Source organism: Lactuca virosa, chromosome 8 (genome assembly GCF_052849685.1).
Source record: "Lactuca virosa cultivar CGN04683 chromosome 8, Lactuca_virosa_CGN04683_v6, whole genome shotgun sequence".
NCBI lineage: Eukaryota > Viridiplantae > Streptophyta > Magnoliopsida > Asterales > Asteraceae > Lactuca > Lactuca virosa.
The window spans coordinates 77044835-77116923 of record NC_136433.1 but is presented as its reverse complement, the minus strand read 5'-3'; the positions used below and the strand labels follow the sequence as shown (position 1 = coordinate 77116923).

General features: G+C 39.6%; 1 protein-coding gene and 1 non-coding gene across 3 annotated transcripts; one reads left to right on the top strand and one right to left on the bottom strand.

Annotated features, from left to right (window-relative positions):
* Window positions 1-13495: 13495 nt before the first annotated feature.
* LOC145132827 (protein PLANT CADMIUM RESISTANCE 2-like) lies at window positions 13496-68403 on the bottom strand. 2 transcript variants are annotated; one of them, XM_079067755.1, is made up of 4 exons: window positions 68190-68403; window positions 67965-68036; window positions 67676-67888; window positions 13496-13669 (listed from the first exon to the last, which is right to left on the bottom strand). In XM_079067755.1, exons 1-4 carry the CDS (start codon window positions 68347-68349, stop codon window positions 13662-13664), a joined length of 453 nt encoding a protein of 150 aa, XP_078923881.1. In that variant the 5' UTR covers window positions 68350-68403; the 3' UTR covers window positions 13496-13661. The 2 variants fall into 2 exon arrangements, with proteins under 2 accessions (XP_078923881.1, XP_078923880.1); XM_079067754.1 differs by lacking the exon at window positions 13496-13669 and adding an exon at window positions 67089-67502.
* Window positions 48632-48705, top strand: TRNAW-CCA (transfer RNA tryptophan (anticodon CCA)). The gene has a single exon. It is a non-coding gene; the product is annotated as a tRNA-Trp (tRNA).
* Window positions 68404-72089: the final 3686 nt, after the last annotated feature.

Sequence of the window (72089 nt, the reverse complement as noted above, 5' to 3'; positions counted from 1 at the left end):
ATAGAAAAATGAAGAGTCATTTTCATAAATGGTTTTATGAACTCCATAAGTTGTCCTCAAGTTATGGATTTTCAAGAGTCTTTTCATTTAAACCTATATTAAACTCATAAGTTATTGATTCTAAAAGTTTTTGAATAGTTCAAAACTTGCTCTCAAGTTTTGGAATTTGTAAAGTCACTTTAGAATACTTTAATTCCAAACCCTAGAATTTTAAAAGATTAAAATTCAACCCTTATACTATTATAATATTATAGGTTTAATATTTATATATATTTATAAGAGTAAAAGTCAGTCTTACCGTTAGTAGGCCTCATTCACGAAGCCGGTCTATAAGAGGGTATAAGGTTGTTGCCTATAAAATGGCAGCTTAATGGGTGTCCACTCTCACTCACCGCTTCCTTGACTGGTGGAGGGTCGTTAGCCGAACGGGTAGGATAGGACTCTAATTCTCCCTTCATTAAAAGTATAATGATAAACGTAAAGTAACTAAACACTTAGAAATTTCCAAATCTTAGTTACTTAGGAAAATGTGAATATGATGCTAACCCATGAAATTGCACTTTGCACCTTGTTAAGCCGTTAGTGGAGCATGTGTGGTTAACCGCCACACTAATCGGGACTGACAGTGCGTGGCAAAGGGTGTCTTGATGTTAATCATAGATCAATGGAGCGTGTGTGGTTAACTGACACATTGATTAGGTGGTTGTAACATTGGGTGTACCAAGTTAATTTGCATGGTTATTCACACCTTGTTTGTGATCGTCGGCATCTCAGTCACAAACTTGAAGGCCACAATCGAGATTTAAACATGCCATTGAATTGTTCAATGAATCTCAAAGGATCTAGGAGTTCCAACTCACTTAAAACCTAAAATTCTTTTTCGTTTTTCGTGGTGGAAATTGGTAAATCGTCATTTACCTACCTTCAAATATTTTGCAGTTTGGATTACGGCATCCCTCTTCCAAATTGTAAAATATTGTGTTGGGTTCTAGCCTTAATATTTCATTTGGGTGTTATATTAAGGACTTAAATCAACTAACTTGAATTTCTCCCTTATAGATGTCTAGTTCAGACTACTATGGTCTTCCCAAATCTTTAAGAACAAGCTTTTCTAATGAAGATGATATCCCACATGGCGACCAAATGTGAAAGATTAATCCCTTTGTCGTGCATTAATGGGACTGGAAATCATACTTCACCTCCTCCACCTCCTTTAATTATTCTCCCTAACCCACAAGCTCAAAGACTTGAAAAGTTCAAGGTCACTCAATCCCTATTGGCAAACAAAGTCTTGGAGATCAATTTACATATTGACAGGCTGTGAGAGTTGGGTGTCGAAGTCTCGAGGAAGCTGGTTGTTGACTTGGTTCTTCAGTCACTCCCTGATGACAGATCACAACATGACCATTATCGATCTTACCAATTTTCTTGTTGGTGCTGAATCAGCAATGATTTGGAGCACTCGTAAAGCAAATTTGATTGGAAGATCTACTTCCCAAGTTTCCATGGAACAATCCAGATATGATTTCTTCTCCTAGGAGAGAGAAATTGGCTAAAGTCAAAAAGTTTTGAACTTAAGAGAAAGGCCGGTTCTGGGATTGTTGTTGCCAATAAAATGGACATTGGTTGCGAAGCTGCCATATTTACCTGAAAGATCATAAGGATGGTAAAGTCAAAAAGTTTGACTCTACTTCAGGTAAACTCCATTATCTAACTCTATTAAGTTCCTATTTGGAGATTCTTAATACATGATGTAATGAAATTACATTTTGATGTTTTGGAGAATCAAAGGAAGCTTAAGAGTAAGAGCATGCTGAGTCTGATCGCGAAGAAATGGACTTCGATCGCATGATTTGATGATCAGATTCTTCAGCTGCTGCTTAAGAGTTATGATAGATTGCTTAGGAGTAGATAACAACATTTTTCCACTTGTATTTGCATTGTAAGGATAAGTTTTCGGCAATTTTTATAAATAAAGAAAATTTTGAAATTTATCTTATTTTAAAATTTTCCTTACAGTGGCATTTGTGAAAATTTGTTGCTTATATGTTTCCATTGATAGCAATATTGGAAAATGGATTTGATTCTTTCATTTGTGGTAGTGTCAAATTTTACCAAATAAGGGAAGATTCTCATCACCCAAGTTTTAATTGGACAGAAACTTGGAATCATGCAAGTTGTATTGTATGATGAATGAGAATTTTCATCTTTGGTAAATTAAGACTGATTCCTTGATCACATGTATATGTGAGTCAAGTGAAGGACTAGGGGATCGGGTACACTTGGATGTGCGCTGGTCAGTTCCACCACAAAGAACGATAAGACTATTCGTCATGATTTACTAAAGTTTAGTAAACATGGTTATGCTTACAAGTTTAAGTATAATTCTGAAACATTGGAAAAGTTTCAATGTATGGCAGGACGAATAAGAAGAACCAAACTAGGCAGAAAGATAAAAGTTTCTCCAATCTGAAAAGATGGGAGAGTACTTTAGTATCATGTTTTTTTATCATCTTAATGGTTATGGAAAACCATATCATAATTGATCCTCTAAAGACATCTTAGTGCATTTTATGGCTAAAAAGAGGAATCGTGAATTGTTGGAATGATTAAATCAAGAAGATGAGTCATACTTCATTCCCAAAACAAGTCTTAGTGTCATACTCCAAGATTGTAACCTTGAGTAACATAATCTTAAGAAAGGTTTAACACTTATCAAATGTAGAGTAAAAGTTTTCTACTCTTGTACATTTGAAATTGGCAAGTTGTGGTGTTTTGGATAAAACAAAGACCAACTAAGGCCAATTGTGTGAAGTGTTAGTCTTGGTAAGAGTCCGCACTAACTCTTGAATATTTGTTTGTCAAGTTATGTTCCTTGACAAAGTGAATCATATATGTCAAGAGGTCAGTGGGAGTCTTAAAGATCTTGACAAGTTTCAAGAACTAATCAAGAAAAAAACCTATTGTTAAACACTAGCACACGACTTGAGGTTTGTGACCTATCGTGTTGACATATTCTTGTTTATGTGCCCATTCCAGTTAAATTTTACTATGCATATGAGTTCTGAGAGTTCTCAATTGGTTGCATAACAACATGGAAGCAATGGTAGGCCCTTGTGCTGCCAGGTGGCAAGAAATTAAGAATGAACAAGTTCAGTCCATATGAATTGGGATTTGTCACTAACCTTGTCTTGTGATTATGGTTTTGACAAATTCACATGGAAAGGAACACATACACCATAAAATCTAAGTGTCATAAGGTTTCTCTTCGATTCATGAAAATGATGGTGAGGAAACGCTTTCACTAAGTAGATTTTAAATAGTTAGCAATTGTGATACCTACGTTTCTCAAATTCGATTATGATTACGGCATCCCTCTTCATAGTTCAAATTGAGAGAAATAGCAAAGGTCTAAACAATTGAGACTGTGATTACGGCATACCTCTTCATAGTTCTAAAATTGTTTAGACACACATGTGAGATTTCTAAGGGAAGGTGTATGAGTTTAAGAAGCTTAGATAAAGTCTTATCGAAGCATCTAGTATCAGAAATCTGAACTTTGGAAAGAAAGTCAATAAGTATTGATTTGTAGAAGTCCAGCTGATTTCTGGATACATGTCAAAGCTAGTGGGAGCATAAGTGTTATGCTAATAATCATCATGTTAGTGGGAGCATGATTATTATGTTAAGTGTTGCAAGTTAGCAATGTTAATTATAGAAAACCAAAGTTTCAAATTTGCAAAGTTGCCGGGTTTGAAAATTTGTTTTGCTATAATTAAGGGAGAGGAGTTCATACTTCATTTCAATTCTAAAAACTTAGATTGAGTTTTTTAATCAATTGTAGTCAAATATATATGAATGTTATGTTGGAATGGTTCAACATAAGGAAATTCTATATATAAAAATGTTAATTGCATTCTCAAAATTTGATTATGATTACGGCATCCCTTTTCATAATTCAAATTGTGAGAACAAGGAAAATATAAAAATTTATAACAAAAGACTGATTAAGTATCGTGTCTTTATGTTAGACATTATGAATCGTGTCCCATATGCTTCGGGTATAGGGTCGATTGCATATGCTATGATATTCTCGTGTTCTAATTTTCCAAATGCCTAGGGCATTAAAAGGGAAAAAGGAATAGAACCGGATTTGACTAAAGCGGTTAAACAACTGTTAAGGACAATCTAAGGTTCACCAAATATTGGACGCTTAAGGACAGTTGGAAGTATAATAATGGAAGGACCATATTGACATTATTATGAATAGACAGAAGTCTATTAATAATGAATTTTCATATGTCAAATATGCAATGTTTCCATATTGGGAGTTGAAGAATAGATGAGAAAGTTAGAAACTTTTATGCAAGAAGGATGTTGAAAGGAATGTATTTTGAATTTGAGACTTCATTTCCATGGAATTGTCATGTAACAATATCCAAAGGAATATTTTGTAATATCATTGGTCAAGTCTCTATGACTTTTGGTACCTAGACATTACAAAAGAATCATTGCATGATACTTTAGAATGTAACACTTTCTAGTAGTGACAAGAATTTGAAATTCTTACACTTGCAATAAGGATTTGAAATTGTGAAATGAGCATCATTGAAATGTTTTTCAATTGATCTATTTCACAAAGTAAGGACCATAGAAAAAGATAGCGTGCATGCTTGGAGCATGGCATAACTATTGTTTAGACAAACATAGTGTGCATGCTTGGAGCACTTTGCATGTTTTGACTTCCCGAATAACTAGGTTACTCAAACCATCCATAGTCGATCATACTTTGGAAGTAGATATTGAGGCAAGACTGTCATGAATGGGTCTATAGAGGTGTGTTTTGGTCATAACACAAGTTTGCTACAGTATTCATGAGTGCTCCTGGAATAAGATTTGAGTATTGGATTCAACCCATGCTCATTTGAATCACTTCATGGATTTTATCACGACTGATCATGAGACGATAATATCTTATATTCTTCAAACGGAGACATGTGAGTTGTAGTTGCAAGTCGGTTGCACATTGACATATGTAAACGCACCAGTAACTTGGTTGTTATAAAACATATCGTTATGTGTAATTTGATGAGTAAGTGTGACAACCATCAAATTTCGGTCAAGTCAAAGTCAAACAAAGTCAACAAGTCAAACCGGTCAACTCCAATAACCCTTGTATGTTAGGGTTTATGTTATGTAATTACTATACAATTCGCTATTTTAATGAGAAATCATCATTTGGAAAGTTCATGTGTTTGATTTTCCTTAGCCTTAACAATGCTAAACAACGAACCAAAGCGATAAAACACTATTGCACAATCATCGGGATTGTGTACGACACTAAAACACGGTTTAACGGGGTTTACAAATATGACAATTGTAAAAATCTCATCATATTTACTATTTACTATTTACTATTTACTACCTACTATTTACTATTTACGTTTTAAAAATTACTATTATTAGTCAATTAGTATTAACCATCTTCTAGAAACATTTGTCATGATTACATCATTAATATGTCATATACACTAACTAGTTATATGGAGAATGTCAACATTTAACACTTATTATTAAAGAATTATATATGAATAGTAATTCTTACTAGTATAAATACAAGGCTTAAGTCACTCATTTTCTACACCATTCTCTCTCAATTTCAAGACTTCCAAGGTTAATCATCAAGCTTTCTTCCACTCTTGGTTCTCGATTCGTCAAGGCATCTACTAAGTGTTTTTGAGTTGAACACTTCTCTTCTCCAACATCCATCCTCTAAGAACACATAAGGTGAGTTCATACCCCTACATTTACATGTTTTTCTTAAGTTTTAAGGGGGGAATACAAGTAAAATCATCAAGAACACAATTAAACTTTTTCTATCAGATTACATCAGAAAAGATGAACTTCGATCACGGACTGTTTTGGTCAACTTAAATATTTTAGTTTTCAAAACTGTTCCAGGTGCAAGTAGTTCAAACTCTTAGCTTTAAAATGGCTACTTGCACATCTCCATATGATTTTTCTACAATTTATGGTGATGTTTACAAAACTGCCTATCATTTCAGAGGCAAACCCAGACCAGTCTGTGATTATGAACATTTTCACCTCTGTTACAGATCACTAAAAATCATGATAAAATTTATGAACAAACTAGACTCATATTCCAAACTCTCAGAATTTGCGGATTTGGATTTAGAGCTTTGATGATTTTTCTATAAATTTTCTAAGAACAGTAACAGAAACTGTATTCAACGAAAAGTTGCTGTCAATTTCATTTCACCTTGTAACATGTTGAGCAAGGTGTATATCTTTATGTGATTATATGTTATTGCAATATATGACATTTTATCTTAATATTTAGACACACATCAGTTTACAAATGGATTTGGACATATAAAATATAAAGAATAACAAGTGATTATAATCAAAGTACAACCGATACATTCAAACATTTAATAAACTATTTTGAATATAGTTTGCATACATTACTACGTACTACCCTTGGTTGATAAACTATAATAGGTATAGTTTATGATACATTACATAACACATACATTTAAAAAGGGTACATTTATACAAAGGATATTTTCATTAAGCAAGGTACGGCCATACGGTACCAAGTTTTCATAACACGTAATTCCGTTAATGACTTTGTGAGACATTTACTTCAAATTACCATTAAGTCCTGTATTGTAACCAGAGTCTCCTTGAGGGAGAGCGTGATAGTTGTGTATAGATCTATATTGGGTTTGACAAACCCACACCTAAACTGCATGCAATAGTTAGACCGATAGGTCTGGGGTGACAAATGTCATAACATTTCCGACGCCTGAAGAACGTCGTTTTAGGCAACCTTGGTCATAGTATGGTTATAATAAACTCACATAAAGTATTAATAAACGTTGGAATTTACGGGAGCTTCATTAAAATTTAACGAGTTTATGTCGATTTAAACTTGCATTGTTTTACTATAAATATGACAAATTACTTGTACATTTCGGTCTTTGGGTTTTGAGACTACATTTACACATTAAGGAAAATATTGGATTTTCTAACACAAATACTACTTTTACAAACGAAAGGCTTTTAATAATACCAAACAAAAGCTTATGAACTCACCAACCTTTGTGTTGACACTTTTTCAAACAACTTGTATTCTCAGGAAATCATTAAACAGGTAACCAAGTGCTTTTGAGGATGGGGCGCTAAGGCGTCTACTATTTCATATTTTGTCAACATATTGTAATTGATTCGTAAACATGTAATTCATACAATGATGTCAGTTTTTCAATTATATATATGTTGGTTGTGTTTGCTTCAATTACTATTACAATTGTTGTTATGATACTATACATGAAGTCATCCACCCCCGGACGTTTCCGCCATCCTTGGTTTGGGGGTGTGACAGATTGGTATCAGAGCACAGTTTATAGTAAATTAAGTATATCAAACCACATAAGATATACAAACTATAAACACAATTGGGACTAATAGTCTCTGATTTGTGCATTTTTCAAATAAATATACTCTTAGAAAATAAATGATTTTCTTGATTAAAGTATACATACATACATTACATGCTCGCATGGTATCATAACTAGCGAAAACATAAAGCAAAAGAAGAAGAGTTGAACATTTTGAGTATGCCTTAGTATATATGGATTAAATCTGGGAAGGATATAGCCTGATCAACTATATCTGTCCGGGAATTTACTTGCATATACCGGGGGATGGTCAGGATGGACAACAAATCTAACAAACCTAATAACACACTACAAAAGGATACTTTAAGAACTCAAAACTAAACATTTACAAATACTATAGGAGTATTTTGTGTTACTATAATAAATTATCTGAGAATTATATAGGTCTTTATTTATAGATCAATAGCTGCTAAGTGGATGCGCTAAGGTCATATGTAACTAAGATGCTATAGACTTAGAATTTATGTATCTTTGTTTCACTTCCTGTCCTTGTTTGGTTGTGGTCTTGGATTAGGGTGATCTATTCGAAGGACTATTATATCTTAATCACATATGACTGGTATGCACTTTGCAACTAATTTAGTAACCGATAAAGATCATTTTAAAATATAATATATTAATTATGTCCCGACTAAATTAGTATATGTAAAACTTTTACAAACAGTCATATACTTGGAAACAAGGAGACTCAAATAAAATATTTTATACTTTCATTTTACCTCATAACCCAATGTATTGGGTCAATTAAAAGTATAAAATCGTATGTATCGTAAACATACCGGAAAACAACGTAATAATATACTTTATGTATAAAAGATTTCTCTTCCTATAAATATACTTTTACTAAAAGTACATTGGTTTACGACTTACGACAGAACCATGCCGCCAAGGAGAAGACCAAGACCTTCCGGCAATATAGCAACACCTCCTCCGCCGCTGCCTCCACAGTTTGATCCTGCGATGTTCCAGGCTGCAGTAACAGCAGCCGTAGCGGCCGCAATATCGCAGATAGGGACAAACGGAGCTGGTGGTTCTGGATCGGGTGCTACAAACTCTAACCATGGAGACAGTACGTGGCATACAGGAGAGTGTTCCTACAAAGACTTCACCAATGGCAAACCCGACAACTTCAATGGGAGCGGGGGAGTCATCACTTTAATGCAATGGTTTGAAAAGACTGAAGTAGTCTTTCAAGTGTGCTCTTGCCCCGAAGCGAGCAAAGTTAAGTTCGCAGCCTTCACTTTCACCGACCGGGCCCTTACTTGGTGGAACTGTCGGATTAATTCACTTACTCTCGAAGTAGCTAGCTCCATATCCTGGGCAGAACTAAAAACCTTGATGATGAAGGAGTACTGCCCGAGAGGTGAAATTCAAAAGCTGGAACAAGAACTTTGGAACCTCAGGATGACGGGCTCCGACCTTGAAACCTACACCACCCGATTCAATGAATTGGCTCTCCTCTGCCCAACAATGGTTACTCCGGAGGAGAAAAAGGTGGAGCGATACCTTTGGGGACTGTCTCCCCAAGTGCAAAGTAGTGTCCTGGCTTCAAGGCCAACTACTTTTGACAGTGCCAGGGAGCTGGCACAACAACTTGTTGACCACCGAGCCGGTCATAATACTACAACCACCACCACTGATCAATCAAAAGGGGGAAACAACAAAAGGAAGTTCTGGAACCAAAAGAAGAGCCAACCAGCACAGGACCCCGCTAAGAAGCAACAAACTGTTGCTGTCCATGCTGCCACTAATGCTGCCACTACTGCTACCACTCCAGCACCACCGAAGCCATATGCTGGAACCCTACCTAAGTGCAACAAGTGCAACTTTCACCACAATGGTGCTTGTAGGGAGATGCACTGTAACAACTGCGACAGGAAGGGGCACACTGCTCGTTTCTGTAAAGCGCCGGCTCGACCAATCAACCTAGTCGCCAGTACGGGGGCAACCCGAACCTGCTACAACTGTGGAGACGCCGGTCACTTCAAAAGAAGCTGCCCCAAAGCACAAGCTCCTAATGCTGGTGGAGTAGGAAGAGTCCTGGCAATAGGACATGGGGAAGCAGTCGAGGATCCCACGGTGGTTACCGGTACGTTTCTCCTCAATAACTCTTATGCATGCGTACTATTCGATAGTGGAGCGGAGAGGAGTTTCGTGAGCCACCAATATAAACAATTACTTGAACAAAATCCCCAATCACTAAAGGATACTTATGTAGTAGAAATGGCAAATGGGAAAGTAGAACGCACTAGCGATATATACTCAGAGTGTACTCTCACTCTAGACAACCATACATTTAAAATTGACCTGATGCCGGTCACCATAAAAAGCTTCGACGTAATCATCGGGATGGATTGGTTAGTTCCTTACCGTGCCGACATTCTATGTTACGAAAGGGCCGTTCGCCTCAATCTACCAAATGACGAAACCCTTCTCATCTATGGTGACAAACCTAGTGCGAATTTACAAATCATCTCATGCATCAAAGCCCAAAAGTATCTCCGGAAGGAATACCACGCCTTCTTGGCCCACATAGTAGACAAGAAACAAGACGTGAAAGACATCAAAGACATCCCCGAAGTGTGTAACTTCCCGGATGTGTTCCCAGAAGATCTTCCTGGTGTACCACTCGCACGACAAGTCGATTTCAGAATTGACTTAATACCCGGAGCTACCCCCGTAGCCAGAGCTCCATACCGCCTCGCACCAACAGAAATGCAAGAGTTGTCTAGTCAGTTGAACGAGCTTTTGAGCAAAGGGTTCATCAGACCAAGCTTCTCACCTTGGGGAGCACCAGTCCTTTTTGTAAAGAAGAAGGACGGATCCTTTCGCATGTGCATCGACTATCGGGAACTAAACAAACTCACCATCAAGAACCGATATCCTCTACCCCGAATCGACGACCTTTTCGACCAACTCCAAGGAGCAAATTTCTTCTCAAAGATCGACCTAAGGTCAGGTTACCATCAGCTACGAGTTCAAGAAGAAGATATTCCCAAAACTGCATTCAGAACTCGCTATGGGCACTACGAGTTTGTGGTGATGTCCTTCGGTTTAACAAATGCACCTGCGGTATTTATGGACCTAATGAATAGAGTGTGTCGACCCTACCTAGACAAGTTTGTAATCGTATTCATCGACGATATCTTGATCTACTCGCGAAGCGAAGAAGAGCATCGCCTACATCTACGCCAAGTGCTAGAGACACTAAGAGCGGAGAAGCTTTATGCTAAGTTCTCTAAGTGTGAATTCTTGATTAGAGAAGTGGATTTCCTTGGCCATGTGGTAAGTGAGAAAGGCATACATGTGGATCCCTCCAAGATCAAGGCAATCGAGAATTGGTCAGCACCCAAGACGCCAACCGAAATTCGACAATTCCTTGGGCTTGCTGGCTACTACCGAAGATTTATACAAAACTTCTCCAAGATTGCGAAACCACTCACCACCTTGACGCAGAAAGGTGTGATATTCAAGTGGGAAAATAAACAAGAAACTGCTTTCCAAACGTTAAAACAAGCCCTATGCAGCGCACCGATCTTGTCTCTCCCAGAGGGAACCGAAGACTTCGTAGTGTACTGTGATGCTTCGAATCAAGGCCTCGGATGTGTGCTCATGCAGAGAGGGAAGGTTATCGCGTATGCATCAAGACAGCTTAAGACGCACGAGGTTAATTATACTACCCACGACCTGGAATTAGGACCAGTAGTATTCGCTTTGAAGATCTGGAGACACTACCTCTACGGCACGAAATGCACTATCTTCACTGATCACAAAAGTCTTCAGCATATCCTCAATCAGAAAGAGCTCAACATGCGACAGAGGAGATGGGTAGAGTTGCTGAATGACTACGAGTGCGAAATTCGTTATCATCCGGGCAAGGCCAATGTAGTGGCCGATGCTCTAAGCAGGAAGGAGTACTCGGGCCGCCGAGTAAAATCCTTAACAATGACAATCCATTCCCACCTGACCATACAAATCAAGGAAGCTCAACTGGAAGCTTTGAAACCAGAAAAGGTGGCAGGAGAGACATTAAGGGGAATGGATAAAAACTTAGAAGTCAAGGATGATGGAGCACGTTATATCATGAACCGGATTTGGACACCGAAGTTCGGTGGACTCCGAGACGTCGTCATGAATGAAGCACACAAGACTCGATACTCCATCCATCCCGGGTCGGATAAGATGTATCTGGACCTCAAGAAATTATACTGGTGGCCGAACATGAAAGCTGAGATTGCTACCTATGTGAGCAAGTGTCTGACTTGCGCCAAGGTCAAAATCAAATACCAGAAACCATCCGGGCTATTACAACAGCCGGATATACCTCAGTGGAAGTGGGAACGAATAACCATGGACTTCATAACCAAGCTGCCTAAGACATCGGGCGGGCTTGACACCATATGGGTAATCGTAGACAGATTGACCAAATCAGCACACTTCCTACCGATAAAAGAAACCGACAAGATGGAGAAGCTGACTAGAACGTACATCAAAGAGATTGTACGACTCCATGGTGTGCCGATATCCATTATCTCCGATAGAGATAGTAGATTTACCTCACAGTTTTGGCAGTCTCTACAAAAATCATTGGGAACTAGGCTTGACATGAGTACGGCCTACCACCCACAAACCGATGGACAGAGCGAACGAACCATTCAAACGTTGGAAGACATGTTAAGAGCTTGTGTGATAGACTTCGGTAAAGCATGGGATACCCATCAACCGCTTATCGAATTCTCCTACAATAACAGCTATCATACTAGCATCAAAGTGGCTCCATTCGAAGCTCTTTACGGTCGCAAATGCAGATCACCCCTGTGTTGGGCTGAGGTGGGGGATACACAGCTATCTAGAGGGCAAGTCTCTAATAGCACCCTCACTGGCCCTGAAATCATAAGGGAAACCACAGAAAAGATCGTTCAAATTCGAGAAAGACTGAAAGCGTCTCGCGATCGGCAAAAGAGTTACGCAGACAAACGACGCAAACCCTTGGAATTCCAGGTGGGTGATCGTGTACTACTAAAAGTTTCCCCTTGGAAAGGAATGAAACGATTCGGCAAACGCGGGAAACTAAATCCAAGGTACATCGGGCCATTCGAAATCCTTGCTAGGATTGGGCCAGTAGCATACAAACTTCGATTACCTCAGGAACTCGACAAAGTACATCCCACATTTCACGTGTCGAACCTAAAGAAGTGTTTGTCTGATGAGACACTCGTAATACCACTCGACGAAATCGAAGTTAACGAAAATCTCCACTTCGTGGAGGAACCAGTCGAAATCATGGATCGGGAAATCAAACGAACGAAACAAAGTCGTATTCCCATCGTGAAGGTCCGTTGGAACGCTAAACGAGGACCTGAATTCACCTGGGAACGCGAGGATCAGATGAAACAAAAGTATCCACATCTCTTCCCAAACTCTTGAAATCCCAGTCAAAATGAAAATTTCGGGACGAAATTCCTTCTAACGGGAGGATGATGTGACAACCATCAAATTTCGGTCAAGTCAAAGTCAAACAAAGTCAACAAGTCAAACCGGTCAACTCCAATAACCCTTGTATGTTAGGGTTTACGTTATGTAATCACTATACAATTCGCTATTTTAATGAGAAATCATCATTTGGAAAGTTCATGTGTTTGATTTTCCTTAGCCTTAACAGTGCTAAACAACGAACCAAAGCGATAAAACACTATTGCACAATCATCGGGATTGTGTACGACACTAAAACACGGTTTAACGGGGTTTACAAATATGACAATTGTAAAAATCTCATCATATTTACTATTTACTATTTACTATTTACTACCTACTATTTACTATTTACGTTTTAAAAATTACTATTATTAGTCAATTAGTATTAACCATCTTCTAGAAACATTTGTCATGATTACATCATTAATATGTCATATACACTAACTAGTTATATGGAGAATGTCAACATTTAACACTTATTATTAAAGAATTATATATGAATAGTAATTCTTACTAGTATAAATACAAGGCTTAAGTCACTCATTTTCTACACCATTCTCTCTCAATTTCAAGACTTCCAAGGTTAATCATCAAGCTTTCTTCCACTCTTGGTTCTCGATTCGTCAAGGCATCTACTAAGTGTTTTTGAGTTGAACACTTCTCTTCTCCAACATCCATCCTCTAAGAACACATAAGGTGAGTTCATACCCCTACATTTACATGTTTTTCTTAAGTTTTAAGGGGGGAATACAAGTAAAATCATCAAGAACACAATTAAACTTTTTCTATCAGATTACATCAGAAAAGATGAACTTCGATCACGGACTGTTTTGGTCAACTTAAATATTTTAGTTTTCAAAACTGTTCCAGGTGCAAGTAGTTCAAACTCTTAGCTTTAAAATGGCTACTTGCACATCTCCATATGATTTTTCTACAATTTATGGTGATGTTTACAAAACTGCCTATCATTTCAGAGGCAAACCCAGACCAGTCTGTGATTATGAACATTTTCACCTCTGTTACAGATCACTAAAAATCATGATAAAATTTATGAACAAACTAGACTCATATTCCAAACTCTCAGAATTTGCGGATTTGGATTTAGAGCTTTGATGATTTTTCTATAAATTTTCTAAGAACAGTAACAGAAACTGTATTCAACGAAAAGTTGCTGTCAATTTCATTTCACCTTGTAACATGTTGAGCAAGGTGTATATCTTTATGTGATTATATGTTATTGCAATATATGACATTTTATCTTAATATTTAGACACACATCAGTTTACAAATGGATTTGGACATATAAAATATAAAGAATAACAAGTGATTATAATCAAAGTACAACCGATACATTCAAACATTTAATAAACTATTTTGAATATAGTTTGCATACATTACTACGTACTACCCTTGGTTGATAAACTATAATAGGTATAGTTTATGATACATTACATAACACATACATTTAAAAAGGGTACATTTAAACAAAGGATATTTTCATTAAGCAAGGTACGGCCATACGGTACCAAGTTTTCATAACACGTAATTCCGTTAATGACTTTGTGAGACATTTACTTCAAATTACCATTAAGTCCTGTATTGTAACCAGAGTCTCCTTGAGGGAGAGCGTGATAGTTGTGTATAGATCTATATTGGGTTTGACAAACCCACACCTAAACTGCATGCAACAGTTAGACCGATAGGTCTGGGGTGACAAATGTCATAACATTTCCGACGCCTGAAGAACGTCGTTTTAGGCAACCTTGGTCATAGTATGGTTATAATAAACTCACATAAAGTATTAATAAACATTGGAATTTACGGGAACTTCATTAAAATTTAACGAGTTTATGTCGATTTAAACTTGCATTGTTTTACTATAAATATGACAAATTACTTGTACATTTCGGTCTTTGGGTTTTGAGACTACATTTACACATTAAGGAAAATATTGGATTTTCTAACACAAATACTACTTTTACAAACGAAAGGCTTTTAATAATACCAAACAAAAGCTTATGAACTCACCAACCTTTGTGTTGACACTTTTTCAAACAACTTGTATTCTCAGGAAATCATTAAACAGGTAACCAAGTGCTTTTGAGGATGGGGCGCTAAGGCGTCTACTATTTCATATTTTGTCAACATATTGTAATTGATTCGTAAACATGTAATTCATACAATGATGTCACTTTTTCAATTATATATATGTTGGTTGTGTTTGCTTCAATTACTATTACAATTGTTGTTATGATACTATACATGAAGTCATCCACCCCCGGACGTTTCCGCCATCCTTGGTTTGGGGGTGTGACAGATAGTACAAGCGAGCATCTGGGTCGAAGTTTATCCATTCCTTTTACTATATGTGGATAAAAGCGATATATGTGGGCCCCTCGATGATTTAGTGATGACACCCCTAAGTGCTTGGCCAAGCTTGGACTGATTTGAGTTGTTCAATTAGTCGGTCGTCATAAATCGGAAATCGGGAAACAACAGATGGACAGAGAGAATGATTAAAATCCATGTCTCAGTCCATATGATATCTAGAATGGAGGAATATATGATCCCTTATCTCATGGACACGTCATTGACTAGATCAGAGTTCGACAACGGCTTTTAAGAACTACGATTGCTAGTGTGGTTGGAGTCATGCTTGTAATAATAGTTATTAGACTTATCCAAGTGGGAGACTGTTGGATTAGGTGTCTAAGCCCATAACTATTGTTGGTATGTACTTGACCCGAGAGTAGCATGGTCCATTTGGGTTGCATGGAATCGGAACAATTTGGATAGACTTTTGTGAGAAGAGGATATTTATGATTTATTAATATATTATAAGTTCTAATATATTAATATTATTTGATTAGTATTGATCAAGAATTAGTTTGGAATTAATTTTGTGATCAAAAGAGACTAATTAAATAAATGGGGATTGATTTGGTAAATCATTCATTCTTATGAAGTGGACTTATGATCCGTAGTTCTTCATGTTGGGCTAAACCCATGTGGTGACCCATGGATACTCCATGGAGGTTAAAACCCATGGATCATGAGGAATATGGAAACTCATGAGTTACATGGTGTAAACCTAATGTGCACACTATATAAGAAGCCTCATAGTTCATGAAATGGGCACTAAGAAGTGACTAGTGATAGACACATGAGGGCTAGCCGATTTTGAGTGTAGATAATCTTCTCTCAAGTTATTCCAATTGTTGGTGGTGTTGTGTGAACCATTTGAGGTGCAACACATGGGGCATTAAGCTCTTGAAAGGTACAAGGAATCAAGCTACAACAATAGGTATGTCATTCAACTATATTTTGTATTGTATATACTCCATAATATGCTAGTTAGGATGATACCTTGGAAAATTGATATATGCATGTATAATAGAGAAAACATAGATCCAAGGTATATATGTTTGCATGCACACCATAGGAGTGTTAGAATGCTCAAAACCCATCAGCAACGATGAAGACCCTCACATTGAGGTTAAATCTGTAGGCCGCCGGGATCGTCTAGCATGGCCGCTGCTTTGCCAAGGAACGCCGCCACCTCCGATGTAAGTTGCTACTGATGACCGCCACTCCGAAGTGCCGTCGTCGTTATACGCCACCGTGAGGTGGGTGATTCTTTTTATTTTTCTGAGCAAAAATATGGGTGTGTTCTCGGTACTTCATCTCGTGTTGTGTTTGTAGATGTGTGCTGATGGAACCGAGATATCTTGTACGTGTGATGTTGGCCGAAGATCGAGGAAAGGAACCACCATGGCTGCCAGCCATGGTGGCCACCGTCTGCTACCACTTTCCGTCGCCACCAGCCACCGTGGATGGTGGTTGTGTGCGTGTTCTACCATGTGTTTAGGTGTGTGTTGATGTATTATGATTGTATGTATTGTTTCGCCGGATTCTGTAGGAAAAGAAACCACCACCACCGTGAGGTGGTGGCTGCCACCATGTGCCACCGCCGACCACCACAAGGGTGGTTGTGTGTGTGTTTTTATCTTAGTGTGTGTGTGTGTTTATTTCGGATTTCGTGTTGTAAATTGTAATCGGTATAAGAATAATAAAAGGAAAACTCATAACCACCACCGTAAGGTGGTGGCTGCCGCCACCAGCCGTCGTGTTGGGTGGTGGTGTGCTTTTGGTTGTGCTTAGTTGCTTTTGGGATGCTTGGACAAAAATGGACTAGAACCATAACCACCACCGTGAGCCGCCGTTGACCTCCACTACCCGTGGTGATAGTGGGTGGTGCCCGACTAATGAAACCCTGGTGGGCCTTATGAAACCCTAATGGGTCCAACGAAGCCCTAATTAACCTAAAAGCCCAATCATGCTACTAATGGGCTAATATTGGGTTGGAAACCGTAATGTCATGAAACCCTAATTTTGGGAATTTGATCGGGACCCGCACTGGAATCATTTAATAAACTTAAAATATTAATTAATAATCATTGGAAATTTAACCTAAGGCAATATTGGACTTAATGGATTAAGTCCTTAATGGGTTAAGTAGGAACACTTAACCGAAATCGTCATTTCATGTGAAAACCCTAATTTCACTTGGGCCTTGAGTTGGGCCTTTCTATTGGGCTTTGGTGATTGGGCTACTGATAGGCTATCCAAGAACAGGAAAATGGACTAAAATATTTGGATAGGCTTTAAGGTAAGGCCCATGTGAGGGTATGGGCCTAATTTGGAAAATTGGGCTATAGATGGGCCATAACTGGGCCTTGAGGATTATGAGAGGATGGACGAATTGAAATGCCAAATGTTTGCACTAGACTAAGTGGTTGGGACTTAGGGTAAGACTATGTAGAGGTCTGGGCCCAATTTGGAAAATTGGGCCATATGTTGGGCTTTGGTCCATTGGTTGGCTATTGGGCCTTTGGAGTATGAGTTGGACCTTGGGCTTGGAACCCAATTATTAATTAGGTGTTGTTTTGATGTTGACAGCTTGGGAATCTGTCAACCAGCTGGCGTTTTATCCACGGGACTTCAGCAATATGAGGTGAGTTTTCCTCACTATACTCAAGGGTCTAAGGCACCAAGGTCAGCCCTTGTTGTATTGTTATCATGATATGTTATATGTTCGAGTATCGTATGATCTGTTAGATCACTATCCTGGTGTAGCACCCGATTCCTCGTACGTATTTAAATTCAAGAAATATTGCAATTTACTCTGGGACTCGGCGAGTTGGGGGCCCAACTCGTCGAGTAGACTCGACTGTTGATCGGGATTTAAGTGACCTACTCGACGAGTCGGAAGACCGACTCGACGAGTAGGAGCTGTCTGGACAAAACCCTAATATTTAGGGTTTGCACCATATTTAAAAAACTTAACTCGTACCAAACCAGCCTCCATCGTCCCTCTCACTTACAGAAAACCCTAACTCGAAACCCTAGCCTTGTTTGAGTGCTCTCAAGCCATTTTTGTGCATTCTTGTGTGTGTTTCAAATTGGAGAATAGAAGGAAGCTTGGGAGTTCAAGTAGAAGCAAGGAGATACATAATTTTTACTTCATTCTCAGCTCATTTATAGTAAAAAGCTGGAACCTTGACCATTTATCTCTTATATTTTGTTTTGGGGTTATTTCTACCCTTTTAATGAGTATAGAGAAGCAAAAATCGAATTTGGTGGAGGTGCTTAGAGTTGCACTTCGGATCTAGGGCTATTGGGGGTCTTTATGGCATAAAGGCGCCAACTTTGTTGCCATAAACACCCCCATGCATCTTGTAGACCTCCTTTTATGGCTTTTTGAGCCAAAGTCCCCATGCATGTGGATCAAGTTTGAAGCTTTACGTATAAAATGGACCCTAGGAGGCCAGATCTATGGTTTTGACGCGTTAAGACCCATTAAAATCGACTGTATAGTGTTAGACAAAGAGGGACTCGGCGAGTCACTTGGGTGACTCGGCGAGTCACTTGGGTGACTCGGCGAGTCGGGACGCTTTTTTCCCCCAAAACATCTTCTGGAAATGGTTTAGATTGAGTGGAAGGAACACTCAGCCTGCTAGGGGTTTGTCTTGGACCTGGAAATCATAGGACTCAGCGAGTGTATGAACAGACTCGGCGAGTCCAAGGCAATCTCCCAACTCATGAAGATGGACTCGACGAGTTGTTCATACAACTCGGCGAGTCATAGACTGAACACGTTCGTATGAGGGAGATGAACTCGACGAGTTCAAAGGGAACTCGGCGAGTCGGTTGAAGATGGTCCTGATGCTATGGATGAAGGCGAACTCGTCGAGTTCTTGCTAGACTCGACGAGTAGAGTCGAGGGGTTGTATCATTTGAAAGAATAGGGACTCGACGAGTTGGTGGACCAACTCGGCAAGTCGAGTCAACTGGATGTTGACTTTGACCAGGGTGTTGACCTGGACTTTGAATTTGACCTAAGATGACCAGGAAGTGGTGATTAAGGAAGATTGTTTTGTGTAGGATCCGAGAGGGGTTGATTTCAGGCAGCAAGTTCAGTTCAGACGCTTTACGATATCGAGGTGAGTTACCTTCCAGTAGCGGTGGGTCTACGGCCACAATGCCGGCCCACCAGTAGGAGTTGTATGTTAGATGATTGTCTTTGTGATATTCATCTAGGTGTGCTACTACCTGAGATGTTTATGTGCTAGTATGATATGTTTTATGTGGTAGTGGTGGTAGGAGGGGAATAGTCCCCAAGCTCGGTTGTTAGGACCGATGGGTAGGTCAGACAGCCCGATATGTCTGACAGGGGTAGGTTAAGCACCCCGGTATGCTCAGCAGGGTAGGTCGGGCACCCAGATATGCTTGACAGTATGTTATTGTATGGTATGTGGTATGATGGGGGAACTCACTAAACTTCATGCTTACAGTTTTCAGTTTTGTTTCAGGTACCTCTTCAGCAAAGGGGAAGGAGCCTGAACGGTAGCGACACATCACAAGCACATCGGGATTCCGCATTTTGAGATCTATAGGATTGTACTCTGATTTTATTATTATCCAATGATATGTTTTTGAGACACGACATAATGGTTTTATGAATTAATATAATACTAGCAATGTTCTCACAAATGATTTTACATGTTACTTAATTAAAAATGAAATTTTTAGCCTTGAAAATTCGGATGTTACAAGTTGGTATCAGAGCCTTGGTTTGAGGGATTCAGACACACCTTCGGGGGTGTCTGGACTCAAATCGAGGGCTTGAAAGATTTTTACAACAAAATAGTTTTTCCAAAATTTAGAATAAAAAGGTTTTAAGAAAAAGAACAAGATGTGTGATGTGCGTGACCGGCCGAGCTCAAGTAAGTTTTCCCCAAGATACCCATACATGTTATGTTACGATATGATTATGAGAACTGCATGCTAGATTAGGGCTAAGGATCTAGGAAGGAAGCCTTATATGACTACTTTATATGTATGAGAACTGTTGGAATAGTGTCCAAGGTCATTAACTATTGCTAATATTTCTAATAATAGCAGGGTCCTTTTGGGTTGCCCTCAAGACCCAAATTGAGTAGAATAAATAAAGGAGAAATTGGTTTATTAATTATTATGGTTAATAATTAATTAGAAACTAATTGGAAATATATTTTGGGAATTAATTAACAGTTTAATTAATTAAAGGGTTGAATGTTCATTAATCGATAGTTGGTTAATCAGGAATGTTCCAGAACCTTATGGAATTAGGGTTGGATGAAAATCACTCCATCCCACATGGGAAAGGAGTGAAATTTCGTGGTTATGCTCCCATCCCACATGGGAAGGAGTACTAAACCTAAGGAGGCATCCAAGGCTATAAATAGGGCCTTAGGGATTTCATTCCTCCTTGCACCTTGGCTTGAAGTTTCGCCATCCCTTCTTCCTCCCCCTCTTAGGGACGATTTCTAACCCCTTTGGGTTTGTGAAATTGACCCTTCTCCTAGTTATTTTTATTCCACTCTTTGGTGTCATTGGGTGTGATACCATTAGAGGGATTCTGGTTTGGATCCTTTCATCCAAGCAACTTCATGGAGGTTCAAGATCTCAAGCATGGAGATCAAGGGCTACATAAGAGGTATGTTTTCTTACTTATGTTTTAGTTTTCTAGGGTTGATGTAATTAGCATGAAGCCATAGATCCATAGGTTGCATGTACACTTAGGTATATCGTTGTTTCGATTTTTCCGCTACCTAGTTTTAGAGTGTATTTGATGCGTAGAAAACCCAAAAGTGGTATCAGAGTCAGGTTCATGGTTATGTTCACCCTAGATCCATGTTTTCTGTAAAACTTTGTTTGAAATTGAATGGTAGAAGGATTATTGAAAAATTCGTAATTGATAATACCTTAGTCGCAGCTCACGACGTGAGAGCTTAGTGCTCACGACGTGAGCTCAGCAGAATTAGGGTTTTCAGATTTTTTCCATTTTTCAAATATGAAGCATTATCAAATATGGATAATTACCAAATTTTAAAATGTTTTAAATCTGGAAATTGATAAATATTATTTAAATGTTTTATTTGAATTTGAATATTTATTAATAGATAAATATTGTTTAAATATGTTTATTTGAATTTGAATATTTATGTGTTTATTTGAATTTGAATATTTATCTATTATTTAAATAGTGAATTTAAATATTTAATATTATTTATAAAAGAGATTTATAAATTTGAATATTACCCCCTTCTGATTTATTAATTGTTACATTGCGTCCTCGCAATTAATTAGAATTAATAATAGACAACTAAATTTAAAGAGCTTTAAATTTACCCCTTATATTTATATATATTAGAATTGTGTCTATTATATGTATAAGAAAGTTACAACATGCGCCCTTGCGTGTTTAAATATTGACATTGTCAGTCTTACATCGACTAGGCTCACCCGTTCTAATGTAGGGGTTTAAGGAGGTCTCTTTGATTCCTAATGAGGTCGGTTTTTAATATGCTTCGCGCTTACCACCCTCACCGCCCAATTGCATTTTGTGAATGGAGTTACCGAAAGGGTTTGATAGTTATAATGGTCAATCTAAAAGTATTTTAAATACAAGTATAAAACAAAATCCCGTTTTATTAATAGAATGTGAGTTTATATTATCCATGAAAATTGCAAATTCTCTTTATATTCTGTTGATGGAGCTCGTGTGGTTAACCGGCACATCAATATAGGGTATAGTTGAGAATGATATGGAACTCGCAAGAGTCGGGGACCATGCGATTTTGCAAGGTTAATTCTCAATTTATTTAATGTGAATTTTATGTTATCCATAAAAGTTGCACATTCTCTTTATAACTTGTTGATGGAGCTCGCGTGGTTAACCGGCACGTCAATTGGAGAGTATAAGTAGAGAATGATGTGGAACTCGCGAATCTCAAGCGTAACTTGAGCCGGGGACCATGCGGTTTTGTATGGTCGATTCACCATCTGTTCAATGATCCGCGGCGGATCTGTCATTGAATTTGAGATGAACATAATTCGAGATTAACATGCCATTGATAGTCAATGAATCTCAAAGATCTAGGAATTTCGTGGTGATCGAAATTGGCAAAAGGCTTTGCCTACCTAAATAACTTTATGGTGTGTTTACGGCATCCCTTTACACATCATGGAGCCAAATATGGATCCTAGCCTTATAAAATAATTTTATTTAGGGTGATTATTTTCTAAGGATAAGTAAAACAAACTATAATGGAATTTGTTATTGAATGATGTCTATAACCTTATCCACTAAAATCTACTGCTATAAAACCTTTGAAAGGATTAGCTATGAGGATGATCAATCTTGTCAAATTCGTAGTTTGGGAGTAGTTCTCATAAACGAAAAGAAAGATCATGCCTTTGTTAAAGCTATTCCTTGGTTACTTCAAACATTGCATTCTAAAGTGTTAGAAAGAGCAATTGTCAAATGTACGTTGTAAAATGACATATTGAAGTAAAATGGAATTTCCTTGAGTTAGGAGTTGACTAGGATTAATCGACTAGCTGACATGTACATATAATCAATTCATTTTGATTTTGATATGAACAACTTGGAATGACCATGAAGGAGTTGTGGAGCATGTTAAAGTTTCCTTTTGGAATTAACATGGCAGTCACAGAAACTCAAACTTCAAAACACTCCCATATTTTACTATCATTAATAGAAGTGTCAAGAAGAAGAAAGCCAATTGCACACGGTTTAAAAGGCGATTAGTGTGGGTATACCTAATCTAGGCCCTAATACCTAGGACAAAGGAAGGCTTATTCTAAGACATGTTCTGATAGTTGCTCGTTTCCATAACAAGAAAAGGACTAAGAAATCAAACTTGCCCAAATGTATAATTGAGGTGAAAGGACTGGAACATGAAGAAGTTAAATTTGATCATGGATCACGAGCCCGTGCTACTTTCCATTGGATCAAAAGACAACTAGTTCTTTCATGTTTGTTATTCAAAAAAATATATGAATTTATAATGCAATCAAAACATTACTTCTAAACCTTGAGTATTTTACTGAGGATTAGTACTGACATTTGCAAGAATGTGCAGTTACTAAAATGAAGTAAGAAGACTAGAACATGGAGAAGATAATTTGATCATGAATGCCAAGCCCTTGCTACATTCATGGGATCAAATGACAATTCTCCTCAAGAGTTTAGTCTATGGTAATATAACTAAAAAAAATTTATACTATAATTCATGAGATAGTTCTGACTTATTTAAATGTAGAGCATTCTAACATGTTAAAAGAAAGTCATGAAATCTATGAAGCTAGTATAGTAGTAATCGTTCAAAATTGATTCGAACATTTAAATAAGGTGTATTATTGTGAATATCTGTTGATGTTAGTTCAACTAATGGATCGTTCAGAATGACCACAATATGTACTGATTCAAATACATCCAAAGTTTTGGGTGAAATGTATTTGTGGAATCATAGTCTTGGATACATAAACGAGAAATGCATTACCAAGTATCCAGTTGGATCGGATTTTGGATATCATTTGACCTCGAGTCTCATGATAAATGCAAATCTTGTTTATCAAGATAGATGATGAATGTTTCACTGGTTGATGTGAGTATCTGTTGGAATTAGTTTACACTAATGGACCGTTCAGATTAATCGCAATACATGGTGATACCAACTTCGTATGAATGTGAGTCTGAAACCTTTCAGGTGTTCAGAGCTCTCATAAAGTGAAGTTGAGAATCAATTGGGCAATAGGATGAGACACTCATAGTGAGAATCTCAGTGCAAACTTTATCGATCATCTAAGTAATTGTGAAAGAGTTTCATGATCTGTCTCCTCCCAAAACACTGCCACTAGGAAGTGTTAGTTGGATAGAGAAACAAATCGTTCATTGATTTTGTACTAGATGAGTCGCACTGTATTTGCTAACAAATCGTGGATTGTACCATGAATAGTGTTACAAGAAGTCCTTTGGTCTTGTGCCAACTAAGTAGGTTCCTGAAACACTCTATGATATGTGAAGTGGGATTCTATCCTCACTTCCATATATGTAAGTCTACGATTATGAGGCTTACGCTCGTCGTTGAAGCGCTCGAAAATCTGGGACATTGAATAGAGATGTGTTATCTTGTTGGAGAACCTATCAATCATTTTGGATAATTGTTTAACAATCCTTATGAGAACAAAATGTATGTTGCTCGAAGGGCAGTCTTCCGAGAGAGGGAGCTGATTTCCAAAAGGGCTAGTGGGAGCCACATTGATCTTGATAAGATTCGAGATCCAACCAACGAAGAGCCTAAAGTTGGACATAACATTCAATTTGGAATTGAAAGAGCTATTAAGGAAACTGACATATTTCCATTTTTCCTTATAGATCTGATAGAAGACGTCATGGACCTAGTTATATAAGAGTTTATATTGCTAAGGTATTTGAGTCACTGGTAGATAGCAATCAGAGTGTACCAGCTATCGGAAGCTATGGTAGGCCCTAAAGGCAACAATATAGAAAGAGGAATTGGAAAGCGAGATTCAATCCATGTATTTTGAAACTTGGTAGATCAAGCACTTGACCTTAACCATTAGGTATAAGTGGATCTTCAAGAAGAGACAGATATGGATAGGAACAAACACATAATCAAACCAAGAAAGGTTGTGAAGGATGTGTAAGCTTAACAAGTTCATTTATGGACCGAAATAAGCATGTCGCAAGATAGATCATTATTTCAGTAAGAAATTTCAAAGAGTTTGAATTTCGAGAAATAAAGATAAGCCATATATATATGTCAAAGCTAGTGGGAGTAATTGGATTCTTTGTTTCAATGAGAAATTTTAAGGAGTTTGAATTTCGAGAAACATAGATAAGCCATATATATGTCAGTGCTAGTGGGAGCACTGTAGTCACCCTTGTATTGTACATAGATAGTGTACGATTCATAAGAAAACATATTCTAACTTAGCAAGTGTAAAAGCTTGGCTTGGTATGAGAACTGTTTCGCTATGACATACATGGGAGATACAAAACACGTACATAATAAGGATCTATGGAGATAGATCAAAGTGATTCATTGGATTAAGCCAAAGTACATTGAATGTTGAGAAAACTCAACATGCAGATTTCAAAAAGGAGTTTAGGCTGGCATGACATTGAGCAATACTAATGTCCTAGTTCTACTATTGAGCTAATGCAAATGAGTCGTGTCCCACATGCTTCTGCTATGGGATCGATCATAAATGCCATGACATGTACTTGATCTAATGACTCGTATGCCTTGAGCATGACAATTTTGATTAGATCAATTTGGCAAGAATCAATGAATCAAGATCAAGAACATTCTTAAGTGACCTTGGAGGATAGAAGAGATGATCTTGATAGTATGGAAGAGATCATTATAAGAGTGACATTGATGCTAAGTTCCACACTAATAAAGGCAATTCCGTTCGCAGTCGGAATTCGTGCTTTTACTGAATGGTGATATATTAGCTTGAAAGAGTACCAGGTAATACACCATAGTGGATTTAACATACTTAGAGTATATTGCAGTTGGTTAGTGGACAATGTGACTGAAAGCGATTCATTAGTGACATCTTTGTTGAAATTCAATCATTGATGGTCCTTATGAAGTTTCTTGTGACTTTGGGTGAACTTACCTCGAGTATGGATCCCAAGTCACACGAGCTCACATGAAACATACTCAGTAAGTACCAACACATTTGATAGTGAGTCAAATGTAAAGACATCATAGTCAATGATTCATATCGAAAGATAATCTTGTCGACCCATTCCATAAGCCGATGTCATTGACCATGTCTGACAGTCAGAAAAAGTCGAGAGGCATTAGATTTGCAAATGAATTGGCTTAAACACTCTTAGTTTGGTTTGTTTTAAAACCCGAGAACTTTAAGCAGTATAAGTTTTAATTTGAATTGGCGATTATTAAGTGGTGATCTTAATATATGATGGATTTCGGTCATTTCAATTAGCCTATCACTGTGTTCTCACTTTTGCATGTTTGGAACCCACTTCCCGAGTATTAATTTACTCAAACGTCCACAGTCGGTCATACTCTTGGAAGTAAGTAGTGATTCAAGACTGTCATGAGTATTAGTGGATTGTCCATATCGATTGGACATAGCAAAGAGATTGAGCTAACACTCATGAGTGCTTAATAGAGATTTAAGTATTGGACCAACCCACGCTTAGAGATTACTTCATGGATTCAGTCACGAGTAATTCTAAGACGATAATATCTTCTATTCTTCAAACCTACATGCATGCGGGGTTTTGCTCTATGATTCTGTTATGCATTGGTCTACTCCAACGCTAACCGTAACTGGTAGTTATAAAGGGTATGTCCATGTGTGACATGATGAAATAGACAAAAACTATGTAGTCAAAGTTTATTCGTTCCTTCTGCCTTAATAGGAGAAACGATATCTATGGGCCCCTCGATGATTTGGTGCTGACATCTAAAGTGCTTGGCCGAGCCCTGACTGGAATTGATGTGTTCAATTTAGTAGTCAGATGCAGTCGTCACAAATCTATATCGGGAAACATAATCTTGAATTCTTGAGATTAACCATTATCCATGTCTCGAATTCATACAGATATCATAGAACGAAGGGATAGTTGATCACTTATCTAAGGGCTGAATATTGACTAGATCAAGAGTTCGGTAGTTGCATTGGATGGCTAACTCTCTGTTGATTATTGGAGAAATATTAGTCCTCGTATAGTTGATGACTTATCCAAGTGGGAGACTGTTGGAATAGTGTCCAAGGTCATTAACTATTGCTAATATTTCTAATAATAGCAGGGTCCTTTTGGGTTGCCCTCAAGACCCAAATTGAGTAGAATAAATAAAGGAGAAATTGGTTTATTAATTATTATGGTTAATAATTAATTAGAAACTAATTGGAAATATATTTTGGGAATTAATTAACAGTTTAATTAATTAAAGGGTTGAATGTTCATTAATCGATAGTTGGTTAATCAGGAATGTTCCAGAACCTTATGGAATTAGGGTTGGATGAAAATCACTCCATCCCACATGGGAAAGGAGTGAAATTTCGTGGTTATGCTCCCATCCCACATGGGAAGGAGTACTAAACCTAAGGAGGCATCCAAGGCTATAAATAGGGCCTTAGGGATTTCATTCCTCCTTGCACCTTGGCTTGAAGTTTCGCCATCCCTTTTTCCTCCCCCTCTTAGGGACGATTTCTAACCCCTTTGGGTTTGTGAAATTGACCCTTCTCCTAGTTATTTTTATTCCACTCTTTGGTGTCATTGGGTGTGATACCATTAGAGGGATTCTGGTTTGGATCCTTTCATCCAAGCAACTTCATGGAGGTTCAAGATCTCAAGCATGGAGATCAAGGGCTACATAAGAGGTATGTTTTCTTACTTATGTTTTAGTTTTCTAGGGTTGATGTAATTAGCATGAAGCCATAGATCCATAGGTTGCATGTACACTTAGGTATATCGTTGTTTCGATTTTTCCGCTACCTAGTTTTAGAGTGTATTTGATGCGTAGAAAACCAAACAAGAACTGCATGCTAGATTAGGGCTAAAGGATCTAGGAAGATGCCTTATGTGCCTGTTACATGTGCTTATTGGATTATATGTTAGAGCTGATTGGTCAATAGTGTGATGGCGTGAATAAGATATGTTTGGTATGGTTACTCAATGCTCGAATGCTGCTAGCTTCGTGCTTTTAGGAGTTCTAGTTATTTTTAGCTAACTAGTCAACGAATACGTTAAGTTCCATATTGCGAGGACTACATAATTTCAGAAGGTTAGGTCTAGCCCTATTGCGCAGCTCTTGTTTGAGTCTAACCGTTGTAGGGTAGGACCTCTCATTCAAAGAATTATCTGATCTTAGTGATATGTAATTGTATTCGCGAGCTAGTTAGGTAAGGGTAGCAGGAATTCCTTATGCAGCTGATGGCGGAGGGTAGGCCGGAGAGTTACCCTAGGGTAAGCCTGAGATGGGATTAGCAAAGAGAGCAGTAGTAGTAGAAGGGACTTGGTGAAGTCGAAGCAATCCTTGAGGAAAGTACGGATAGATGTGGAAGGTAGTATGGGCCCGTACTACTGAAAGCAAAGGATCTGTACTCGAGTCAAGGAGGGCCGAGATGGAACTAGGAAACTTGTAGAGTGTATGAAACCTCCCGAGGTTTATGTATCATTCTGACGATTATGTGTTATGTTTCAGAATAGTGATGATCACACGTCATAGAGGGGGAGGTTCAGGATTAGGATCCGGTTCAGGATCGGGTTCGGGTGTAGGTTCTGAGTCAGTGGACGAGGGACTACGCGATTTCATCGCGTCCGAGATTATGAGAGGCATCCTTGAGTCGACCCCGATGATTTTCGGGTCGATCAAGGAAGGGATCATAGAGCTGATGGAGGATTGCCTCAGGGAATTCAGGAGCGATATGGCATTTAGTCAGTCAGGATCATGCACACTGTCCTTCAAGGACTTCAGGGACAGTGGTGCGTCGGATTTCCATGGGGTAAAGGACCCCATTGCTGCCAGACGATGGATTGCAGACATGGAATCTGCACAGCTGACGAGCTTCTGCCCTGAGGGGTTGAAGGTTCGTTATGCTGCGGGATGTTTGAGGGACAGGGCTAGGGATTGGTGGGAGTCGTTTGGTGACTCTCTGGGAGCCTCGGCTATTGAGGCTATGACTTGGCCGAATTTCGTAGCCCGGTTCAGGTCTGAGTTCGCGCCAGCTGTGGAGCTTCAGCAGCTAGCCAGGGAGTTTCTCGATATGAGGCAGACGACTGAGTCAGTGGCGGAGATTACCGCCAAGTTTCAGGAGAGGGCATTGTTGGTGCCCCAGTATGCGGGGGATAGGAGATGTGGAAAACCCGCTATCATGATATGTTACAAGCTGATATCTGGGAGCATGTCAGCTACTCAGCTTGCCTGACCCTGGATTCTATGATCGCCAGGGCGAGGGAGAGGGAGATTGATTTGGAGCACATCCGGAAGAGGAAGGTAGAGGAGGGTCAGGTGACTGGGGTTTCGGGGAAGAAACCCAAGGGATCCGACGTTAGGTCGAAGGGCCATCAGGGCCGGAGCCGCTGCGGGAAGTGCGGCAAGCCGCACGAGGGGGTGCGTAGACTAGGGTCATCAGGCTGCAATAAGTGCGGCAAGGTTGGGCACTTTGGCAAGAATTGTACTGCCACCACTCCCACATTCCAGACATCAGACCTGATTTGCTTTCATTGCAATCAGAAGGGCCATAAAAAGGCCGATTTCCTGAGATTGACAGCAGCAGCGCCAGTGGTGGCGCCAGCTCCAGTGACCCTGCGGATTACTGATGACCGGCAGGGCAAGACAGAGGCTCCAGTGGTGAGGAGCCGAGCCTTCCAGTTGACTACCGAGGAGGCACACGCAACACCCGTGTGGTGACGGGTATGATTTCTTCTCCCTAGCTTTTATTTTATGTTGCTTATGATATTGATGTACCATATGATATGTCTTGTTTAGGATCGTTCCATATGAACGGTATCCCAGTTTAGGTGTTGTTTGATTCGGGTGCTACCCGGTCATTTGTCTCTCTTGCGCTTAGCAAGAGGTTCCCTGAGTCTTCGGGCATGTTGGATTGCCCTCTAGAGGTCGAGATTACGGATGATTGATCAGTGCGAGCGTCAGAGGTTTTCAGGGACTGTGTTTTGAGGTTGTTCGAGGAGCGTTATTTGGTAGACTTGGTTCACATTCCATTGTGTGGGAACAAGGTGATTATAGGCATGGATTGGTTGAGCCCCAACGGGGCAGTGATCGACTGCGCGCAGCAGTTGGTTCAGATCAGAACCCCGAGTGGGGGAGAGCTGGTGATTCAGGGCGAGAGGCCACAACGCGAACCAGCACTATGTTCACCAGCGAGGGCTAGGCGCTATCTTCAGCAGGGCTGTGATGGGTATGTCGCCTATGTTATGGATACCGGGAGACGGGTAAGACGACGGTGACAGATGTGCTCGTGGTGCGAGGTTTTGCGGATGTATTCCCAGAGGAGCTGCCTGGGATACCTCCGGAGCGACAGGTGGAGTTCAGGATCGACCTAGTCCCTGGTGCGGCTCCGATAGCCAATGCACCATGTCGGTTGGCTCCTCCCGAGATGCAGGAGTTGTCTACGCAGCTGCAGGAGCTGTTAGACAACGGATTTATCAGGCCGAGTAGTTCGCCTTGGGGAGCCCCGATCCTGTTTGTCAAGAAGAAGGACAGGTTGCATCGCATGTGCATATATTACCGGGAGCTGAACAAGGTAACGGTGAAGAACCATTACCCACTCCCGAGGATAGATGATTTGTTCGACCAGCTTCAGGGAGCATCTTGGTTTTCCAAGATAGACTTGCGGTCATGATACCACCAGATGAGGGTCAGAGAGGAGGATGTATAGAACACTGCTTTTCGAACTTGGTATGGCCATTACGAGTTCGTGGTGATACCCTTCGGGATCACCAACGCCCCTACCGCATTCATGGATCTAATGGACCGCGTGTGTAGGCCGATGTTGGATCGGTCCGTGAGAGTTTTCATTGACGACATCTTGGTTTATTCCAAGACATAGGAGCAGCATGAGGAGCACTTGCGAGAGGTGTTAGATACCCTGAGAAGGAAGAGTTTGTATGCCAAGTTCTCCAAGTGCGAGTTCTGGTTGTGCGAGGTGCAGTTTCTTGGGCACCTTGTCAACCAGAACGGGATATTGGTTGACCCGTCCAAAGTGGAGGCCGTGATGAGATGGGAGGTTTCGAAGTCTCCATCTGAGATTCGGAGTTTCCTCGGACTGGCAGGCTATTATCGGAGATTCATTCAGGACTTCTCCAAGAGAGTCGTACCCTTGACCCGGCTGACGAAGAAAGCCGTTGTTTTTCGCTGGGGGCCTGAGCAGCAGGCAGCGTTTGAGACGTTGAGACAGAGACTGTGCGAGGCGCCGATCCTCGCCCTACTCGAAGGAGTGGAGGATTTTGTGGTATATTTTGATGCGTCCATCTCTGGGTTGGGCGCGGTATTGATGCAGAGGGGGCACATTATCACTTACGCTTTGAGGCAGCTGAAGCCTCACGAAGCGAACTACCCGACGCATGATTTGGAGTTAGGGGCGGTCGTCTTCGCCCTCAAGATTTGGCGACACTACCTCTATGGGGTCCGTTGTACCATCTACACGGACCACAAGAGTTTGAGGTACCTAATGGATCAGCCAAATCTGAACATGAGGCAGCGTCGGTGGTTAGATTTGGTGAAGGATTACGATTGTGAGATCCTCTGCCACTCGGGGAAGGCCAATGTCGTGGCCGATGCGCTTAGCCGCAAGGCAGCGCCGATTAGAGACATCTGCATGAGGATGACGGTGGTGACTTCTCTTTTGGAGCAGATCCGAGAGGCCCAACAGGAGGCTATGAAGCAGGAACATCGGAAGAGCGAGCATATTGTGGGACAGGTTCCTCCTTCGACTATGATAGCTGTGGGTTATTGACGCTACATTGCAGGGTGTGGGTTCCATACCATGGGGGTGTGCACCAGGTTCTGATGGAGGAGGCGCACAAATCCCGATTTTCCAATCATCCCGGGGCGACGAAGATGTACAGAGATCTTCGTCCCGATTATTAGTGGCCCTGCATGAAGCGGGATGTAGCGTGGTATGTTGAGAGATGCCTGACCTGTAGGAAGGTCAAGGCCGAGCACCAGAGGCCTCACGGCAAGATGCAGCCGTTGGATATCCCTATGTGGAAATGGGAAGATATTACCATGGATTTCATCACAAAGCCTCCCAGGACCGCACGGGGAGTGGATTCGATTTGGTTCATCGTGGATCGGTTGACCAAGAGTGCCCATTTCATACTGATCCAGGAGAGCATCTCGGTCGAGAAGCTGGCCGATATCTACATCCGAGAGGTAGTAGCTCGACACGGAGTGCCAGTTTCCGTGATTTCAGACAGAGAGGTACGGTTCACTTCCAAATTTTGGAAGAAGTTCCATGACGAGTTGGGTACTAGTCTGCACTTTAGCACCGCTTTTCACCCGCAGACGGATGGTCAGAGTGAGAGGACTATCCAAACTTTGGAGGATATGATGCGGGCATGTGTTCTAGACTTCGGTGGTAGCTGGGATACTTACGTTCCTTTGGCCGAGTTTTCCTATAATAACAACTATCATGCGAGTATCGACCGTCCTCCCTTTGAGATGTTGTATGGGAGGAAGTGCAGGATCCCGATATGTTGGGGTGAAGTCGGACATAGGGTCAGGGGGAGCACAGAAGTGGTGCTCAAGACGACAGAGAGGATTTAGCAGGTTAGGAGCAGGCTTCAGACTGCTCAGAGTCGGCAGAAAAGTTATGCCGACAAGCGCCGTTCTGACTTGGAGTTCCAGGTCGAGGATATGGTCCTACTGAAGGTGTCGCCTTGGAAAGGCGTCATTCGATTCAGGAAGCGGGGCAAGTTGGGCCCCAGGTATATTGGACCTTTCAGGGTTGTCGCCCGGGTGGGCAAGGTGGCGTATAGGCTGGACCTGCCAGCCGAACTCAGTCAGATCCATAGCACGTTTCACATCTCCCAGTTCCGAAAGTGCCTGGTGGACGACCCGACAATGGTGCCCTTGGAGGATATTCAGGTGGATGATAGCCTGAACTACATCGAGCAGCCAGTGGCGATCCTCGACAGGAAGTCGAAGGATCTGAGGAACAAGAGGGTGGATCTGGTGAAGGTGCAATGGCAGCACCGCAAGGGGTCGGAATGGACTTGGGAGCCGGAGGAAGAGATGAGGGAGCACTAACCAGAGCTTTTTCCAAATTCAGCAGCAGACTTCAAGGACGAAGTCTAAAATAAGTGGGGGAGATTTGTAGCACCCGATTCCTAGTACGTATTTAAATTCAAGAAATATTGCAATTTACTTTGGGACTCGGCGAGTTGGAGGCCCAACTCGTCGAGTAGACTCGACTGTTGATCGGGATTTAACTGACCTACTCGACGAGTCGAAAGACCGACTCGACGAGTAGGATTTGTCTGGACAAAACCCTAATATTTAGGGTTTGCACCCTATTTAAACAACTTAACTCATCCCAAACCAGCCTCCATCGTCCCTCTCACTTCCAGAAAACCCTAACTCGAAACCCTAGCATTGTTTGAGTGCTCTCACGCCATTTTTGTGCATTCTTGTGTGTGTTTGAAGTTGGAGAAGAGAAGGAAGCTTGGGAGTTCAAGTAGAAGCAAGGAGATCCAGAAGTTTTACTTCATTCTCAGCTCATTTAAGCTAAAAATTTGGAACCTTGACCATTTATCTCTTAGATTTTTTTTGGGGTTATTTCTAACCTTTTAATCAGTATAGAGAAGCAAAAATCGAATTTGGTGGATGTGCTTAGAGTTGCACTTCGGATCTAGGGCTATTGGGGGTCTTTATGGCATAAAGGTGCCAACTTTGTTGCTATAAACACCCCATGTATCTTGTAGACCTCCTTTTATGGATTTTTGAGCCAAAGGCCCCATGCATGTGCATCAAGTTTGAAGCTTTACGTATAAAATGGACCCTAGGAGGCCAGATCTATGGTTTTGACGCGTTAAGACCCATTATAATCGACTGTATAGTGTTAGACAAAGAGGGACTCGGCAAGTCGGGACGCTTTTTTCCCCCAAAACGTCTTCTGGAAATGGTTTAGATTGAGTGGAAGGAACACTCAGCCTGCTAGGGGTTTGTCTTGGACCTGAAAATCATAGGACTCGGCGAGTGTATGAACAGACTCGGCGAGTCCAAGGCAATCTCCCAACTCATGAAGATGGACTCAATGAGTTGTTCATACAATTCGGTGAGTCATAGACTGAACACGTTCGTATGAGGGAGATGAACTCGACGAGTTCAAAGGGAACTCGACGAATCGGTTGAAGATGGTCCCGATGCTATGGATGAAGGCGAACTTGTCGAGTTCTTGCTAGACTCGACGAGTAGAGTCGAGGGGTTGTATCATTTGAAAGAATAGGGACTCGATGAGTTGGTGGACCAACTTGGCGAGTCGAGTCAACTGGATGTTGACTTTGACCAAGGTGTTGAACTTGAATTTGACTTTGACCTAAGATGACCAGGAAGTTGTGATTAAGGAAGATTGTTTTATGTAGGATCCGAGAGGGGTTGATTTCTGGCAGCAAGTTCAGTTCAGACGCTTTACGACATCGAGGTGAGTTACCTTCCAGTAGCGGTGGGTCTACGGCCACAATGCCGACCCACCAGTAGGAGTTGTATGTTAGATGATTGTCTTTGTGATATTCATCTAGGTGTGCTACTACATGAGATGTTTATGTGCTAGTATGATATGTTTTATGTGGTAGTGGTAGTAGGAGGGAATAGTGCCGAAGTTCGGTTGTTAGGACCGAGGGGTAGGTCGGACACCCCGGTATATCTGACAGGGGTAGGTTGAGCACCCCGGTATGCTCAGCAGGGTAGGAAGGGCATCGAGATATGCCTGACAATATGTTATTGTATGGTATGTGGTATGATGGGGGAACTCACTAAGCTTCATGCTTACAGTTTCCAGTTTTGTTCCGGGTACCTCTTCAGCAAAGGGGAAGGAGCCGGCACGGTAGCGACACATCACACGCACATCGGGATTTCGCATTTTGAGATCAATGGGATTGTACTCTTATTTTATTATTATCCAATGATATGTTTTTGAGACACGACATAATGGTTTTATGAATTAATATAATACTAGCAATGTTTTGACAAATGATTTTGCATGTTACTTAATTAAAAATGAAATTTTTAGCCTTGAAAATTGGGATGTTACACCTGGTAGATAGGATGATATTATGCTATTATGATCTGTTAGATCGGTATCCTGGTAGATAGGATGTTATTATGCTGTTGAGATCTGTTAGATCGATTTGTCTGTCTATAGACTGTTGTGTAATTTTCTGTTATATGTGTACATGTTTGATTAGTGGTTGAGGCTTATCTGCTTTGTGTGAGAGCCAACAGACCTGGGCATTCCAACCCGATGGTTGTAGGCCGTGATTATTCCATCCTGAGGATGATTGGACTCGTAGTATGTGGGCATTCCAACCCGATGGTTGTGGGTCGTGAGTATTCTATCCCGAGGATGATTGGACTCGTATTATGTGGGCATTACAACCCGATGGTTGTGGGCCGAGGGTATACCATCCCGAGGATTACTGGACCCAAATTATGTTGGCATTCCAACCCGATGGTTGAGGGCCTGGGGTATTCCAACCCGATGGTTGATTGGACCCATAGTATGCTGTTTGTGATAATATGCGTATTGTTGTGTGTATGGGTATTTTGGGGGAACTCACTAAGCTTTGTGCTTACGGTTTTATTTGATTGTTTCAGGTGCTTCAGATGTCTTGGCAAGGCTAAGGGGTGGCCGTACACATCCTCGTGTTTTGGACTTATGGTTTCTAGGATACTCTGATATTAAATTATTTTGAAAACATTTTGTAATAACTAATGGCTTTTGGATGTTTGAAAAAGTTTTAAATTGGCTTGATTTTTATGGGTGTTACAGACACCTGTCGCCGCTAATGCTCGAAAATATGGACCACAAAAAAGATCCCTCCAAGGCGTCACCATTAATAATCAAAAGTCGTTGATATTGCTTTGGCATCGTTGGTAATAGGTGTCGCCGGTAAAATTCATCGCATATAAACACCTTTCCATCTTTCTTTCTTCCCTTTTCTACTTCCATTTTATCTCGATTTTGTCATCCCTCTTATGCTTTCGGTGATCTACAACGCCTGCTTTCCATCGGTTTGACTTAGGATTTTTTCCGGTTCCATCCCCTTCAACCGCGACGCCTTTCCATCACCAACGACGTATCTTCTCTGACGATTAAGGTGTAATTCCTTCCTAATTTCTCTTTCTCTTTCTTATGTAATGTTGATTTCAACCTTGTAGTTGAGTTAATTGCAAAAAACATTGATTTTAGTTTTTTTCAGTTGTTGTTGTCACTGGACCAACTAACACTACCACACCACCTTGTTTATTTTCCGGCCACCATTGTTGATTTCCGGCCACCAAAGGTTCCTTTCTCCTTTAATTTCGAGATTATTTGAAATTTGTGTATTTGTGTCTATTATGTGAAATTATCCATGTGTGTGTATATATTTAGTATATATCTATGTGTATTTGCATGGAATATGTATGTGATTGTATGTATAATGTGTATATGTATATATGAAAACATGAATTTGGAATATTTTATCTGTGTATAGTGTATGTATATGTATGTATATGTGTCACAACTGGTGTTTTTACTAGGAAATTATGTGATCATCTAAACGTCATCTATGATAATACTTGTAACTTTAACTTGATATCATACACTATGTTCATTCTATGGCCACAAACTTAATCAAGATTTACAAGTGAAGTTCAAAACTCTACACAAAGTATCCAAAAGGTCAATTGGGGAATTGAAAACTCTAGAGACCCTGGTTCAAGTTCATTATGGACTAGGATTTCCTTATTGGACCTAATGGACCAATAAGCATTCAATTCAACTACATTGGGCTTAGAAACCCTATTTGGATTCTAAATGAACCCAATTCATAAATCTATAACATTTTTGACCATTCAATTACATGGTAATATCTATAACCTGGAGGGAGAGCGAGAGTTTGTATATAGATCTATACGGGGGTGACTCCCCCACACCTGAGCTATTCGCTACAGTTAGACTAGGCCAGTCTAGGGTGACAAAACCTTGAACGAAAATCCGACATTTGGAAAAATGTCAAGACAGGCAAATCAGTCAATATCATGTATGGTTATAACGACTCATATAGAGATCCATTCCCATTAAGACATTACGCAAAATTAAAAACTCGTAAGTCATAATGATACAAAACATTTCTATAGTGCAAAGACCGTGACATTTTTATAAATCAGAAAATATCGGATTTTCTGGGGAATTACTATTATTCAATTACCACTTACTTACAACAGAAAGGATACAAAGAAATTTAAACTACATTCATATTTGTTACTACTATGAAATTCACACATGCATTTATACTCGATTTTCACATCATTTTTCAGACTCTTTACAGAAAATATCAGATTTTCTGGGTTTTACAAAAGATACAAAGACTTTTATTCAAACATGCTTATGAACTCACCAACATTATGTATGTTGACCGTTTTCAAAATAACTTGTATTCTCAGGTAATCGTTAAGCAGGAGGATTTTCAAGTGTGTATGGATTTATTTTGTGTAACATCACTCATCGTACTATTAATACTTTGGATTTATTTAACCTATGACAATGTAGATGATGTGAACAATACCAGCTGTAATATGTAATGTTTGGTGACGAATGTGTTATGTTTCATATATATTCATTGTGATGATATTTCAATTTATAGTCACACGAGCCCTCGGACATTTCCGCCGTCTGGTTCGGGGGTGTGACAGGTTGGTATCAGAGCATTGTTTATAGTAAACTAGCATATGTAACCATACATGATATGCAATTATAAATACAATGGGACTAAAACACTCTGAATAAAGTACATACATTAAAACTATAACATTAAAAGTCTCTAGAGGAAATGGAACGATGTGATTAAACTCATGCAGTTATGTGGTTATATTGGGGGTAAATATAGTCTGATCAACTATATTTATTCAAAATATGACCGACATGTGTTTGGGGGTAATTATGGCAGGAAATTGTCCAAGAAACTTACCTCATATCCAAAACTTCGCAGGAATTCAAACATAAATAATTAAATACTATAGGAGTATTTTGGAAATACTATATGCATACGTGATTAGAATTTTTACGTCTTACACCCCTTTTCACATTTCTCACTCCAAACTTCTCGCACCGCTGCCATGGATGGAGCGCATCAGGGCATTCAATTCTACCAGAATCTGGTGGCTCAGGGAGAAATTGAAGAAGACCCCATGGTAGGACCCGAGGCAGCCTCTGACCATGAGGAAGAGGAGTATACAGACATGGACTACGAGTTTGATGAGACCGAGGATGACGACGAGAAAGATAAGGACACCGATGAAGTGCACGACGAGCCCCCTACCACAGAAGTGCATCAGGACCACCCTATGCCGCCAAGGGCCTCCATTAATGAAACCCGCTCTTCGGAAGAAGAAATCGCCCTACTTCGACAGCAGCTACTGGCAATGGAGACGCGAGCTGTGCAAGCGGAATAGGAAAGAGATGAGGTCATTAGAGAAATGACTGAGATGGCTACCTTAGTCGCACAACATTTTGGAATATGATATCGCTATTGTTGTTAGACGCATCTCGTCATGATTAGGATTCACTCCCTCACTTACTAGTATCATTATGTTTCCCTTATATGCATACTACTTTATGTACTATCGACCTTATGTTTAAGTGATAACACTACTCATAGGGTCGTCATGCTTCCGGATTTTATATTCTCCATGTACTGTATGCCTTCTGGCAAATTTTCATGTATTAAAACAATTAGTATTAATGAAAATGCTTTATGTTTTTATCATGATGTTGTTATCTGCTATGTGTTTTATTTCCTTGTTTTATGTTAATGCATGGAATTACTTAAATACACACTCGATACACTGGGTCTATGAAATTCTAAACTCGGAATACAAATATACACTCAACATCTTTCCGTTCATTGACAGAAAGATGCCTCAAAGACCCAACCATGGAAACAACGCAACACCAACCCCGCCGGAGATAAACTCGGTTGCATTCCTAGCAGCATTGTCCACTATGGTCACTGTAGCACTTGCGCATATTCGCAATGGGAACAACAGAGAAGGCAACGGGCAAGGAAGTCGGGAGCACGAATCAAGGGACAAACCACGGAACCTTGCGAACCTGCACCTACAAGGATTTCACCAACGCCAAACCTCGAACCTTTAATGGAACAGGAGGCGTAATAGCCCTGAAGCGATGGATTGAGAAAGTGGAATCCGTTTTTGAAATCTGCGGGTGCCAATATGGATGCAAGGTCAAGTTTGCAGCCTGTACATTCACTGATCAAGCTCTCTCCTGGTGGAATGGCCACATAGAGGCCATGACACTCCCGGTGGCGAACGCGTTGCCATGGGAAGAGATCAAAGAAATGATGCTGGCTGAATACTGTCCAAGAGGCGAAATTCAGAAGATGGAACAAGAACTATGGAACCTCACGGTTCAAAAATCCGATATCGATGCATATATAACCAAGTTTAGTGAACTATCTCTCTTGTGTCCCGGAATGATCACCTCAGAAGGGAAAAAGATAGAGAGATTTATTTGGGGATTGACTGCACCTATCCAAGGAAATGTCATTGCGGCAAACCCTGAGACGTTCGACAACGCCAAGAGGTGGCTAAGAAATTGTATGATCATGGCAACAAAAAGGGTGCCAAAACAGTAGAAGCGGAGGTTAAGAAGGACGGTGAGAACAAGAAATGGAAAAACAACAAGAGAAGGGGGAAGAAAAACTCGGAATCATCTAAGAAACAACAAACGGTGATTGTTCATGCTGCAACTCAAGCTACCACCACACCACATGCTCCAGCCTCATCCACGCCTAATGCTCCAAAGCAGTACTCAGGAAATCTCCCCAAATGTAACAAATGCAACTTCCACCATCAAGTGGAATGCAGAGAGATGATTTACACAAGGTGCAACCGGAAAGGCCATACAACAAAGTATTGTAGCGCTCAGCTTCAACAAAACCAGATGCCAAACAACAACAACAACAACAATAATAACAACCACAACAATAACAACAACAACACCAATGATGGGGCCAGTCATACCTGTTACGGATGTGGGAGAACCGGGCATTTTAGGCGAAATTGCCCCAACACAAACAATCAAGGGGCAGGAGCAGCAAGGATAGTGCTGACAATGGGCCAGGGTGAAGCCGTGCAGGACCCAGCCCTTGTCACCGGTGCGTTCCTACTTAACAACACATATGCATGCATCTTATTCGATAGTAGGGCAGAGCGAAGTTTCGTTAGTAATAAATTCAAATACTTGCTAAATCAACAACCCCAGAAGCTCAACGAATCTTTCACGGTGGAAATGGCTCATGGGAAAACTGAAACAACTAAAGATATCTATATAGGATGCACGTTAACACTAAACAACCACTCCTTCCAAATAAATTTGATGCCTATAAATATTAGGAGTTTTGATGTGATAATTGGCATGGATTGGTTAAGCCCCCATCATGCCGATATTATGTGTCACGAGAAGGTCGTTCGCCTTCATCTTCCTAAACACGAAACCCGAATAATCTACGGAGATAAACCCGGCACAAACCTTCGCCTTATATCGCGTATCAAGGCACAAAAGTGTCTACATAAAAAGAACTACGCATTCCTTGCTCATGTGGTGGATAAGACCAAAGAGGAAGTGAACATTCAAAACATTCCAGTGGTATGTGACTTCCCGGATGTGTTTCCAGAAGATCTTCCGGGAATACCCCCAGAAAGACAAGTCGAATTCCGAATCGACCTAGTGCCTGGAGCCACTCCGATCGCCAAATCACCCTATAGGTTGGCTCCTACCGAAATGCAAGAATTATCAAGCCAACTAAGTGAACTCCTAGATAAAGGATTCATACGACCAAGCTTCTCTCCATGGGGAGCTCCGGTTCTTTTCGTTAAAAAGAAAGACGGATACTTCAGGATGTGCATTGACTATAGGGAATTAAATAAGCTCACCATCAAAAACCGGTACCCACTTCCATGAATTGATGATCTATTTGACCAACTTCAAGGGGCTAGTTACTTTTCAAAGATAGATCTGAGATCCGGTTATCATCAACTCAAAGTCCGAGGTGAGGACATTCATAAGACTGCTTTCCGAACTCGCTACGGACATTACGATATCGTCGTGATGCACTTCGGTATAACAAATGCCCCCGCTGCATTTATGGACCTCATGAATCGAGTCTGACGCCCATTCCTTGACAATTTCGTGATCGTTTTCATCGATGATATTCTCGTATACTCTCGAAGCAAGGAAGAGCATAGCCAACACCTCCAAAAGATCTTAGAGACCCTTCGGGCTGAAAAGTTGTATGCGAAACTCTCCAAGTGTGAGTTTTGGCTTCGCAGTGTAAATTTCTTGGGACATGTTGTTAAAAAAGAAGGAATCCATGTAGGTCCCTCCAAGGTCAAGGCCATCGAAGGCTGGGCAATTCTGACAACACCAACAGAAATTCGCCAATTCTTGGGTCTTGCAGGCTACTACCAAAGGTTCATTCAGAACTTCTCCAAGATAGCCAAACCCCTCACCTTATTGACACAAAAGGGCGTACCTTTCAACTGGACCGAGAAGCAAGAGATTGCCTTCCAAACCTTGAAGCAAGCCCTCTGTAGTGCTCCAGTGCTATCCTTACCGGAGGGAACCGAAGACTTCATAGTCTACTGTGATGCTTCGAATCAAGGTTTAGGTTGTGTCCTTATGCAATGTGGGAAGGTAATTGCATATGCATCCAGACAACTGAAAACACATGAAGTAAATTATACCACGCATTCTCTCGAACTGGGGGCGGTGGTCTTCGCCTAGAAAATTTGGAGGCACTACCTATATGGTACCAAGTGCACCATCTTTACAGAACACAAAAGCCTCCAGCACATTCTAAATCAAAAGGAACTGAACATGAGGCAGCGAAGATGGGTTGAACTGTTAAATGATTATGAGTGTGAGATCAAATACCATCCAGGCAAGGCTAACGTGGTAGCCGATTCCCTGAGCCGAAAGGAGTATTCAAGTCGTCGCGTGAAGACTCAATCAATCACCATCCAATCTCATCTAGCCTCACAGATCAAGGAAGCCCAATTGGACGCTTGAAGCCGGAAAATGTCGTTAGTGAATCACTACGTGGAATGGATAAGGAACTTGAAGTTAAAGAAGACGGAACTCACTACTTCATGAATAGAATATGGGTTCCCAAGATTGGGGGATTCAGAGAAGTAGTCATGCATGAAGCCCACAAGACGCGATATTCTACTCATCCGGGGTCAGACAAAATGTATCTGGATATCAAGAAACATTATTGGTGGCCTAATATTAGGGCAGAGATAGCCACTTTCGTGGGCAAGTGTCTTACTTGCGCCAAAGTCAAAGTGGAATACCAAAAGCCCTCGGGATTATTACAACAACCAGTGATACCCGAGTGGAAATGGGAAAGGATTACTATGGACTTCGTGACCAAATTACCAAAGACAGCAGACGGATTAGATGCTATCTAGGTAATCGTCGATAGATTAACAAAATCCGCTCATTTCCTGCCAATAAAAGAATCCTACAAGATGGAAAAGCTGACCCGAATCTACATCAAGGAGATCGTGAGACTCCATGGAGTGCCAATGTCTATTATCTCGGATCGAGGTAGTAGGTTCACTTCAAGATTCTGGCAATCTCTTCAGAAGGCAATGGGAACACAGCTAGATATGAGCACTGCCTATCACCCACAGACGGATGGTCAGAGCGAGCGTACCATCCAGACACTCGAGGATATGCTCCGAGCTTGCGTGATTGACTTCGGCAAATCATGGGATGCCCACTTGCCTCTGATCGAATTATCCTATAACAACAGTTATCACACGAGCATCAAGGTTGCTCCTTTCGAGGCTCTCTATGGTCGTAAATGCAGATCGCCCCTATGCTGGCCCGAGGTGGGTGACACCCAACTAGCAAAAGGGCAATCACCAGCCAGTGCTCTTACAGGACCCGAAATCATCCATGAAACGACCGAAAAGATAATCCAAATCAAAGCTCGACTTCAAGCATCGCGAGACCGACAGAAGAGCTATACTGACAAGCGGCGAAAGCCATTAGAATTCCAAGTCGGGGATCGCGTGATATTAAAGGTCTCTCCTTGGAAAGGAATAATTCGCTTTGGGAAACAGGGAAAAATGAACCCGCGATACATTGGATCGTTCGAGATTCTTACCCGTATTGGTCCAGTGGCTTACAAGGTTCAGCTACCTGCCGAGCTCAGTAACGTACACCCCGTGTTTCACATCTCAAATCTGAAAAAGTGCCTATCAGATGAAACTCTTGTCATTCCTATAGAAGAGATCGAGATCAACGAGAATCTCCTGTTCGTCGAAGAACCAGTTGAGATATTGGATAGGGAAGTAAAGCGTACAAAGCAAAGCCGCATTCCGATTGTGAAGTTTCGATGGAACGCCAAACGTAGACCGGAATTCACATGGGAACGCGAAGATCAATGAAACAGAAGTACCCTCACTTATTTTCTCTTTTATAATTCTAGTTTTCGAAAGAATTTCGGGACGAAATTCCCTCTAACGGGGGGATGATGTCACAACTGGTGTTTTTACCAGGAAATTTTGTGATCATGTAAACGTCATCTATGATAATACTTGTAACTTTAACTTGATATCATACACTATGTTCATTCTATGGCCACAAACTTAATCAAGATTTACAAGTGAAGTTCAAAACTCTACACAAAGTATCCAAAAGGTTAATTGGGGAATTGAAAACTCTAGAGACCCTGGTTCAAGTTAATTATGGACTAGGATTTCCTTATTGGGCCTAATGGACCAATAAGCATTTAATTCAACTACATTGGGCTTAGAAACCCTATTTGGATTCTAAATGGACCAGATTCATAAATCTATAACATTTTGGACCATTTGGGCCTAGAATGATTCATTCTAACCCTAATGGGCCTTATTGGGCCATAAGAGAATTAATTAGCCCTAATGGACCATAGACTCATTCCTTTGTATCATATTGGGCCGTGAACCATCTAATTAGCCCAATGGGCCGAAAATTTATATTGGGCCTACAAAAGTCGATCAAGCAAAGATTTTGGGCTCAGCACCATTTTCTTCATCCCATAAGCCCATTCTCGGCCCAAGGAGTAAAACAAAAAAAGGGAAATTAGAGGATTAATGAGAGTTAGACACCTCCTTATTGCATGGTGGATCTCCAAGCACATCACCTCACTCCCTCTCTCCTCTCTCTTCTTCTTCTCGGCCGAAACACCTCACACCACCCTCACTCTCTCAAAAAGCTTTCAAGCAAATTCTCTTAAACACTCAAGAACATCCTCCTTCCTTCCATCCAAATTTTCGAGATTTCTAAGTGTTTCAAGAAGATCTTCACCAAAAATCATCTTTCCTTGGTAATTCCTTACATATCCAAGTTGTATAACTTCATTCTTATGTTAAGATCACTCTTTCTAAGCATTTTTGTGATCATACTCTTAGAAAACCCCCATAAGCTCGAGATCTATCCAAGGAAGGCTTGCTAGGGCCGGAAACACACTCATTTCTTCTTCAAATCAAGATCAAACAAGCAAGGTGAGTTCATACCCCCTTGTTTTCGGTTTTCACTTATTTTTGGGGGAGAATACAAGTATTTATGTGTAGATCTATGTGTTTATGCATGTTATGTGTGATTTTCTTGGCTTTTGTTTGTGTTTGGGTGAAAAACTCGATGGATCTATAAAACTATAACAAAAATAAGTGTGAATCACAAACAAAAACACTCTAGACACTATACTACAAAGTAAAAGTGTTAGAAATGCCTAAGTTGTGAAAAGCCAAACAAAATCTTGTGTAGGGATCATTTTTGGCAAATAAGCAAAAGTATGGGGTAAAGATTGACACCTACGGTTTTATACGGACTAAAAGGGTATTATTAGCTTAAAAATGAGTTTTTATAACAACCATATTTTTCTAAGGGTCAAAAGTGTAAAATTTGGCATTTAGGCCTTAATGTGGGCCTCACGACCTATTAGGCCCAAATTGCGAAAAACATCAATCTTTGGGGATTAAAATGTTATTTAATCAAAACTTGAGCCAAAAAATGAGAATAAACGAGATTAGGGGCTGAAAATGACACTATCTCAAGATTTGGACCAAAAATGCTAATTTTATAAAAAGTGCACCGAAAATGTCATTTTATGCAAATAAGGGCTGAAATTGTAATTTTCGGCAAAAATGGACTAAAAATGTCATTATATGCATTTTTGGGCCAAACCCGTCAATCACTAAACATTTGGGGCGAAAATATAGATTTTTATAAATTTATGGACTAAAATGTTATTTTTAATTTAAAATAGACCAAAATGACATTTTATGTAAAATAAGCCCTTAAATGTTCAAATTAGTTCTCAAGGGACCTAAAGTGTAATTTTAATAAATACGGGTTCAAATTATAGAATTTTGATGTATCAAACTAAAAATATAATTATAACAAAACATTGAGCTTTTTATAACGATACAGATAAATAATTCGATTAAACGAAATACAACAATGGTGCAATTATTGGGCCTAGTATTTGCTATACATGTTTATTGGGCCTTCGTGATCCTATTACATGTTTATTGGGCCCAATGTATTCATCACATGTCTGTTGGGCCTCAGTGACCCAATTACATGCTAAATGGGCCTAATTTAGCATTTACATGTTATTGGGCCTTAGTGGCCCATCTACATGCTAATTTAGTCTGGAAATAACTTACACGTCTAATGTTTGTTGGGCCTTATCTTGTCATTTCATACATTATCTAGTGTTCGAACTTCTAAATACATATAACATTATACAAATTCATGTGGAGACAAATGGGATCTAGTGAGACGTGTCGGTTGAAACCATTGAGTGTATGGCCATAGCTTGTAGTTATAATCAGAGTCTCCTGGAGGGAGAGCAAGAGTTTTTGTATAGATCTATACGGGGGTGACTCCCCCACACCTGAGCTGTTCGCTACAGTTAGACTAGGTCAGTCTAGGGTGACAAAACCTTGAACGAAAATCTGGCATTTGGAAAAATGCCAAGACAGGAAAATCAGTCATTATCATGTATGGTTATAACGACTTATATAGAGATCCATTCCCATTAAGACATTACGGAAAATTAAAAACTCGTAAGTCATAATGATACAAAACATTTCTACAGTGCAAAGATCGTGACATTTTTATAAATCAGAAAATATCGAATTTTCTGGGGAATTACTATTATTCAATTACCACTTACTTACAACAGAAATGATACAAAGAAATTTAAACTACATTCCTATATGTTACTACTATGAAATTCACACATGTATTTATACTCGATTTTCACATCATTTTTCAGACTCTTTATAGAAAATATCGGATTTTCTGGGTTTTACAAGAATACAAAGACTTTTATTCAAACATGCTTATGAACTCACCAACATTATGTATGTTGACCGTTTTCAAAATAGCTTGTATTCTCAGGTAATCGTTAAGCAGGGGGATTTTCAAGTGTGTATGGATTTATTTTGTGTAACATCACTCATCGTACTATTAATACTTTGGATTTATGTAACCTATAACAATGTACTTGATGTGAACAATACCAGTTGTAATTTGTAATGTTTGGTGATGAATGTGTTATGTTTCACGTATATTCATTGTGATGATATTTCAATTTATAGTCACACGAGCCCTCGGACGTTTCCGTCGTCTGGTTTGGGGGTGTGACAATATGTGTATTTGTATGTATATGTATGTATAATATGTATGAAATGTGGATTGTATGTATGTATGAAATGTGGATTGTAAAAAAATAAAATAAAGCAAGATGCTATTATTGGCAATGAAAACATAAGTAAACCACTACAATAGAAAACAAAAACATAATGTAATTGTTTAAAATACAATGATATATTTGAAAAAAAAAACAAAAATAAAATGTTATAAATCACAAAAATATAAAAAAGTACAATGCTTAAACAGAAAAAAAAACAATGCAATATTTAAAGTACAATGTTGTTATAGATCTTGTTTTTGTACACCATGGTTTTTGTTATGGGTCGTGGACATGGGGGCGATGGAGTTGGGGACCCACCTCCCTTAGGCGGTAGAGCTCGTGGTCAGCATGAGCAAGATGGTAAATCTTATTATGAATTTTTACTTACTATTATTATTCAGTTATTATAAAATATCGTTTATAATAATTTTTATTTGTATTTATAGCTGTGCCACTGAGGAGAGTAAGAGGAAAAGCGAAAAATATTAAGCTTCAAAAGGCGCTCTTGAATAACAAGGGAAAACCAATTGACTTGGACTATGATAGGGATATGACATTTGATCCCGTGAGATAACCAAAAGACATGTTTGCACGCGGAATTGGAAAAATGATGAAGGCAGATAGTCCATTTTGATACAAAAAATTAGAAAAAAGTTTCCCCTGCGATCAAGGATATAGTAAAACAAGATCTATGGGTAAAGTTTGATCTTGAATAACAAGGGAAAACCAATTTATATGTTTAATTATGACTGGTTTTTACTTAGCTAACTTTTTTTTGGTTTTTGTAGACAAAGTTTGATTTTGATCGGGTTTCTCACGATCCAGAGACATAAAGCTAACGCAAAATCATATTTTTTGAGAGTCTCGTCGGGTATCATTTTAAAATAAATAGGAATAAGTGTTATCGCCTGCAATTCTTCCCAGTATGGAATGAGTAAAGAATCAAGCTACAAGTCTCGATCTATACGAAAGGCACTGGTTTTTTTCTTTCTTTCGGTTTCATTGATAGCAGAATATCCTGACTCTATAAGGGCGCTAGCGCTTTACTAATAGAATAGAAAAGGGGCCTGAAAAAGTAAGAGGCTGCGCTGCTACTCTAGGCTCGCTTCTTCCCGCCCCTTATTGAAAACGAAACTAACGAGCAATCAAACAAACTAAAGCGCTAACGTTATATTACTTAGTAAAGCAACCTTTCGCACTAGGCGCTCACTTTTTTTTTCTGGGTGGAAGCTGGCGGCGGGGCTTGCTTAACCGGATACACGGAATTGGGATCTCTGTCACATGCAAATCTTTCTATCGGGAAAGCCTTGCTTATTCAATTCATTCAAAGGGCTGATTATTTAGAACCCTGCTCATAAGATAAGTAAGAAAGCGTTGGTGGGATCGGCGGGATGATGATGAGTATCTAAATCAATAAAGACAAAAAAGAAGAAATGGCAAGAGAAATTGAATATCGATGGAGGTGCATTGCCGATGTGGAAAACAGGGCAGGGATTCTCTACAATGACACTGTAGACCAATTGAAAGGGATGTAGCGCAGCTTGGTAGCGCCTTTTTTTTTGGGTAAAAAATATCACGGGTTCCAATCCTGTCATCCCTACCTATTCTTCTCCTCTGGGCAGTCACGAGGGATCCATTGAGATCGATTCGGACATACATAATTTTCATTTTCTGAGACTATATGCATGTTTAGTATTGGGGGTACAAAAAGAAGCCTTTTCTTTTTAGTCGTATCTACTGTGATAAAAAAGCGTTCTTAGTTCAGTTCGGTAGAACGTGGGTCTCCAAAACCTGATGTCGTAGGTTCAAATCCTACAGAGCGTGATTCTGTTCTTGTTAGGTCTAATTAGAATTCAAGAACTTCACTCATTTGAACAGCAACCTTAATTGAACCTCCCGCGGATCAAAAAAAGGAGGAAGTCAATAAAAAAGAGATGTTAATGAATCAAAGGTCCAACCGATCGCTGCGTCTGTCTTGTAAATATGCAGTTACGAATAATCCAGCCAAAAAGTAATAGGAATTAGACCTAACACGATTAAAAATAGAAAAACTTCAATCATTTCTATTTATTTGAAAGGGGAAAAAATATAGGGTTCCAAACCTAAATAAACATCCGAATCGCCCATGAACCTCAATGACCAAGAATTGGCAATTGACGCGGGAAGGAACTCTAGAATACCTGGAATCTCACAGAAAGATTTCTTCTTGAAAATTGTTCATTCAATGAATTTCTAATAAGTCTTCCTCAGACCAATAAAGAGAGCTGGGGTTATAGTTGAAGCCACCAAAATAGAAATAAGTAGTTCTATTATAATAGGCATGAAGGAGCTAAATGAGATACGTTTTTATATAGTTATAATAACTAGAACTCTTTTAAAAAACTTACCTAAGTTTCCAGATACGAGGATAATAAAAAATACCAATTGACAGTTTGTTTTTGATTCATCAGTTATTAATATAAGGCACTAACAAAGATAGAGTGACAGAGGTATAAAAAAAACATCATCTGTTACATCTACTCATCCCACGATTACGAATCAACAGACCCCATTACCGAGATATGGCAACTCTTTTTTTTTAAGTCATAGTAATAATAACTGTGTCGTCTAACTTCATTCACAAATAAATGGTGTAAGCGGAAGGGAAGGCGTGAATCCTCGATCCTAGCTAGTTTGATCTGTCGAAATAAGGTTCCCGGTTGGCTTTGTATGAAGAAGCCTCTCTTTCTAGCCCTAAGTGAGCCATAGATTGTGAGTGAGCTCTCGGGGAGTAGAGATCGAGCGTAGAATACCAGTGGAAAAATTCTTTCTTTATTTCAATTTTTGAAAGGAAAAAGCGGAAGAGACGCTTCTCGCAAGCAGCAACCATCCATAGCGAGAGAGATCCCTTGTCTTTGTTGCCTACCTATGTATAGAATAGCACGATAGAGGCCCTAATCTATAGCAAGAGTCTAACCGCCTGCATTGATGGACTGAAGCAGGAATGAGAATAACCTAGTCTCCTTATGATTCTGAAGTGAAGCAATGGAAGAGAGGAAACAAGCATAACTGGGAACCATCTACAGCTTGAACACTCCTTCTTGCCTTTAAATCTCGACCTACGCTTGGAATAGTGGCTTTCTTGTAGTAAATGAATCCGAACATATAGGTAGCAACTATCTCGAAATGGATAAGTAAGCTCCCCCATTTTTGAATGAGTATGGGTGAAAGGCCCGCTTTCACCTACGACTTTATCATCAAAGGTTTAAAGAGGTAGTGATTCTAGGACTAGAGGGAAGTTCAAGTCGACCAATGTGATAGGCGAAGAACTAACTTCTCTGGTGTCCGTCAAAGGATTCGGAGGTAGGGGATGACCTGTAATTAATCTGGTTGTTCGGGTTAAAGGGAAGGGCCTCGCCGAAATCATCGGCTTTCTGCCCAACGCCACGGCCGTGGCCCTCTTATTTAAGAAGATTCCCGGATGTATAAGGCCAGCATAGGCTGAGTCTAATTCACCATCCCGGGATTTAGTTCTGACCATAAAATGCAACTCTCATGCTTGGATGGAAGGAGCATTCAATACTATCGAGGTTGGACGGAGGCGCCTCTTATCGGTCGGGAGTGAGTTGTGAATTCTGGTGATAAGGCTTGTGATGTTCGATCTAAGATATTCGGAATAAACGGATAGAATTGTTGGCTTTCTCAATAGCTTTATCGGCCAGAAAAGCAGCTCCTAATTCCTATCTCAGTAGCTTCATCTTCTTCAGGAGCTGAGAATGCTTCTGCTGCCGAACCGGGAGGGACAAAGAGGCTTACATGCCTTATTTAAAAAATGGAAAACACGTATTTCTGGGTGGGGGTATTAAATCCTTAACTTCCCTAATTTTAATTTAGTGAGAAAGCGCGTATACTTTAAGGAAGGCGGCGTATTTCACCCCTCATCCGGAGTAGTTTAGTTAGTTGTCAATAGCTTGTGATTCGGAGTTGTCGACCCGTCATTTCCAGTCAAGTAAAGGAGCATCTCCCTCTTCATCGCGGTCGCTCAATACGTTGTATCGATAGAGTGACATTTGCCTTACCCCCCCTCTACCCGAGGGATCAATAAGCAACCGGGTGACGGGCGAACCACATCTGTTCCAATTCCAGAGGCTTTCTCCGACCGAAGTCGGATCAAATGCAAATATTCGATTCCAGAGGAATCGGTTTGGGGGGAACCTCGGGGATTGGGTGTTCGAAGATTTCGATGCCTTCTATTCCGGTCAATGAACCGATATTGTGAGGGAGCAGCTAACCAATCTCATTTATCAGAGAAGTCCATCGGTTTAGAGATTAGTTCATGCTCTTTCATCCCCTCGTTCAAGGAGTCGGAGATGGCTTGGCAGCAAGCGTAGTGGCAGGCAGGCGATAGGATGTTACAGGATAGGCTTACTAAAGCTCGTGTAAACAAGATTTATAGGAGAGAGGGTGAGTTCTCCATCTATCTTAGGAAGGTCTTCTGTCTTTTTTCAATTCTATATATCTCTTTTTGATGTTCGAGATCGCCTCCGTGTGGTTCATCCTAAGTAGCTAATCGAATATGCTTTTGTCTCTTGGAATCGTATCACCCATGGCGAGGGTCTCGTATAATAGAATAAGAGAACGGTTGCTTTTAGGAGTGCTCTTTCTCGATTTCGGAAAGGAAAAGCTTGGTTGCAGGAAACAAAGTCTAACTAGAAATTTCTTAATTAAGAAAAGAAATAAAGAAAAGCCGCGTTGAAAGTCTTGCTTATTTTCTCCTCCATCTAAGTAAGAGAAGGGAAGGTTGAAGCTTATAGGTAGTATAAAAGCGCTAATAAGGGAAATCATGCTACTTAAACTATATGCTTAACACATGCAAGTTTAACTTTTCTAATAAAAAAGAAGCGGGGTAGAGGAATTGGTCAACTCATCAGGCTCATGACCTGAAGAGTGTAGGTTCGAATCCTGCCACCTTTCTTGTGAATCATCCTCTTACCACAGTAAGAGATGATGGAAATAACAAAACATAAATTTTGAAATGAGACGACTCTTTCTTGAACTATATGAATTGTTTCATTATTCGTTATTTCTGGGTCTTTTCATTATTATCATAGAGCAAAAGCTCTATAAATGCTGTTATCGATTTAAAAATTTTCTAGTGTTCTATTTAGACTTACATCACGATATCTTTTTCTTCCTCATTCTTATTTTGGTTTTCGTCTCACGGATCTTGGTTCGCGCTTTATGGCATTTCCACTATAATAAGTGTAGGGATTCATGGGTACCTAAGATTGAGAAAACTTTTTCCATTTCTACGTGTATTGTTTGTTTCTATATGTATTTCACAGGGGTCGTGCAAATAGCGCAATGCGCTGACAATCCAGATCTGGAATTGCGCTTAGGCCCACCAGGAACGCCCCTAGAAAGGGGGGAGTCTCTTCCTAATCTAAATGAACTGCCAAAAATAGTGTATGAACAACGGATTCAAATTCCAAACAATAAATTTATCAACGTTGAACTTCAGGACAACGAAATGGCTTCTCTAATAAATCGACTTCCTAAGGCAGAACTTCAAGACGTAATTAGGGCAGACTCCATTCTAAAGCCACTAAAGGAGTTCAACGCAGAGCAACAAGCCCAATTAAGGGATATAGCTATTCGACACTTTGAATTCAAAAATGAAATCATCGCCAAAATGAAATCCCTTTATCCCAACAATGAATGGGAATTGACAAAAGTCATTCGAGAGAAATTCTTTCAAGGACGACAAAAAGATCGGGAGTCTTCCTTGGAAGATCTCCAAAGGATGCTTTCCGCTTTAAACGAACAAGGAAAATCCGCAAGTTGTTCCAAAAGACTCCGATATAATATTTCCTATTGGAATTGGAAAGAATGAGAATTACTATTTTCTATACAAGTCTATTCTACTTTGTACTTGGTCATGCAAGAGATCCCCCCCGAAAACATAAAAAAGTAGATTCGCTACCTCTGAACGGAAGGGCCCCCGTTATGTAGTTTTTTTCGCTGAATAAATGAGAGAGAGTGGGAGGGCGGGTCTCTTCTCATTGGGCCCGCTTGGGTTATGGTTGGGGCACGCCCCACTGAGGTTTTCTTAAGAAATCATATCAGAATGCTATTCTCCGCTCATCCATCGGAGAGAGGAACAGCCCTAGCTGAGCTTTAACTCCTCGATTCAAGAAGAGTTCAAGGGTAGGAGGAGAATAAGAGGTTAGCAACGTACGAACGTTTTCCAAGCGAGCCATGGGAGTCTAGGTTTTGCGAACTAGCCTGGACCGGAAAAGAAGCAAGCCTGTATAAAGGGTTAAGTCCAATTATTCTCCTCAATTTAAATCGGGCATAACCGTGGGGGATAGGACATAACTCCCGTTGTTTAAGGGTAAAAGGTTCATGAATAAGGTAGTTAAGAAAAAAGTGGGGTTGGGAAGGGAAGAGCGAAAGGCTTAGAGCTTTTTATCAAGCAGCCTACTCTGTGTTTGGGTTAACTATTGATTCAATAATAGCGACAAGAGCTTTTTCTTTCCTTTCAAAGAGGCATTCGATGCCATCATCATTGACTTATGCCTACTCAACCTATCTGGAGTAGGTCTTTGCCGAGAAGTCATATATTATTTACGGGATAGAAAGTCCGTATAAGAAGATCGCCCGGGAGGGGGTTTTGCCACTAAATGCTAAATCGGATACTGTCTCCGAAGATAAATAACTAGGCTTTTTCGATTCACCAGTCGCGGAAGCTGAATTAAGAAGATAGGCCGCTGAAGGGTCTGTCTCCCGATCGGATGCTGTCCTTCTCAAGCTCAAGATACCCGATTTGGTGTTCGTAGATAGCACCTGACAGAGTTTAGTCAATTATCACGGATGAAAAAGTTAGCGAGCACAGGAAAGAGAGAACAGCTAGTCAAATTACAACCTTCTTCAACTGCTGAGTCAACCCTAAAAGTGGATCTGGCATCAAGCCTATCCCTTTAACCTTTTTCCGGGATCAAGTACTACTTATAGAAATAGAAAGCACCAAAGGTAAGGCGGGTTAAGTTAGGGCATCAGTTGCTTCAACTAAAGAATCAGTCAAAACGAACCCTGAAACTAAATCCGCAACAGAGCGAGTAGCCAGGTGTGAATGTTATGGATCTAGCTCTTCACGAGCAGCAGAGCTAGACAAGCAAGCAACAAGGCTTCAGCCGGGTGTTTATCCTGATGAAATAGAATATATGTATATACAGGCTCGCTACTACTACTCGAACTACCCGAGACAGAACGAGACTTGCGTAGGAAAGAAAACAAAGTAAGTCCTCTCCTTAGCTCTTAGGCTAGCTCGAGGGGAACTGCTGGCAAAGAATCCATGCTGGGAACAATCTCTCTCCGCTTGAATGTTCTCGCTTCCCTTGCCTTAACCCGGCATTAAAAGGCTCGTCACTTAGACTCTTCATCTTAGCTTGTAGCTGTTCGATTGTCCTCTGATTCTGCTCGGATCTTGTCCTGTGATGAAAAGGAATTGAGCTTCTGACAATGCCGATAGGAAATGAGATGATTACTAGTTGGAACTTCTATCCCGATTTGGCCTTTGGTCCGCTTTGTTGGGGTTTTGAGGGGTTTCTCCTTAGCGACCTATCAATATTAGCTTGGTACTTTCGCACGATCGGTACAAGCATCCGGTAGAGTTCTAGAGGAAAACCTATCCGAAAAAGTAAAGTGCAGTTGATTTCGCTTTTTCCTTCTTGTTTGGCAGGAGCAACTCCCCGCATAGAGGTTTGTTATGGGCATCGAGTGTGAAAAGTGTTGGATGGGACCGATAGCATGAGAGCATGATCCCCAAGCTTCTGATACGAATGAATAAGAGACTGAAGCATAATTTAATTACCAATTAGACTAGTAGTAGAAGACTGAAGCTACTGAGCTAGCGAGTTAGCGCAACAACTTACTGTCTTGTTTTCTTCGCTGCTTATTTTTTTTTTTTTACAAAAGATTAAACGAAAGCGGTTGCTAATGCTTGTAGCTTGCTTCTGTCCTTAGTCAATTTTGGACTGAAGCTGTTCTGACTGCCGTATCTTTTTTGAACCGAATACCTTCCTCTGTCATCTCTGGTCTGTCTCTTTTTGAGAGAAGATTTTATACCACGCCTGACTATGAAGAGCTTCGAGTCTATCGGGAGAGGATGTGGTGGTAACCCCCTCTCATCTAGAGCCGGGCGTCCAGCCGTGTAGGAAGACTCACCCTAGCCACTATAGCGACCCCACCCCCAACTCTAGCTGAGAAGCACCCTCCATCCACTTCCCCTTTTCCGTGTGCCCAAAAGCCCGCCCGGTTTATGAGCCCATTTCCGATTCCCTTACCCAATCTCATGAGAAGCAAGCCCAGCAGGCCCTACCTTAAAATGTCCCCAGACAGCCAGCCCTCACCAGGCTGCTAGCATTGATAAATGCTCCGCCACGAAGCAAGCTCTCTCGAATACGACAGATGCGGAAGTGGGGAAGCCGGAAGTGGCTAAAGAAGTCGGAGGAAGAAAGTAGTTGGACAACTGTATACACGAGGGTACATTAGTCTTCTGGGAATTGGCAACCTTGACAGAAAGGGGAAAGGGTAGGAATACACTTTTTTAGGTGTAGCTATACTAAAGTAGTTGGCCTAACCTTCGGTTCCCGTAACCAAGTTTTTCTTTATCAGTCCTTATGTACTTTTTCTTACTTCATCCATACTTTTTTACTTTTTCTGAAGTGTGGGGCAAACGGCGCCCTCTACTTCTACTTCTAACTAAAGGCGAAGAGCCGGCATTGCAAGCAAATAGAGAGCCTCCGCCCGTTTGATCGGTTGCGAGCCGGAAAGCGTACCGGCAGTTTGAGTCACGAAAGGGCCGCTTGCTTCACTTCATTTTTCTAGATATTATTCTATATAATAATATATTCAATTCTATATCTATCTATAAACAAAAAATAGATATAGAATCTTTTTCTTTTTCCAATTGTTAATTCCTGGGGAGAGGAAGAAGGAGATAGAGCAAAGGCCTCCTCTTTCCGTTCGCTCTTCCCGAAGTGAGCGAATTGCATGTAGAGATCCGTAGGGGCTTATAGTTTAATTGGTTGAAACGTACCGCTCATAACGGTGATATTGTAGGTTCGAGCCCTACTAAGCCTACCTTTTCACCTCCGGTGGCTTCTCTTCACCTCAGTCAAAGTACCCACCAGCCTGCAGATCTCAATCTAGCGACGACATCTGTAACCACACTGCTGCCGCTGCCCTTCGGGCACGCCTCCTAAGCTTATCACTAACCTACGCTCTTGCAGCATGCCCCCTTCGGGCAATACGGTGTAATACGCGATGCAGCCGAGCCATCGCTCTTCGATCGCTATATTCTTGCTATAGCGAGATTTAGCAGTAGCGAGGGGAAGGCGTGGTTCATACTCTAAGAGAGAGTAGATGCGAAGGTTCGGATCGAAGATCTTCGCGAGACAGCCCCCGGGCACCATAGCATGTCGGGAATAAGGGGGGACTTACTTCACGTAACCACTCCCTTGGGTGTTGCATAAGGACTTCCCGGATTTTGTCAAAGCGGCCTGGAGAGGGGAACAAGGTTGGAATGAAGCTGTTGATGGATTCAGAGACCGTGTGACTAGATGGAATAAGGAAGTGTTTGGAAATATGAAATAGAAGAAGGAAATTTTGTACCGAAGATTGGATGACATTAACCGAAAGCTTGCAGCTGGCGCTTACTACCCTGAAATTGACAGACTGAGAAATGATCTCTGGCTTTAATTGGAGGGATTGCTGGCTCAGGAAGAAGTAATGTGGGTTTATAATTCTCGTTGCAATTGGTATAAACATGGAGATCGTAATACCCGGTATTTCCACTCTTTAGCTAGTGCAAGACGGAAGAGAAATAGGATTGAAGCTATAAAGCTTGATAATGGGGAATGGTCATATGATGCCAAGGAAATCATGGAGATGGGTACAAAGTGATTCGAGACTCTTTACACGGATGAAAGCGATCGGGATGTGAACTTCTCTTTTGGATGCACCTATCCCTCTATTGATCAGCACTTGTTAGTTGGCGTTGGGAGGGGAAATCAAGCAAGCTCTTTTCTCAAAGCCCCGATTGAATCCTTTTTTTCAAAGCCAGTGGAACCATGGTGAAATCCGTCTTTCTTGATCCTAGTGTTGTAAGACAGGTAAATGCCACACAAATTGTTCTTATTCCTAAGGCTCCGACCATCAGAGATTTTCCATCAGTCTTTGCAACGTCATCTATAAGGCAAAATCATTACTAACAGGTTGAAGAGCATTATGCCCCTCGTTATAGCTCCGAATCAATGCAGCTTTGTTAGGGAGTATAGATAATATTCTTTTTGCGCAGGAGATCATTCACTCCATGAAAACATCTAAAGGGAAGAGAGGGTACATGGCCATGAAGATTTATTGAGAAAAAGCTTATGATCGCACCAAATGGAGTTTGATCTTCCATTGCTTGAAGGAGTTGCAGCTCCCTGAACACATACAATCTGTCATTCGTGAATGTATTTCCTCCCCGCGGATGAATCTCTTGTGGAATGATCTTAGAGCTAATGATTTTGTTCCTTCACGTGGTGTCAGACAAGGGGACCCGTTATCACCATACCTCTTTGTACTGGCTGTTGAGCGGTTGGGTCATCTGATACAAAGTGAGGTTGATCTGGGTAGTTGGCTACCTTTTAGGCTGCATAAAAAAGGTACGGCCATATCCCATCTGTTTTTTGCTGATGACTTCATCTTATTTGCTGAAGCAGACATGGAACAAGCGGGTACTGTGAAAGCTATACTAGATGACTTTTGTGAAGCGTCGGGGGGCCTCCAAATCCAGGATTTTATTCTCACGGAATGTGCACCAAAAGGAGATCAGCGATTTTCTTTAGTTCCAACAAGGGATGCAAGCAAAGCAAGGAAATAAGTCCCTCGCCCGAGAGGCTACTTTGTCTTGTCGATAGCCTAGAAAGAAGAGGCATCACGAATTAAGAGCTTCCGACTAGAGGACACACTTGTACTAGCAGAAGATACATTCGCTTTGTTCGCTATGATTGGATTTTTGATCTGGTGGTACATGGCGCCAGAACCATTACTACTGGCACCACGCGCGCTTAGCGCACCAGACCTTCCAACGGTTCCTTCAGTAGGGGAATAAAGTTGTCTTATCCCCCTTTTTCATTTTAAAGAAAGCATTGAAGAGGAGGTTTAAAAAAAACGACTAGTAAGAGCAGGAAAGAAAACTCAATTGAGAGATGGGATTCATACCCAGGCAAAGGGAAAGCTAAAGCAAAAGGGCCAAGAAAACCCCTGCTGCAAGACCGGATCGGATGCCACAACCGGATTAGAAGCAGTTGAGTAGAAGAGACTAAGAATAAAACTTTGCTAGCTTTCGTTTTTTTGACACTTTTTATTAGAAAGAGTCCAGAGATCGGAAGGAACCTCACATAGGCAACTCCGATAGGCTCAGCAGATACGGTGGGATTGAAAGAAGAAAACGGCAATTCCTATCATCAAGAAACTAGGGCTTCGGCTCCATCAATGAATTAGTTTCCCCTATAATTGCTATTCTTAAAACCCTCAAAGACCATTCTTCAAGCGGGGTACGCCTCAGGGCGAGACTAATCCTTCTTACTAAAGCATAAAGAGCCGCTCATTCAAATGTGAAAGGATCGGTGTAGAACTCAACCTCGAGCCTCGTGCATATAAAATAACTAAGCAACTACTTTTAAGAATTAGCTGCGGATGCAGGTGCGTATGAATACTGAAAGAGTAAGGAAGTTATACGGGAAAAGACTCCTTGGTATGAAAGCTGGTAATTAATTTCACTCTGTATCGAGATGGTATACCCAACCGGATCTTCTTTCTCTGGTTTCAAACCCCCAACCGGTAACCAAAAGAAGCAAGCTTCGGTAGTGGTAGTAGCTTCAAAGGAATTGGTAGTAGGTCTTGAATAGGAAAGCTTTCATAATGTATGAACTAAACCCATGTTGAAGAGCTTGAATTCTTCAGTAAAGGAATCATAACTTGTTGACGCAGACCCAGATATAGGCTTTTCTTCGCCCGTGCATATGGCAGTTTCAGTCTCGTCCTGGCAATAGAGGGCGTGCCATAACAGGAAGGGCTATGGGGTTTGGAGTTTAAGCAGGAACTGGCCCAACCAAGCTTTGCACCTTTTGTTGGGGACAAGTAATCCCTTTGCTTTGTAGTTCTAGTTGCGGATTCCCGGATAGCTATAGTTTCACTAGCAAGTTTCGTAAGCCAGAAGAAGGCCAGTGGGCAGGAGGAAGGTCGGTCTGTCTGACCTGTTGATGCATCACTCTTTATACTACGATATTATTGTATTAAACCTACTTTCTCGGAATATCTTTTTTCACCCAGCCCAGCGTGTCGACGTCATCGGATGCCAACAAAAAAAAGTGTAACTATCAAGCGCTAAACCGGATCTAGACTATCATGGAAACAAGGAGAGGGCACATTCTTATCTGGCCTGGCTGGGATCGTTCACCATAAAGGTAAGGGTCCTCGGGCAAGGCAGCTCACTCATCAACAACAAGTTCTGGATCGGATGATGCCCCTTTTTATATGGCTTTTTTTTCTGCTTCTTCTTTCTCTTCAAGTTCTATCGATGCCCAACTCATAGGGAAGCATGACAAGGGCTTATTCTCGACTATTTCCAATATCAACAAGGTAAGGCGAGGAGGCTCTTTAACTAGACCCCGGGGCTACGCCCGTTTCTGCTTTAGTAGTTGTCTCTATTTCTCTGGTACGGTTGTTTCTGTAGTTGCAACAATCCCCTCTTTCTTATAGGATCCATTATCCGGGATATTGACTTTCTAGATAAGGGGAACTAGCTCACTAGCCAATAGGAGTCTAGGGCGGAGTCGCTAAACCTTCTTTCTTCTTTTTCCGGTGAGTCGGAGACAAAGCACCTAGATAGGGGCCCGTAACGGCACACTTACTCTATGGCAAGAGAGAGAACATAAAGGGCATCAAGGGGGTCATCGGATCGGATGGCAAAAGCGCATATAGAATTGATTGATCTTTCTTCCTAGCCTAGTTCAATGATTCCATTATATAAGGGAACTTCTTTCCCATGCCCATGCCCGGCTGCTCGTTCAGTCATTCATTCCATTCTGTCTTAATTGCTTTCTAAAGGCGGTAATCACATAGCAAGGTTGCCAGGTCGTCTCTCACTAACAGAATTTCCTGAGGCTGAGTCTCCGCCCATTGAGGAGTCTCTTTTTTATTCTGTTTCGACAGCTTTTTCTGTTTTCGTTTTTGGTGTCCCACCTATAAAGATCGATTTTCTAGTTGATGGATATTGACCACTAGTGGCACACTCGATAGATTCCTCATCTATACCTTTTGATGGGAAAAGAAGGTCTCGAGCTCCAGTTGAATCCGGAAAATAAGGTTAGGGAGTCGCACTAAAGGCGGAGGAAGAAGCCCCTAACGCGGTCAAGTCTTGCGCGGCACTATTGGATACGCCAGTTGAAGATGCCCCATCAATAGCAAGAAGAGAAAGAGCATACTCGTCTGTCTAGAAAGCAACCCTGCCCGCGTCGAAGACAAGTCTGGCATCGGATGTCTATAGTGCTTGAACAAGTCTGTCATCGGTGGGAAAAGAGTGAGCTCAATCTGTCTCTGGTGGCGCTCATGTTGGCAAATCCATATTGTAAAGCCGAGAGGTAAAGAGCTCCAGTGCATTTGAAACTGGTGATGTAGCTGCTGAAGCTTTCTTTGTGGCAGTCGTAGCAGTATAGTAGATAAGAAATCTCCTTCTTAGATATATGAACCGAATGTCGGGGCAGTCTGGACTAGATTGATTAGAAGTCAAGTAATCGGAACTTGAACAAGGAAGGGGACATGGAATGCCTTCTTTATCGCTCTCGCCTCTGAACCCAGCGTCCAAGTCCACACATTCATCGGATGGGGCTCACTCATCAACAACTAGGCCTCCGTCACGTTCTGTTTCTGAATCAGGTTAGGATACGGCTCTAGAAGCTTCTGCTTTCTTGTCTCATGAGAGGCCGTATAAAATGCTTCCGTGAATGGAGCAGCAGAAATAGCTACTAGATCGGGAAGTGCCTTAACTACGAAATTATCTCTTTCTGTCACGTAGGGAAAAGATGCTGAGGCTCCTTATGCTTTCCTTTCAAGTCGAATGTCAGAATCAAGTAAGGTAGCTTATGTCATAGGAACAACAGGTGGGGACCTAGCCCCCGGCGACTTAGGGGATAATACCTAGTATATCTATTATCAGGGATAGTGAACATGATAGAGAGTGAGTGCCAAAAGGCATTTTATGAAACTATTCTTTAGTCGCAAGGTTCTTGAACTCAAGCTTAGGCTTAATTTTATCCCGGAACTCTATCTGTTTAGAGAAAGAAAACCTAGTCTGTTCTTCTCCAGCGGAGAATGCCTTATTTGATTGCTTTTATATCCCTACTAGTTTCCCTCTGCTATATGAATCAATATAGGAGAAGTTGAACAAGCAAGGTAGGGAATGACTGGCACTACCGATCAAGTCTTTCAAGCTAGATTCCCTATTATAGTAAGTTCTTCTCCCGCGGGAATGGCTCTAGCATTGAAAGCTCGAGAGCTAATTCGTTAGAGACGTGGCAGACGCAGAAGTAGTCGGAATTGGTGCTGTGGAAGTCTTTGGGGCAGGCGTATCCGTAGGGGCCACTATATAGTAGGCAAGAAGTAGGCACAGGATAGCTCCTATTGATTGAATCAATCGTACGAGTGCTTGTGTTCAGGTAAGGCCCAAGTCCTTATGCTTAAACTTCAAGTGATGCCCGGGAGTCAAGCAGTTATGGGAAAAGCGGATTCCATATCTTTATTACTAGTTTTGTCTGGCAGTGGAAGTATAGTCATCCGCAACAAGAGAGAGACACAGCGCGGTCGAGTGCCCAACTCTTTCATTCTTCGCGGTTGAGTCATCAGTGATCGTAAGAGAAGTGGCCTAGTTTATCGGATATCGGATTTCGTGCCTTTACCACTTAGCTTTGAAGTTGAATGCCAAATAAATAGGATAAGGCCTGGGCCAAGACGCCTTAAGTCATCGGGTGAAGCACCTGCAGATAGGGCACCTCTTTCTCCTTTTCTTTGCCGGGAAGTAAGTAAAGATAGATTCCCTTAACTATGGTTCACCTTAAGCTTTCAAGCTCAACCTAGTTGTTCGGATATAAGACTTTCAGTCAAGAAGCAATCCCTCTACCTCTTCTACTATGTGAACGAAGACTGTGTCAAGTGAAGTTTCAACTAGGAATTCGTTAGCTCACCTCAGCCAAATCATCGGAACTCTCACAATAAGGTACGGAAGTTTCTTTCTGCAGTAGCCGCAGTTTATCCAATATAAAATGTCGTTGTAGCTGTAGTCGCAGTAGGGGAAAGTTAATCATACCTAGTTCAGTCTCCAGGTTCAATAGATGCCATGCCTCTTTATTCCTAGTTAAAGCGGGAAAACAAGGTCTATCACTCCAAGTGAGCTTGCCCTGGCATCTCTGTCAAGTGAATTTAAAACAATTAGAAAAAAAGTCCGTCTGAGAATGTAGTAAGAAGGTATCTATACCAGGCATCTCCGCGAAAGTCTAATTATCAAGTAGTTCAAACAAGAGAGGCAAGCGCCTTATATATAGGGCACTAGCGCTTCGCCCACCACACCACACTTCCTCGATCTTGCCATAAGATCTGTCTTTGATGCCCCCGAATCAATAGGCCCCACCGCCGCTCGAGGATAAAAAGAATAACATGAATAGACAGTGGACGTCTTTGCGTGCTTTGCTTAATCTGGTTTGGTTGAGAAGTAAGGTAGGACAGAGCCGCCGTTTGAGCCCTAAACTATAGAGGTCGTTTCAGTGGGTGTCCAGTGAATAGAAAAATACCTTTACCAGGAACAGACCACCTTTTCTTTTAGACGATTGAGAAGTGAAGTTGAAGTCTCGAAGAAATCCGGGGAAGAAGTTTAAGAAGGTTCGGGAGCTACCCCAGTAGTAATAGGAGTTGTCGCAGAAAGTCTTTCTCTTTCTTCTTTATCTCAAGTCAGTCTGTAGAGGGATGGTACAGAGATAAAGACTTCTTTCACTCTATCTTCTATTTATCCTATATCTGCAGAAGCTGTTTTAGGATTAGTTGCGGGATAGCTATATAAAGAAAACCCGGGTAGCCGCAGCTTGAAAGTCTAATATGAAACTAGCATTTCGACAAGAGAGAAAACCCTAACCCGGTGAGTAAGAGAATAAATCCCCTTCCTTCTTTATCAGATTATGCGAACCCTGACTTTAGAGAAAGAACCTATTCGAAGGTAGTTGCAGTTTGCCCGGGAGTAGTTGCCGGAAAGGTGTCACCTTGTTTAAAATAGATCCGGATTTAATAAGTGTTCTTATTATAGCATATTCGAATTCATTATTCTCTGTCTCAGTCTTAGAACAACCCGGGATAATAGCCCCGAGGTAGCAGCTTGCCGATGGCATTGAGATCGATCGGTGGTTGGCTTACTGCTTGTTTATGCTTACTCCCACAGCAGCTGCCCCTTCTATCCCGTACTAAGAGACTTCTCCCACAAAAGATCGATCGAAGGCCCAGTTAAGTGAGTGCCGCGAATTCCGTTGCCAGTCAAGATCAAGAGTTGTCTGCTCCGGGTAGGGCTCGCTCCGGGAAAGGAAAGCTTTGGGCGGAGAGTTCTTCGCATTGAGTGAGGGTAGCTTCAGAGACTCATTCATTTTCATTTAGAGACTCAATGGAAGCTGTTTATTGTTCTAAGGAATGGGAATGAATTCTCTTCCTTTAGGAATAGAGTAGGCAGTATAAGTGGTTTTCTCTTCTAGTCGATCTCTATAAACAAAAAGGCATGGGCAATAACCCGCATCATATGCTGTAGACCAGTGGGCACCCCTCAGCCCTCGGATTTGGCAAATGCAGCCAGAGCCGCCTTAGCCTTACTGGCACCTCCGAGAAGTCTACCGCATGTTCATGATGTTCATGCGCAAGCAAGTGTCAGCGGCTCATTCTGAATAAATAAAAGAAAAAGAATCGACTTAGGGTATGGGTTCTGAAGAGGGCTTCTCCTTTCGCAGTTTGGTCTTCTTCCGATCCGAGGAGCTCAGGGCTCTAAGCTAAGTACTTGCGCTTCGTACCAATATATATTCTCGTTACAAAAAATGAAATGATGAAGGGACGGGTTGGCCTTACCTATATTTGATAATATAAATGGGAATGCGGCCAGTCCAAGATCCAAGATTGGATATACAGTAAAGATCTTTTGGCAGAAATCAAAGACAAGGGTCTGAAATCTGAAAGAGAGGAGAAGGAATTTTAACAAAAGGGCGACTTCCTGATTCATTCCACATTTCACATTCCCCTGGGGTACCCCCTTTGCTACTCGTACTCGTAGATTGAAAAAATTCTGTCAGCTTCGCAGTCGGGCGCTTTCCCACTTCCTTTTTAGCTTTGTGCTTCATTACTAGTCCTAAGGTATAAGGATACCCCGAGACCATTAGCCACCCCCGGATGATATGGATGTTGATAATCGGAGGAAATCAGTTAAGTATTTCCAAACGGATGAACACTTAACTGTTTCGGCAAGAAACAACAAAATATGTGAACTGCAAACGTCCGTGAACCGTGGGGGTCGAGCTCGTATAACAGTACTTGCTATAAAAAGGTAACGTACGATATATGTAATTATTTATTTAAAATATAATATAATTTTTTATGTAATTATTTATTTAAAATATAATCTAATACGTAAGTATTTAATTATAATTATATTATATAATTAAGTTTTTATGTATACTTAATTGTTAATCATTTTTGGAAAACATATAATCGATTAGTGCAAGAGCTCTTACAACAAATGCAAGGGTTAACTAAAGAAAGAGATTTAACACCCGCTGAAGAAAGAGCATGTTTCGAGAAAGTATTAGGTTCTCGTCGAGTCCATACCATAAGCAACGGCTGAAAACCTTCTATCATCCCGCCGATGGTACGGCCATCGCAGCCACCACAGTCGCAACCATCCCAGGCAAAACAATACTATTTAATTTCGAAGTCTCATATAATGATCAATAAATGCATGTTGATTTGGTAATTTAGGCTTGTGGTGATTATTTGCTAAAAGCTTTGGTAATTGTCGTAAGTGCAAGAAATAGCAATGTACTTTGATTTTTTTTGTCCAAAGTGCAAGAAATAGCAATGTACTTTGGTATCAATAAATGTATGTTGATTTGGTAATTATGATTGTAATTGTGTTTTGGCCCATTTACAACAAATAGTAATGCACTTTTGTATTTCTTGTATTTAATGTTGTTTAGCACAAAAAAGTAGAAAGTAAGCTATCATTTCTTGTAAAACAAGACTATTTAATTTCAAAGTCTCATATTTCTATATAATGATTAATAGATGCATGATGATTTTGTAATTGTGTTTATGTTCCAAGTGCAAGAAATAGCAATGAGGTTTGCTTTTTTGTCACTAGTTTAAAAATAACAATGTACTTTGGCATCAATAGAAGCATGTTAATTTGGTAATTGTGTTTATGTCCCAAGTGCAAGAAATAGTAACGTAATTTTGGTATTTCTTGTATTTAAGTGCAAGAGATATAAATGTACTTTGGTAATTTTTGTTTATGTTTGATAGTTTAACTTATAAATTTATATTTGTTAGTTATTATGTAGTTGGAAAATCTTCATGCAATGTTTAACGACCCGGCGTGTAGGGATGAACTTTATGTGTTTTTTCAATCAGGGAAACCACAAAGTGATGCTCAAGGAGGAAACTAGGGGAACGAAGATGATAGTTCGTTGGATAATTAGTTTGTGTTTTGTATGTTAGACTTGTGGTGACACTTTGGTACTTGTTGGAATTATAACATTTTTTTTTGTTTATTTTGGTATTTGCAGATGGAATTATAACGCTTTGGTACCTAATTCGATGTCTTAATGTATTTTTTTCCTGCATTTTATGTCGTTACGTATCGGTTTTTTTATACCCGCAAAGTTTTGATTTAAAAAAAGAATGAAAAATAATATTACCGGCGACACTGTTATCTGTTATCGGCGACAAAGGGTATTACCGGTGACAAAGGGTATTATTGGCGACAGGGTTATTAATGGCGACAAATATTTTAGCAGTGATATTTTGAGCAATAGCGACATGGCAATACCAACGATTTTTTATCGGCAACGTGTCGCTGCTATTGTCTTTACCGACAACAAATCTATCTTTTACGAGTGACTTTTTTCACCGCTAATGTCTCTTTTTCTTGTAGTGATATTTTGTAGTGTTGGTTCTGATTTGGTTAAATATATTTGGCATGAGTGTTAAATATATTCTTAAGTTAAGTATTAATTTAAGTAATATGAGTTTTAGATTATATATATTATATTTTAACGTAAATATTTTATAAATAAATAAATATTATTTGGAGTAGAAAGTAATAAAATTTGATGAAATGTTAAAAGGTAGGTATTTTCTTTGAAAAAAAAAGTTGTGAAATATGTAGAGCTACCAAAACCATGGACCTCTCATTACAATTCATAGCTGATTGATCCTATTGCTTGCAAACCGCAAGACTCTTTATCACAGACAGAATTATAAAGGAATTCTATATTCAAAATTAAAAATGGGTAAATAACACAAAAGACACTAAGTTTACACGAAAATTCTAATTTGACATTAAGTTTATTTTTTTTTAATTTTTAAAACTTTATTTTTTTGTTCCAAATCGAACATTATTTTTTTCGATTTTGTTTAATGCTGACCATTTTCCATTTGAAATCGTATAAATATTTTTTTTTTACATTTTAAACCATATAAAAACATTTTTTTTATTTAAAAACCATATTTTTATATAAATACAAATTTTTTTTACATTCAAAGCATATGTTTTATAAATATTTTTAGTTATATAAAGCTAGCCGAACTAACCATAAACTTCAAATAAGAATAACAAAATTTTATCAATTACCACTTATGAAATATTATTTATTTTATTTTTTGTTGTAGATTTTACACATATTTTTATTTACGATTAAATAATTATAAGGTTTCAAATAGAAAATGATCGGCATTGAACAAAATTGAAAAAAATGATTTTCGATTTGGAACAAAAAAATAGAGTGTTAAAATTGAAAAAAAATAAACTTAATGTCAAAATCGAAAAAAAATGAAAACTTAGTGTCTTTTGTGGAAAAAATAATCAATTTTGACACGTCAGCATGTCATTTCAGCATTCCACGTCATCAAAACTGACACGTCATCATACCACGTCAGCAAGTAACCGGGTTGATTGGTTAAGTGGTCAGAATTTTAAAAAATTAGAAAACACAGTATCAAATTTGAGACAAAAAAATAATACAGAGTCAAATTAGAATTTTCGTGTAAACGCAGTGTCTTTTGTAAAAATCAAGCTTTCCCTTTCCAGGGCATCATAAAAGATTTGGATTCATCAATGCCTCCGAATGATCATATGCACCTTTGTTGGACTAATTTAAACATCACTAATGTATGATTTACATAATTCGTGTGTAAACAACCGATAAGTAACTAACGATTCATTCCTCCAAGAGGAGTGGATGGAATTTGGACTCCATTGTTAGACATCCTCGACCTATCCATATTTCCTTGCCAACCTAATAGTATTTAGAAAATCGATGGTATCATTAATTTTTGCCAAAGAGTTAGTTTTCTAGCAACACGATTGCCCACACAATCCTATATATGTAAATCAAGTATACAACAAAAATGGGTGGAATAACAGCTACATATATCAGTATTTCAGTATTTAATTTAGAGAGATGATTACCAATAGACAAGTCGAATCCATGGCGTTGAAGCTCGCGATACTCTTGACACAAGGCACATGGCCCACAGCAGAAATGAACGCAGCAATCATTAGTAGGAACTTCAGGCAATCCATATTGGCGCCTCATCTTGGTACGATTAAAGCAAGAATAAATGCATCCACAACCGGTTAGAACATTGATCAACGCATAGAGAGTTCCATGTACTCCACAAGCTGTGTATGAACAAATCAAACTATTAATCTCCATCACGAATCATCCACAATAATTCTTGTTAATTAGACAACTTACAAGTTGTTCCATTGTCAACAATCTCAGCTATTTGTCCGAAAGTAATGCAAGGACACCAACATGTTATACAACCTACGGTTCGAAAAGTAAAGTAAAGTAAATATTATTCCATGAATAAATACACATAAAGTGGAAAGAGGATAATATCCCTTAGTTAATGATTAATGAAACATAATACGTATTTATGCATGCGTTTAGGATGATTTGCAAGTTTCGATGACTTACAGTTAGGGATATCAAGGCAACAGTCACAAAGTCCACTTGACCAGGAGGTCTGAGACACCAGAGGTGAAGCTGAAAGCCCAGCGGCATATGGTGGTCCTGGGGGTGGTTGACCATATCCTGGTGGAAGGACTGACGGTGGTGTAGAATTTTGGGAATACATGACTATTCAATCCAATAGTTAGTGGTACTGTTTGCTTCGGATTACATTATGAGATAGAGTCTGTTTACGTATCATATATTTATGGACTACAGGAACATTTAAACAGTAAGAATTGACAGCAGCAAATAAATACATTTTATATCCGCTAACTTGGAATTAAACTTCTTATTAATAAAATTTTAGACCAAGTCCATTTCAGTCAGAAAATATCATTCTAAAATCTTAAGTCTCATGTTTTTTTTTTTTCTTATTTTTTAACCAAATGGCTTTTAGTCTAGGGGTAGCATTCTTTGAGATCTGGTCGATGGTTCAAGTCCTGCAGTAGAAATAATTAAATAATTTAGGAGTAGTTTAATATATTTGTCATTTAAAAAAAATTAAAAAAGAATAAATCTCATGTTGTTCAAGATACAAACATCACGTATGTAAAAGAATACATGATGTGTAAATTCTATAGTAACCCTTGCAATAAATATAAAACTTTATATATTTTCTGTATAGAAGTTGAAGAGAAATTGCGCGTGGTGGACTTTTAAGTTTAGTCTAGATTCTAGAAGACTAAGGCTTGAAGACTAATTACATGAAAGTAAGCGTAGGTTGTCTTCTTTTAGAAAATTCAAGGTGGGTTCCTTCCAAACTCAATCTTTCGAAGGTTGGGCATAATTAATATTTACAGAAACTGATACGAAAATGAGAAATGAATATTCAAAGAAAGTTAGTTGAAGGAATGTTTTTTTTCTTGGAAAGCAAAGAAAATATATTAACCACAAACTCCACTATCAAGCTGTTAGTCGAGTAAATGTGACATATAAGTTGAAGTTTAAAACTTCCCTTTAATTTTCAAATTTATGGTGTACCTATTCTATATCCTTTGGACATAAAAGAATAATGGTAACAAAAATACTAGACATTAGTTTTAGGATTACACTTCCATTGGTAACAAAAATACTAGACTTTAGTTTTAGGATTACACCTTCCATCTCGAGTCATGTGATATAGTTTATAGGATGGGAGGTAGTATTTTCACTTAAAAAATAATTTATTCACATAAAATATATGTTTTATCGATTTGTACACTGCAAATGTTTGTAATATATATATATATATATATATATATATATATATATATATATATATATATTCACGTAAAATATATGTTTTATCGATTTGTACACTGCAAATGTTTGTAATATATATATATATATATATATATATATATATATATATATATATATAGGGTGTGGATCCGATGAAAACTCAAAAAAATAGTGAGGACCGCGATGACACTTCTACATCAACCATTTCATCAATGTGACAAACATCAAACCCTATACTTGGACATGACACGTTCGGATGTGAAACACATTTGTGGTAATTAATATGTACTCGAGGATTTAATCACGTGCAAGAAACATCTATAGAACATCATTTAAGTGTATTTTATTATTTTTTTCGTTTTTTTAAATAAAAAATTTATATTCTATTTTTAAAAAAAAAATTACTTACATATATACTCGGTTTTAAGGTTTTTTTAATTTTTTTTTAAATTTTTTACTGTATTTTATACATATTTAAAGTTACTAGTGTTTTGTTTTTGAACTAAATATCTTTTTGAGTTTTTAATATTTAACAATTATAAAATTTTTAAATAAGGAAAAGATTAATCATATAATTTGTTCCGTTCATATTATTTTTGGATTATAAAATTTTGAATCAAATTATTTTGAATCATAATATTTTCGATTATATTATTTTTGAATAATGTGATTTTTGACCAATAATATATCCAATTAATAAAGTATTGTTCAGAAAACAAATTTTAAATCATTATATATTTTGAATCATTTAATTTTGAATCATAAACTATATGATTAATGATCATAAAGTATTTGAATCAAAATATTTTTAGATCATAACAAATTAAGGATTATAAACATGGTGAATAATAATATTTTTAGTATAATAAATACTTTGAATCATAAATATCTCGAATCATCTTATTTTGGATCATACTATATTCAATTATTTAAAAAAAAACTAGTAATCATTATTTAAAGAAAACATTTGCATACTTAATAATAATCATTTTGAAAATTTTCTTTAACAAACTCACTAAAATAGTATTACGAAGAATTCTATTATTTGTTTTTTTTAAAATTTTGATAAAAAAAAATCCATTATATTTTATAAAATCTAAAATTTCTTAAAATTAAAATATGAACACTTCTAAAACTTATTTTTCAAAAATTATTTTTACAAAGTCACTAGTATCTTTAACAGAAATGTCTCTTAAATTTTTATGGGTTTTGGATATTTTTTGGGGGAGTTTTGTTATAAAAAATAAAAATTTAAAGAATAATATTTTTTTAAATTTTCATGTGCTTATTTTGTAGAGAATTAAATTTTAAGAACTTTTTAACAACATAAATAATAATTAGCATGACTGTAAATATATGTATTCTGTCAATACGAGCATTACCGACTGAATCTAGGTTATCAAAATTTAGCACATGTGTAATCTTTACGGGCGGATTTATGACGAAAAGGTCTATCACCAAATTATAGACGAAAACTGAGGACATATTATCACTAACGGAATAACAACGGTATAGTGATAGAAACTAATAAACATTGTCGGTTATAACATTGTACTTTGCATTTATTCAATGTATTTCACGAAATTAACTTAAATACAAACTTATTCAATTCATACAAATACAATGTGTCACACCTAGCATTTTTAGCTAGGAAATTTTGTCTTCATGTAAAATCAACTCTTGTATAACTTGTAATCTAAGTTGATGTCATGTACTATGCTCATTCAAAATCCACCATTTGAATCAAAACTCGTGAGTGAAGTTCAAAACCTAATTCAATGCATCTCATATACTCAACTATAGGTTTGAAATCCTAATATCCCAGTTCAAACTCAAAATGGACCAGGATCCTATTATTAGGCCTAATGGGTCAGTAAACTCTCAATTTGCCTATTTTGGGTTAAGGAACCCTATTTGGGCCTTAAATAGACCCATATTCATTAAATAATAGCATTTTTAGGCCACAAGACTTCTCATGGGCCTTATTGGGCCTAAAATGTCTCACTTTGTTGTCATGGGCCTTAATGGGTCGTGCATGTTTTCTTGAAGCTTAATGGGCCGTAAACTCCCTCTCCTTATCATTATTGGGCCGTAAACTCTCATATGGGCCCAATGGGCCGAATTTTCCATATTAGACCCAATAACATTCGAATATATTCATTAATGACCCAAGCTAATTCAATTCTCTTCCTCCTTAATCCCTTCTCAGTTTTGATATAAAAAAAAGTCCATGGATATAACAACTTGACACCTCATGTTTGTATAGTGGTTTCCCATGCATTACACAACAAATATTTACGCATTTCTCATACTCTCATGCACCATCACATCTCACTTCTCTCTTCTCTCCTTGTTCTTCTATTCTCGACCATAAGAAGCCCTCTCCACCATCTTCATGCCACCCACAAATCAAACACCAATTCTCTCAAAAACTCTCAAGAAATCCCATTACTTCCTTGCTCTAAAAATCGTGTGGGTGCTTGTTCTTCAAGGAGTTTCTTTCAAAGCTTCATATACTAGGCTCTAGGACCACCCACATCTTCAAGATCTCCACTCAAGAAGCTTGCTAAGGCCGAGATCCTTCTCAATCTTCATCAAAAACCGAAATCATCAAACCAAAGTGAGTTCATACCCCCTATTTTC

Excerpts from the sequence above, each read along its gene's own strand:
- LOC145132827 (XM_079067754.1), bottom strand. The coding sequence starts at position 68,349 with ATGTATTCCCAAAATTCTACACCACCGTCAGTCCTTCCACCAGGATAT. Across the intron at positions 68,037-68,189 it reads TTGCCTTGATATCCCTAACT|GTTGTATAACATGTTGGTGT; the intron begins GTAAGTCATCGA and ends TTCGAACCGTAG. Across the intron at positions 67,889-67,964 it reads TGTTGACAATGGAACAACTT|CTTGTGGAGTACATGGAACT; the intron begins GTAAGTTGTCTA and ends GTTCATACACAG.